The sequence below is a fragment of the Corythoichthys intestinalis genome, chromosome 4 (assembly GCF_030265065.1).
Source record: "Corythoichthys intestinalis isolate RoL2023-P3 chromosome 4, ASM3026506v1, whole genome shotgun sequence".
Classification (NCBI taxonomy): Eukaryota; Metazoa; Chordata; class Actinopteri; order Syngnathiformes; family Syngnathidae; genus Corythoichthys; species Corythoichthys intestinalis.
In genome coordinates this window covers 10,725,909-10,786,856 of record NC_080398.1, presented here as the reverse complement: position 1 = coordinate 10,786,856, position 60,948 = coordinate 10,725,909, and the positions used below count along the sequence as shown (strand labels likewise).

The window sequence follows — 60,948 nt, the reverse complement described above, 5'->3', positions numbered from 1 at the left end:
CATAACTAAGGTTCCAACCTCAAACTGCAGAACTGTGAGGCAGTCAACCACTAAACCACCGACATTTTTTATTTCCAAAAAAAAAAATCAAATCAAATTCTTTAGTTACCCATTCTTCTATTCTTCACCGATTCCCAGTGGTGCCTGTCATCACAAATAATTTATGAATGAATGAATAAATGAATGAATGAATGAATGAATTTATTGTCATTGTCTTCATCATCATAATCATTGACAGTTTCAGAGTGTGGAATTTGCCCGTATATATTATAATAGGATTATTCACTAATAGGCTAATTACGCTTTAAAAATTTGGCATTATGCAGGATTTTCTTGAGTATTTCTGAAACAGTTGTCCTTATGGAGTATTCTGGGCTTCAATTAGTGCCACTGTTTTGCACTTTAGTAAACCTCAATTTTTAACAATTGTTAAATGGAGTAAAAATTATAACTAAAAATTGTTGAATGGTTTACACCTTTTTACAACATGAATTTATTTTTGTAATATAAACTCACAGCTGTAAGTTAATACGGAGATGTCCGCTCTGCTATATATACATTCAAAAAGGATAGCCCAACACATATATTATGATTGATTCATATCATATTCATACAACTTGTGAATTATTTCCACAGGCATTTCAAGCCATTCTTCAGTTAGAATACTCTCTAACTCTTTTATTGACAATGGTGGTGGAAATCGACGTCTTAATTGAATATCTAAAACTGACCATAAATGCTCAATAATGTTGAAGTCTGGGGATTGTGCCAGCCATACGTGATGCTCAACTTCAGAATATTCCTCATGCCATTCTTTAACAATAATGTTCAATGATGATGATGCCGAAATGTTAGGTGTTTCCATTATTTTGTCCAACCCCTGTATATTATAACACATTGCTAGAGGAAAACACTCATCCATAAAAGAATCTGGGGAGTTGCGCTTAAAGCATAATTAGATGGTAACAAATCACACAAGCATCCAGAATACAACCTCCACCAACACAAGCCCACACTCACGAGTCACCCACCCAGACTCCAAAAGACTTCAGCTGGTTCAAGGAGGAGAAGGGGGAAGGGGCCGCCATAGGGGTCATGGGAGGAGTTTAGTAGAAGGCGGGGCTAGATGGGTGTGGGTGTCCAGCTGGCGCTGTGTGCAGTTACTATGGAAACCTTTGTTAAAATAGCCTGTATTGTTTAAAAATTAATATTTTGGAGGTGCTGCGCCTATTGTCTTATAGACTTAACTTTGAAGTAGGCTACTCAAACATATTCTATTGGTATGATCGCGGTGCATACTTAACTGCTGAAGTGAGAAGACTAAAAATGTTGTAGCAGCACGAAAGAATAGAATGATTAACCAATTTATTAATATATAATGAGGAGTGATGAAATCATTTTTGGAGCAAAATAAATAACCGACATCTATGTAAATGATCCAAGTGAAAATTAATAGCGGACTTAGATTACTTTATAGTCTTCCGAGATTCATTTTCTACATTGAGGTTGACTGTTTTACTATTATAGCTTATATACAATTAAATACCATAAATAAAAACTAATGAATCCTTGAGGTTAATTTTGAGCAGCTCAAGTTACCATGACGCCCTCTATCGTTTATGTTCAGACATCCTCTCAATGCACAAAGCAGTAATACACTGCGTTTTCAATATACTGGAAATTGTACTGTTGTTGTATGTATTTACAGTGCCTTGCAAAAGTATTCGGCCCCCTTGAACCTTGCAACCTTTCGCCACATTTCAGGCTTCAAACATAAAGATATAAAATTTTAATTTTTTGGTCAAGAATCAACAACAAGTGGGACACAATCGTGAAGTGGAACAAAATTTATTGGATCATTTAAACTTTTTTAACAAATAAAAAACTGAAAAGTGGGGTGTGCAATATTATTCGGCCCCCTTGCGTTAATACTTTGTAGTGCCACCTTTTGCTCCAATTACAGCTGCAAGTCGCTTGGGGTATGTTTCTATCAGTTTTGCACATCGAGAGACTGACATTCTTGCCCATTCTTCCTTGCAAAACAGCTCGAGCTCAGTGAGGTTGGATGGAGAGTGTTTGTGAACAGCAGTCTTCAGCTCTTTCCACAGATTCTCGATTGGATTCAGGTCTGGACTTTGACTTGGCCATTCTAACACCTGGATACGTTTATTTTTGAACCATTCCATTGTAGATTTGGCTTTAAGTTTTGGATCATTGTCCCGTTGGAAGATAAATCTTCGTCCCAGTCTCAGGTCTTGTGCAGATACCAACAGGTTTTCTTCCAGAATGTTCCTGTATTTGGCTGCATCCATCTTCCCGTCAATTTTAACCATCTTCCCTGTCCCTGCTGAAGAAAAGCAGGCCCAAAGCATGATGCTGCCACCACCATGTTTGACAGTGAGGATGGTGTGTTCAGGGTGATGAGGTGTGTTGCTTTTACGCCAAACATATCGTTTTGCATTGTGGCCAAAAAGTTCAATTTTGGTTTCATCTGACCAGAGCACCTTCTTCCACATGTTTGGTGTGTCTCCCAGGTGGCTTGTGGCAAACTTTAAACGAGACTTTGTATGGATATCTTTGAGAAATGGCTTTCTTCTTGCCACTTTTCCATAAAGGCCAGATTTGTGCAGTGTACGACTGATTGTTGTCCAATGGACAGACTCTCCCACCTCAGCTGTAGATCTCTGCAGTTCATCTAGAGTGATCATGGGCCTCTTGGCTGCATCTCTGATCAGTTTTCTCCTTGTTTGAGAAGAAAGTTTGGAAGGACGGCCGGGTCTTGGTAGATTTGCAGTGGTCTGATGCTCCTTCCATTTCATTATGATGGCTTGCACAGTGCTCCTTGAGATGTTTAAAGCTTGGGAAATCTTTTTGTATCCAAATCCGGCTTTAAACTTCTCCACAACAGTATCTCGGACCTGCCTGGTGTGTTCCTTGGTTTTCATAATGCTCTCTGCACTTTAAACAGAACCCTGAGACTATCACAGAGCACGTGCATTTATACGGAGACTTGATTACACACAGGTTGATTCTATTTATCATCATCGGTCATTTAGGACAACATTGGATCATTCAGAGATCCTCACTGAACTTCTGGAGTGAGTTTGCTGCACTGAAAGTAAAGGGGCCGAATAATATTGCACGCCTCACTTTTCAGTTTTTTATTTGTTAAAAAAGTTTAAATTATCCAATAAATGTTGTTCCACTTCACGATTGTGTCCCACTTGTTTATGATTCTTGACAAAAAAATTAAATTTCATATCTTTATGTTTGAAGCCTGAAATGTGGCGAAAGGTTGCAAGATTCAAGGGGGCCGAATACTTTTGCAAGGCACTGTATATTGGTGCTCTCAAGTGATTAAAATTTTTAATCGCATTTTTGCAATGTTAACTCGTAGTTAACTCACCTTTGTTTGTAAAACAAAAAAATCCTTGATTTCTGTCCCCCTATTTAATCAAATTTTAATAAAAGTGCTGTCAAGCAGTTAAAAGACCATTCACATGCAGTCCATTGTTACCTTGTGATTAATCACTTTTTAAATAATCCTTTTTTTAATGCAAAAAAGATGATATGTTTGAAATTTAAATGCACCTATTAGCACAGGAGTTGACCAATGTGCTTAGCGTACATCATTCAAATTTGAGCCTCCTTAGAAACAAGAGTTGGGCAACTTTGCACTTGTAAAGATGAATTGAACATTCAATTTCCCGCAAATAAAAGCATGTCCACTCACAGTTCAGAGATCAAAGGGTCAAAGCACAGGTCCTGTGTGGAGTTTCCTTTATTTTTTTTTTTTTTTTTGGGTACAATCAATCACTTTTTTAAATGTACTTTACATTTTTATACACATGTATACTTTAATAAATAAACTCACCAAAATGCTTGGCTTCCAAAGCATTTGTATACTTTGTCTGTGCATTGTAGGGGGATTTGCGCCAGTCAGCCCATCTCAGAAAGCCACATTTTCAGTTAAAACACCAAAGTTTTGCCTGAGATCGTGCCCGACCCTCCCGAACCTTGTGCCCGAAAACGGTGAGCTTCGGGCGGCTGCGAGACAAGTGCGAACTGCCTGGATCCTCCATGCCGGAAGTGCTAAAAAATGTCCCCGTTTTTTCATCACACATGTTCATTCACGGTTTATCTACGCATTGCAGCTCAATGAATAACAACAAATGTCACAATCTGCCTCAGAGTGCCACATTTTGGGCTAAAATAGCCAAAGGTACGTTTTGCCTGACAAGAGGAATCCACCCCGATCTTCTGTGTGCTTTTACCTGTATATAGTGCGCCTGGGGTGCACGGCGCCCGGGGGTTCATTGCTATTTTCATCCAAAAATGCTCGAAAATGACCATGGCGGGTGTGCAATCTTCACGGCACCTCAACGTGCCCTATATTGGTCATTAAAATTCAAAGATAAGTTTCGTCTGAGAACCAGTACTCTGACAGCCAATAGAAGAAGTCGGACATCCGGGCATTTAATGACGTCACCAGCCACAACAAAGCGTCACCATATTGAAAATGGGGCAAAAGACAAGTCACAAGCAGTTGCTCTGTCATGCATTGTAATACAAACGTGTTGAACTTTCGTCTTGTTTGCGGTCTTTTTTCCCGTCGGAATGACTAAAAGTTGCTGTGTTGTGGGTTGTCACACAAGGAAGAGTTCGGAGCCGCATTTGAAGTTCTCCATTCTTCCTCGTGAGAAGAAAAGGAGAAACAAATGGCTGAGAGCAATTAATCGAGGAACAGTAAAAGAAGACGGTTCCGTGGACTATTTTCGCCTGTGGGAACCTAAATCCAAGCACATTTACGTTTGCACCGACATTTTATTACTGGTGAGTAAACTTTAATTTTTGCCCCAATTAGCTGCTAGGATTCAATAGACTAGGCAGTGCTTATTATTACCGTAACCGGCAACTCGCAAAGCGTTATTTTTCTTTTGCCGTGAACTGCTCTGATTAGTCAATTGGTATATTATTGGCCTGTTGGGAATTGGTTATTTTGCCGTGACGTGTTTACGGCTAAATAACGCTTGGAGGCGAATTACCGGTTACGGCAGAAATAATCACTTCGTATATACTACCAATTTTCTCAGTTCCACACAGTACATATTCCACGTAAATGATAAAGGTCAACTTACTGGGTGACTTTATGAGGTAGTTGTAGATGTTTCCGAACTCCACTGCAGGCCATTTCTTTGTTTATCCAGCTATCAGCTTCGACTGTGTATCGGCAGCTTTGTAAGCCAATAAACGCTAATTTTAAATTGTATCGCCTCCTTGCGTCTGTCGGCAGTGACTCGTGATAATAGTAAGACGTTTTTAAGAAAAAAGACGCAAAACACACCTGAAATATACGAATTTCAGACGTTTGTCTATGGAATGTTTAGCTGTGCGCTCCCCCTTCACAAAATGGCGACACGTTGCTAAGCGAGGTGACGTCATCGTGACATCACGCCGAATTCCTCCATGGGAGGTAGTCCAAACTATGGGGAATGGGCAGGGCTATAATTAATCGTGCGTTTTTTAAAAATTGATGGCGTCAAAGGGGCTTTACGTTAACGCCGTAAAATGCTAACTATTAAAAAAAAAGAAAAAAATTTAAAATGTTCATATTTCATGTAAAATCCTATAAATATATATATATATATATATATAGAGAGAGAGAGAGAGAGAGAGAGAGAGAGAGAGAGAGAGATGTAGATATAGTGTGTATTATACAATAAATGATCAACCAAGATTAGTACAGGCATTCAGTTTAATTTAAGAGTTCAAATTTATGATATTGTACTTAAAAAAAAAAATAATACACATAAATGCAAGGTAGACAAATGTCCAAGCTAACAAACAAGCTGGGGTCAGAGTAAAAAAGATCACAAAGTAATATGTACAACACAAAAAAACATGACAAATACATGAGTCTTCTCAGTGAGATTTTTTTTTTTAAAAGAAGGGGGGGGGAGTCTCTGTATGTACATAAACTGAAAAATAGTGCTAAAAAAATTAATTATTGTTAACAAAATGTGAAACAACGCCAATCCATACTGTATAAGATTTTACAGGCACAGCATTTATTGTTCATGGTGGGTCACATAGTGTACAATTACGCTAGATGTTCTCCCATTCTGCGCTTTATACAAATTAACTGCCTTTAGTTACTTTTATATATAATTATGTTTACATTCAAGGCATCTAAAGACATGGCCTAAGCCTGTAAATGTAAAACATTAAAAACAATTCAAGTATTTGATTTAAAGAAGACAGATTTAAGTTAAAGATGTAAACTGCTAGAGTTAAATACTCTTGAAACAACAACAGGACCCTTTTGTGTACGTATTTCCAGTAGTCTATGAGACAAGCGAAAATCATAAAATAAAACAATAAATAGGGGTGGGGGAAAAAAACTGGTGGAAACTGCTGAAAATCAACAGTTAGCGGGCAAATAACATGTCAGGTCCACTTTGTCACGTTACACACAAGTAAGGACATACAAAACGTACAAGGCATACAGAAATAAAATATTTTACACTTTTATATTAATTTGATAGCGGCAGTGAATTACACTTCCATATGTGATAAGAGTTTCAACTTAAAAGAATAAAAGAAATGATTATCTATTCTTCCTTTATCTTAAGTTGCAACATATAACACTGGATATTGACAGTTTCCTCCATGTTGACTACAGTATATGGTGAAAAAAAGCAAAGACATCTCTTCATATGATGAATTTAGTCATTTTTAGTGTCAGTTGTTCCAGAATTATCATAGCGACTCACCATACAATGACTTTAGAACAAGATCAGCTTTACCGTATATGTGCATGATAAAGAACTTTGTACAATTTAAACAGCCATGATTGTGTGTGTGTGTGTGTGTGTGTGTGTATTCCCGTGATATTTACCCCTCCAAAGCTAATCTCAAAGCAATGTTAATTTCCCATCACGTAAAGCCGCACCACTTGGATCTGACACAAAAGTATTGTGATAATTGTGGCCTCTGTGTGACCTTGAACATCTCCAACAAGCCAATGAAACTTTCTCGCCACACAAAAAAGTCTCATCATGTCTTAAAATGAACACATTTACCCCATCCATCCTTCCTCAAATTAGGTCTCCTGCAGGCTGGCGCGATAGAACACAAAGCTGATCCAGTTTACCCCAACCTCTTCCTTTAATCTCTTTTTGCTCTTCCTTTTCTCTTTCTCCTGCTAGTGTTTTCCTGGGGTTTATCGTTGTTCCCCACCGTGGCGCCATTGGTGGCCTTGAGTCCATTGAGGGCTCCGTTGGAGACAGCCTTACCGCCTTTGGAGGAGGAAGTGTCGCGCCTGGGCTGCTGGCGGCGGTAGGTCTGGTAGTAGAAGTTGCCGAAGAGAACGATGAAGGTGATGGCATAGCAAATGAGGGAGTAGTGCATCCAATGGGGGAAGTCACAGTTGACGTAGAGCGACAAAGCTGTGTGGCCAATGGTGACGTGGAACTGGATCTGAGACAACATAACATCAAGTTGTATTACATCTTTTCTGATTGATGACTTCAGTGACTCAAATTTAAAACAATATTTTTTCCATATATTTATCAAACATACAAATACAGGGTGACCCAAAAAAAAGTTTACACTCAATTGACTGCTTGTTTAAAAGCCATTGAAACATATCTAAATAGGTTGTCATGCTTAAGTGATACATCAAGGTCACTCAATGCAGCTGGTAATCTCTCGTCTCTACAATTCCTGTGCTTCTGCTGAAAATGAAGAAAACTTTAGCTGTACCTGAATTGCTGCGTGCCGGTCTGACACCTACTGAGATTGCAGCAAATCTGACAATATCCAGATGTGCAGTCTACAAAGTTAAAAAGAAGCTGAAAGATACTGGAACAGCCTCACGGAAGCCTGGGTCTGGAAGTGAAGATCTGTGCGGACCAAAAAGTTGATTGACAAGGTGATATGTGGCCACCCCAGAGTCCAGATCTCAATCCCCTGGATTATAGCATATGAGCAACTGTGGAGGACAGTGCCTGTAAGAAGCCACAAACTTCTGTAGCAGCCTTGGAGAGGTCCATTGTTAGATCTTGGGAAAAGATGACAGCATCCTACATAAAGAGGCGTTCCGCAGGCGCCTGGAGGCTGTTGTGACACTTAAGGGAGGACACATTGAAAAATAGAGTGTACTGTACATGTTCTTTACAATAATGTATCATTTGTGATTCAATTCTAATTCTAAGATGAATAAACATGGCATTTAAGTTGTATTATGGCAGTGTAAACTTTTTTTTGGGTCACCCTGTATATACAGTGATCCCTCGTTTTTCGCACTTAATGGGGAGCATAACCCGCCGCGATAAGTGAAAAACCACAAAGTATCCCCCCTTCTTTTATGTGTGTTCAATGTATTTATTCAGATTTAGCATTGGAAACAGATATATGTACAGTGGGGCAAATAAGTATTTAGTCAACCACCAATTGTGCAGGTTCCCCTACTTGAAAAGATTAGAGAGGCCTGTAATTGTCAACATGGGTAAACCTCAACTATGAGAGATAGAATGTCTAGGGAAAAAAACTGAAAATCACATTGTTTGATTTTTAAAGATTTCCAAATTAGAGTGTAAAGTATTTGGTCACCTACAAAAAAGCAAGATTTCTGGCTGTCAAAGAGGTCTAACTTCTTCTAACGAGGTCTAACGAGGCTTTGCTCGTTACCTGTATTAATGGCACCTGTTTTAACTCATTATCGGTATAAAAGACACCTGTCCACAATCTCAGTCAGTCACACTCCAAACTCCACTATGGCCAAGACCAAAGAGCTGTCGAAGGACACCAGAGACAAAATTGTAGACCTGCACCAGGCTGGGAAGACTGAATCTGCAATAGGTAAAACGCTTGGTGTAAAGAAATCAACTGTGGGAGCAATTATTACAAAATGGAAGACATACAAGACCACTGATAATCTCCCTCGATCTGGGGCTCCATGCAAGATCTCACCCCGTGGCGTCAAAATGATAACAAGAATGGTGAGCAAAAATACCAGAACCACACGGGGGGACCTAGTGAATGACCTACAGAGAGCTGGGACCACAGTAATAAAGGTTACTATCACTAACACGATGCGCTGCAAGGGACTCAAATCCTGCACTGCCAAACAAGTCCCCCTGCTGAAGAAAGTACACGTCCAGGCCCGTCAGTGATTCGCTAAGAGCATTTGGATGATCCACAAGAGGACTGGGAGAATGTGCTATGGTTAGATGAAACCAAAATAGAACTTTTTGGTAGAAAAACAGGTTATCGTGTTTGGAGGAGAAAGAATACTGAATTGCGTCCGAAGAACACCATACCCACTGTGAAGCATGGGGGTGGAAACATCATGCTTTGGGCTGTTTTTCTGCAAAGGGACCAGGACGACTGATCTGTGTAAAGGAAATAATGAATGGGGCCATATATAGAGAGATTTTGAGTGAAAATCTCCTTCCATCACCAAGGGCATTGAAGATGAGACGTGGCTGGGTCTTTCAGCATGACAATGATCCCAAACACACAGCCAGGGCAACAAAGGAGTGGCTTCGTAAGAAGCATTTCAAGGTCCTTGAGTGGCCTAGCCAGTCTCCAGATCTCAACCCCATAGAAAATCTGTGGAGGGAATTGAAAGTCCGTGTTGCCCAACGACAGCCCCAAAACATCACTGCTCTAGAGGAGATCTGCATAGAGGAATGGGCCAAAATACCACCAACAGTGTGTGAAAAGCTTGTGAAGAGTTACAGAAAACGTTTGGCCTCTGTTATTGCTGACAAAGGGTACATAACAAAGTATTGAGATGAACTTTTGGTATTGACCAAATACTTATTTTCCACCATGATTTGCAAATAAATTCTTCAAAAATCAAAAAATGTGATTTTTTTTTTTTTTCCACATTCTGTCTCTCATGGTTGAGGTTTACCCATGTTGACAATTACAGGCCTCTCTAATATTTTCAAGTGGGAGAACTTGCACAATTAGTGCTTGACTAAATACTTATTTGCCCTACTGTATATAAGACATGTTTTTAAACTTTTTTCCCCAAAGTATAATTTAAAAAAAACTTTTAGGTATATATAAATATATATATATATTAACAAATGGTTTTTAAGCACTTCAAATGTAATAATTATGACAAGTTTTAAACGTGTTACTGGTGGAAGTATTTTTAAACAAGAATAAAGCTGAAAAATCCTTGGCTTTATTAAATGCTTCATTGAGTGAGTCCACTCAAATCCGCTCAAGCTGCTCACTTACACACAATGAGTTGCCACAGCAACTGTTTAACAAGTATACTGGTGATTGACGCATGCAGCGCTTTGATGTTCGCTTCTCTGGCTGGATCAAACATTAAACGTCTGTCAGTCATCGTTAACATTAATAAGGAACTCCAGTGCACTCACTGTCTGACCAACAAAGAGCAGGGAGAAGGAGGGAGGGATTGGGAGGGAGGGAAAGTGAGACTACGCGATCGGCTCGGGACAGCTCATCTGTATTTATATTTATTTATTTATTTTAAATCTGCGATGAACTGAGGGCGCGAGGGTTTGAAGCGTGAAGTAGTGAGGAATCACTGTAAAATGTTTAGCACAAACTTTGAGTCACTGACACCAAAATATGGATCTGATTCTCATAACGTGTTACCATTTGGATGATGGTCAGGTACTTTTTCCACCACAGGTACTTTTGGATCTTGGGACCACAGGAAGCCAGGCCATAATAGAGGTACATCAACACATGGATTGCTGCATTCATGTGTGCGCCAAAAAATGCTGAAAAGTTGAAATAACTAATAAGTAATTTTGTAATTTTGTAAACACAGATCCTTGCTTCATGGCACGGCGTAAAAGCCTGATACGGTGTAACATGAGCCACTCACACTGTCCTCCCGCCACCCATTTGATGCCGATCCACCAGAGCGTGAACATGGTGCAGTGGTGGTAGACATGCAGAAAGGTGACCTGGTTAAATTTTTTCCTCAGGATGAAAAACACTGTATCCAGGTACTCGATGCCTTTGGAGATAAAATACCACCACAGTGCCCCCGCCACCTGAGTGGGGTACAGAGAAAGACCCACAAGTGCATGAGTGGATTAAATTTTGTGTGGGAAAGTTCCAGAGCCCCGACCTCAATCCCATAAAACACTACAACGTGTGTTTGTAGTGTTTTTTTGCTTTCTTCTGTTTCAAGTATCATTAGGTCATGGGGACTGATGACTGAAAGCGGACACTTTTGACCTCTGTCATTGTTAGGTTATTTTTAGCACATGCAGGACCTGTCAAAGATCCCTTCCAAACAAAAACTTTTTAATTAAAGAAAAAGTTGAATACATTGCATTGCAGTAGTTGCATTATATACAATCCTTGCACTTACTCTGACTTCATTGGGGTCATCTGAGTAGTCCACCCGTTGACAAATGTAGCTGTAGCTCGCCGCCCTGGCTGCCATAAACAACTAGAAGAACATATACAATAAATCATTGGAGTTGCTCCCGCTTCTCTGATTAAACAGAATATGGTAAAAATACATGGAAATGACGGAAAATAAAAAAATAAATACGGAAAAGGGAAAATTTGAATTTAATGCATATTTTAATAACACACCTAAAACCTTACCTCTTTAAAAATGAAGAAGTTGAGAAAGACCATACTGAAGTTGTAAACAATTAGAGTTTTGCGCAGTTGGAAAGGCTCCCTGTCCTTCATGTATTTGGGCCCTAACCAGAGGAACAGGAGGTAGGATGCACTAATGGCCAACGTGGGCAGCGGGTTGTCCATCAGGGGCCATTTCTCCACTCGCTTATCTAGAAGAAAATGTTTACAGAAGACTTAATCCACAGCTTTTACTTTATTTTACCAAAAAGCTGCTGTGGTTGCGGGGTGGGAAAAACGTCAATTACATTGTACAGTAAATCCTAGTAAGTTCCTTCTTAAATTCTGCTTTAAAGGGGGCATCAGGCCTAATCTTTGAGTTAGCAAGGGTTTAATTAGTCGGTGGAGTTCATTTCAAACAAATTCCGTGCAGTTTGTTAGTTATTTAGTAGTTTCAGGGCTCCGGAGTGGTTAAGCTAACGTGAATCAATTGGGCTGACTTAGCATGCCAATAAAAAACAACATATCGACACATGAAAATCATCGATGACCCATGCAATCAATAGTGTTGGATATGTTTTCAGGATAAAGTTATTAAAACTTACCATTGCATGTTAATAATTGCAGTATGAATAGCAACATTTTTAATCCAGAAGCTCTGCAGAGGAGCATGGCGGAGTGGTTTTCACCACTGATTTTTTTATGTCAAAGCCAGCAGCAAGTAACCAGTTTATATTGTTCCTCGTTCTTCAGAGAGAATTTGTGGAAACTTTACTTTGCCCATTTCATCTGTATGTTTCCACAGCATCTAAATGCTGCATTCGAGGAAGGTGGGAAGTCAAGTCGGAGTTTCAAACATCCAGTCTTGAAAAACATCATTGGAACGCCTCCACTATTTGATCGCTTACGAGAAGGCAGGTTTGCTGCAAACTGATGCTGCATTTGAGGAAGGTGGGAAGGCACCGTTTCAAACGTCCGAACTTGAAAAATATCATTGAAACACCTCCACTATTTGATCGCTTACGAGAAGGCAGGTTTGCTGCAAACTGGTGCTGCATTCGAGGAAGGTGGGAAGTCAGAGTTTCAAACCTCCGATCTTGAAAAACATCATTGGAACGCCTCCACTATTTGATCGCCTACGGGAAGGCAGGTTTGCTGCAAATTGATGCTGCATTCGAGGAAGGTGGGAAGTCAGAGTTTCAAACCTCCGAATTTGAAAAATATCATTGGAACGCCTCCACTATTTGATCACTTACAAGAAGGCAGGTTTGCTGGAGGTCAAAATGTCTTTTGATGGCCAAAATAAAAAACAACTTGTCGCGATCATCCATCTTTGCTGTTTACATTCGCTTGGAACGCTTTGAGGTCACAACTTGTACCCTCCAAGCGGGATAAGTCCAACACCCCACCTTCCTCGAATCCAGCGTGAGCATTAGTGGCCGAAGCACGCCTCTGTATTGTGGTCGTAATATGCATCTAAAAAAATAGTCCTGCAGAATTAAATGAATTACAGCAGTTTTTTTGTGACATTGTTTTGGCCGCATGGGTGTTTTGAAACAATGATCTGCATTTTGAATTTATTTTACTATGTTGGATCTGTTCGTAGATCTGTATCGTTCTTTTATTGGCATGCGAAGTTGGCTCCATTCTGAAGCCCTGAAACTAACAAATAACTTACAAACTGCACGGAATTTGTTGAAAGCAACTCTACCAACCAAACCAAACCAAACCCAAACCCCCGCTAACTCGAAGATTAAACCTAATGTCAAAAATTCTGAACTTCCGCTTTAAGTTGAACAAGACCTAATTTCAGCAAGATTCAAAAGCTTTCAAGTGTTATGCCTTGACATTTGTTTGACTTTTCAGCAAGCATAAAATAATTATAATATATAACAAAATCTATATGTGTCATGCTTTTCTTTATGCCTTGACATTTGTTTGACTTTTCAGCAAGCATAAAATAATTATAATATATAATAAAATCTATATGTGTTATGCTTTTCTTGGCATGGCATTGTAGCTACAATTATTTTAAGGAAAAAATATATAGCAGCAGAAGAACGTGAAAAAGCAAAACAATAATATGCTAGAAGTTACTTCCTTTTTATTATACAATACAACTCTTCTAGAAGACTCAGAACTACATGTTGTGATGCTATAATTTGTAAGGCAAACAACTCCAGACAAAAAAAAATGGGAGGGCATGGATAATATTGTTGCCAAAACAGGGATTCCTTGTATTCCATTTCTTAAATCTTCTATAAGATTGCTATTGGCTAATGGTCTGATGAAAACCACCCATACCTCTTGTGTATGGTCTGTATTTTATTTTTAAAAATCTTTGTAGTTTTGTATTAGCAATAAATGACCAATCATTTTTACCTGCGATTGTTAGGGTCCATTTGTAGAATTCTATGGTGTCATTAATCAGATGTGTAACAATCTCCATGTTCGGTGACCTGAAATGAACAAAACAGAGCTAAGTAATCAATCCTGTTCATTTACATGGATACACTGATCGGGAAATGACACTTGCTAACTGTGTGTCTGCTTGTTAACATATTAGATTAGTGAACCCACCGAACCACAGGCAGGCCACGGGCCAACCACGATGGATGCTATAAGCTTGAACGCACACAAAGGCAGGGAGCAATAGCATGTGCCGGGACAGCGCGTGTGTCAGCACATTTTTTTTCAACGGCCAGAACACGACCACAACAAGCAGATGCGATGGGGAAGCGGGATAAAGCATAGTCACCACTGAAGAACACTCGACTTGATTTAATAGTCCTTAAAAAAAAAAAAGGTGACGCCCACCCCTAAACACCCCCATCACCAACACCCCATTCGCCAAAGCCTGCTGCAGCATCCACCATCTGCCGCCCATTGGTCTAACTGACGTTCCCACAATACATCCCAAATCCCCATTAAGCACATCTTGCAACAAAGAAGTCAAACGTACCGGAGAAATGATTTGATTGTGCACATTTGCATTCTGCGGCATGCATCCTTTACCTCGGAACGATGAAAGATTCTCCGATTTATTTCTGTTCATTAAGCTATTTCCGGCGTCAAAGTCAAAATCGGAGTGTTAATAATAGTTGTGCACAATATGTAACCTATAACACGAAGTATAACTATATCCTGTCCTCTCCATCAGTGACCATTACCTTTCCGTGATGTTTTATATTTTTATCCGTCAATGATGACATTCAATGCAAGGTCATGCAGCGAAGACGTAGTCTCCCGTTCCAATAGGTCGATGGCCTTTTTTTTTTTTTTTTTCAAAGTATCAGTTCGTTAGCGTTAAATTAGATGGCGATGGCATGAATGTGGCGTCCTCTTGCCTCCCTCCACCGTTGCTTTACCGAACAATTCTCTTGAGCCTTAGCAGCAGCGCCGTCAAATCACCTCCTCGCACACTTTCGACTGTGAGGGTTATATTTACTTTTCAAAATAAAATAGTGTTCCCATGTTTTGAAAGGTTGTATTTTAATTTCTCAAAACTTACCGGATATAATGTTTGCGTGGAGCTGTTGATTCTGAGTAACTTCATTGAGCTCACGCTTATGCGTGAGGATGGTGGAAGGATGCTTTGCGCATGCGCATAAAGGAAGGCGGTTGCGGTGCTAGTGCCCCACTGACATTGTCAAACACAATAAGACACGAGAGGAAACAGCAATTGCGCCATCAAAATAAGTGTCGGTTCTGTTTCTACTGGATTGTTAAGCTATTTCGTTCTCTGAAATCATGTTTTATATTGAATTGCAAGTAGATGGTAGACTGTAAATGTCAGTCAGGGGAGATGGAACACTGCCTAGATAGTTCTACTGCTAGAAAAACAATGCAGTACTTTCGTCACATACTGTTTAAAAAACAAAACAAGCGTAATAACATATTTAACTTGTGATTGATTATTATCAATTCATCATTTGTTTGTTTGTTTGTTTGTTTGTTTGTTTGTTTGTTTTAATTCAGACCTGTTTCTCTTGGAATTAAATAGCTAAAATGTATTTATTCTTTTCGTCAATAATCATTATTTGATTAGTCCAATATATACTGTATATATTTGATTTATGAAGAGCCACACGGGTAAAAAAAAGAGAAAAAAAATCCATGCATGCTCTTTAAATAGTGTATTGTATGATGAAATACTATATTTGGTTCAGATTAAATTGAATCAAATAAACAATATTCATTCATACATTATTCACACGACTGCTAAAGACAGTTGTGGGGGTGCTGGAGCCTATCACAGCTAACTATTGGCAGGAGGCTGGGTGCACCGTGAACTGAATTTCCAGTAATGACAAGGGCTACAAGTAAAAATAACACATATTGTTTAAAAGTTTATATGTGACACTGGAGGACATGCTTGCTCACACCAACTTAACATGCATGTTTTGGAATGTGGGACGTGGAGAAAAATAGCATGTATGTACATTGTAAAACACAGACTGTAAAAAAAAAAAAAAAAAAAAAAAAAAGAATGATGTTAAATCAGGTCATCAGGATTGAAACCCCGAACTTCAGAGGTGTGATGCAGGTGTGTACCACAAGAGCACTGTTGTCATTTAACAATGTCCATTTAGTAATTTTTTTTACTGCAGCAAACTTAACACAACGTGCTACATTATCACAATATGGATCATATTCTAAAATGTATAGAGGAAAGTAAGTGTGTTTTATTTTGAAAATCCAAACGTTAGTTAACCTCATAGCACAGGGAAACTTGATGTTGATGGCGACAACCGAGCACCGGCTTTGCTTCTGGTTATCCTCCTCCTCATTGCACCATAAAAGACATACATTTCACCTTCCATGCCTGCCGCTATCATCTGTCATAGAACAGGATGACCCATTTTCAAGTGTTTCTTGTTTACCATTGATGCTCGGAAACAAAGGAGCATCAGAATACCCTGAACTGATGGTGGTGGTCCCAGGGCCCAGCTTACTTACTGACCATACTCATTCCAGCGTATGGTCCACAGAAGCCTGCCAAGACAATAGAGGGTATTCTGAAGACACAAGGTCACTACTCCCGGTTGAAACATGAGGATTTGGAGCACGGAGCACTCTTTTAGGTACTGTTCACTTTGCATTTCATATCAGATACAGCTCTGATGCTATAAGGCCTGTGACTTTTGATGTGTATTCAAATATATATAATTAAATAGAATACAAAAAGTTAATGTCTCGGTCAATCTAGCTGGCCACACCTGCCTAGTTTAGTGCATTGTCACTGATGGATGATGATGGAAATGTCCACATATATGTGACTATGAATAGTTTGTCTATGTGGCATGCTATTGAAAGGTTATTTGACTATTCATACTTGTTTGTGTGAAGTTACCCATGGGAGACGGTGATCAAGGCCGCCATGAGGAAGTACCCTAACCCCATGAATCCACACGTGGTGGGTGTGGACGTGCTGGATCGCCGCCTGGACGCAGAAGGACGCCTACATAGCCACCGGCTCCTTAGTACAGAGTGGGGCCTGCCAGCAATCGTACGAGCGGTCAGTGTTTACGCCGTTACTGTGCTGGGGTCAAGGCACATCTGCTCGATTTCATGTTATTTTTCTTGTAGATATTGGGAACCAACCACCTACAGACATACGTGAAGGAACTCTCCATAGTTGACCCTGAGGAGAAGAAGATGGAGCTGTGCTCAACAAATGTATGAGTACTGCAGGGTGGAGAGTTCAACCCTTTTGGGGCCAAGTCACCATTTCTCCGATGTGGTTTCCTTGCCTGTATTGAGCCATTAGAATTATAAGACAAGGAAAACAAACCAAAAAAAACTTAAACGTGTAGCTGATATATTGAAAAAAAATAATGATTTTGTCTCACTTTACTCACAAATGTACGATGTGAAACGTAGTTGAACATAAAGCTCTTACAGTATTACTGTTGTTTGACTGGCAAAATGTAGACTTACAGGTTATTTTGCCCTTTTTAAGGTAAGCAACTGGCTAATTGATTTATTTTTCTGTTGGGGATTTGACTCTATTTTAGGTCAAGTAAACAAAAAAAACTTTTGGGTGATTCCATGTATTTAAATTTGTTGCTTTGTCCCGTAGATTACGCTCACCAACCTGATATCGGTGGATGAGAGGCTACTTTACACACCACATCCAGACAATCCTGAAGTGTAAGTTCATGTGTTTCATTTCCATCTTATTGCTTAAAGTGCCTGTGACACAAAAAAGCATGTTTATTTCATATTACACGCGGTATTTTATGCTCCTGAATGAAATAGACCACTTGGATGTGTGCAGAAGCGATCGATATATTTATTACATTTTTTGAATCCCGCGCTGCGAAAATGAGAGACTTCCGGCCACGGTCTCTGTTTGAGGAAAATGGGGGATGTGACATTTACGGGAGACATCGTCTTCACTATACAGCCATACTATTGTATGCAAAATGACTGAGGATCCAGCTGATTTTGCGGATTAATTTGTTTATTTTTCGCGTCACACTAGCACAGTGCTGCAGGCTTTTGTTGCTACACCAGTGAAAGTGTTGTGAGCCTTTCTGGGTTTCAAAAAGATTCTGTTCGCCATGAAGAATGGGCAAAACAAGTATGACAATGAAGCAACCATTCCATGGACGAGGAAATGAGTAAGCTACGTGTTTTATATTATGTCAAATTCTGGGATCATGGCACACGTTTTAATAAGGAGGTGGCTTGCATTTTGTGGGTGACAATGCTAACTGTCCACCGAGAAAGCGGGAGTGGCCACCTTCTTCGGCCAACACTCTCGTGGACGAGCACTGCCTGCTTGCCATGGCCGCAGCAGGGGAACGACGTGCCCAAACTTGCTCGCCGATTGGTGAAGACAATCACCCCCGTCGCCATGTGTGACATAAGTCGAGGTAGTTTTGTGTGATTTTTCGTGTTCGAAAGGCGAGGAAGAGACTTGAAAGAGCTGCTCGATTCGGGTTAGCATGTGGACCAGCTCTTCGTCTCCGAGTCCCCACAGGGATATGACAAGAGCCAGACTAACACCAGTCGCGTAAAATACCGCTCGGGAGGTTTAAGAAGTCAGCAGTTTTAACATTATGCAGTAATTTAGTCCTGTCATACTGAATGAATGCATTTTTAATATTTCATATCTCAATTTATTTAGCAATACTCAGACACAAAGAATAGCCTGTAAAAAATATTGGAGTAGGGAGATTAAAACAATGATGACATTTTGCAGTCTGCTCTCTGTCGTCTTTTTCTTCTTCTGAATCTTCTATTCTAAATCCGTTGAAACCGCTACTCTGCTGACATCATCACCCAGATGGAGGGGCCAGAGCACTATAATGACACTATAAGAAGCCAAACGGCAGATTAAGACTCATTTTTCATCATCTGCGCTTTACCAAATTGTTGTATATAGTCGAATCATCTCAAAATATGATTTTAATTCACATAATAATGCTGTTTTAAGATTTTTTATGGTGTCACATGCACTTTAAAGTAGTCTTAGATACTGTATGTTGTTGTATCTTTTTCCTGTGCTCTACAGCACCATCTTGACGCAGGAGGCCATCATTACAGTGAAGGGAGTGAGTTTGAGCAGCTACCTGGAGGGCATGATGGCAAGGAGAATGTCTGCTAATGCCAGGAAGGTAACAACGCACGCTCCAACCTGCATGGTCATATGTAAATTATGGTCATCGCTTGCATGAAATTTCCTTGGCAACCTCCTGTAAAAATCTGATACGTTGCTAAGGTCTTTGTCTGTCCTTTAATCTGCCTTTCCTTTCTGTGGCTCTGTAGGGCTGGGATGCTATTGAGTGGATTATTCAGAACTCAGAAAGAGAAAATATTACTCTCTGACATTTACTAACAATGGTAACCCTGAGCATATTTTCCTCTTTTGATAAAACACATCATTTGTCTTATATTCATATAATTGTTTAAATTTGACATTTACAGGACGGCCACAGCCTAATTTGAGCTGGCGCTTCAGACTACAGCCCGTGCATTTTTTTGTGGACTTCTCAGACAACACATGGGCTTAATTGAGGAGACTGATACTGGTGGAGCTGTGGTTTAAATAGGAGAAGGTCTATTGCTCAACGACTGACCTCTGCTTGAATAGAAAAATACTTGTAACCAAGGGCGTAGGTTTGGTCTCAACATTTGTAGGGACGCTGTTACAGCATAACACTTTTTGCTGGGGACGGGACATTAAGACCAAACAGATTATTGAACGGCGGCCAGGGCTACATTTCTCACGAATATAGCCTAAAATATAGCCTATTAATTATTTTGATTTATTTTGCATTGATCAATGCAAAATGAATCTGTATTGACTTATGCTAATTTTCATGTGTATTGGTTCAGGTGATACAACGTAACAAACCTTTGTTTGAATCAACAACTACTAAAGAAACATTTTGAAGTGCAAGTCCCTTTATTTAAAATGAACAGGTCCACTTCTGGGGGACACTGGAGCACCCCTGAACTCAAACTGTAATATAAAGATGATTTGGGAAAACATTAATGAAAAAAAATCTGAGATATCCAAGTATTGAGCTCCATCGTAGACATCCTAGACTACCCAAGACTAGAACCAAAGTACTCTCATGAAATTCTGATGTGTGATTTCATTTTAAAGATTTTCTTTTCATGTCAGTTCATGTTCATGTCAGTGTCCTCCTGAAGTGGATCCATTCTTGGATAGCTCCCTGTTTTTTTTTTTTTTTGGGTGTTTTTTTTTTTTTTAAATAAAGGGACTTGCACTCTGAAGCCACCGTGTTGCATTACCGTACTATACATAATGCAAACAATGATCTAAATGAGGGACGGCTAGCTTGACTTCTTTGTTCCTTGTGGAGGCTGGCCTGACTACAGTAGTTTTGCAGGCCAGCAAGTTTAATGCTATGCTAACTATGCAGGTCAGACGTTCAGCAGCAAAATTAGTGGTTTTTCCCCCAACTGTTCAGCATTGACGTCTTTTCAAATTACTTACAGTGGCTGCCGCTGATTGAAATAAAAAAAACTTCTAATATCCCTACTCTTCGAAGGGGGCGGAGGAGGCAGTGGCATGCTGTATTCCTGTCGGGCTGTCAGTGGGGCAGTGTGGGTGTGAGTGTGCGTCTGCGTGACTGGAGGGGGGTCAAGTCATCAGCCAAGCAAACGTGCATTTAAGGGGGAAAAACCGGCACATTCAGCAAGTGAAAAGAGATAAATGTAAGTCTGAACATAATGAAAATAATTCACTTAAAATGGTATCTTTACAAAATATGGGAAGGCAATCTAAATTACTTATATAACTGAACTCATTATATATAATAACGCAAATTAGCTTATTGCTTAAAAAATTAAATTGCTTAAAAGTTGGTTGGGACAATTTGAGCATTCTGAGAAGTTGGTAGTGATTTGACCCTAACGTCCCCATGCAAACCTACGCCCTTGCTTGTAACACAACTACTACTGATAATGACCCCCTTTTTTGGTATTGATTGGGGGACTTTGATATTTACCTACAGTATTTCTCTACATCTGCATCTTATACAAAAAAATACTTGATACAATTATATCCATTAGCAACTGTAAAACTTTTGCAGGTGGGACAAGTCCTCAGAAAAAGGTGCTTTTTGATGTATTATAGATTTACTTTGCATGATAACAGTGAAATGAAATAAGTAGCATGGTAGGTAGGGTTTGATTCAGCTGGGATTGAATGTTTTTGCTCACATTACAACAGAACACCAGCTCATTTCTGATTCCAGCTAGTGGTACCTCCAACTATTTGCAAGTGAGTTCATGGGTGAAGAAAGCTGTAAGTGAGGGAGGGTACAGTTGAAAAACGGGTTGGCCTCTTGATGCTGCCTATTTGTGTCCGTGTGTGGGACTGATCAATGCACCCTCATGCCTTTGTATGTGTGTGTAGAACTACACAGAAGGCCAACCATGAGTGTTGGGAGATATACAGTGTTACATAAATATTGACTTTTCAAAAAAAAAAAAAAAAAAAAAAAAATGGTAAAAACTGTGAATAATGACGTTAATCTCACTGTTTGCAACTTAATTTCATTTCCTCTCAACTGTTGCAATGGATCAATTGTTTAGCTGAAGCCATTTTTGCAACTATGGCAATTATGAACAGTAGATTGTCATCTGCTTTCCATAGAAGAATTTTTTTTGAGGTAATTTTCAATTAAATGAAAATGCTATGCAGGCAGACTGCAGATGCAGTTTGTGTAGAATTTGAATATTTTCTCCATCCTTCATGAATTTCTGGATTTTATTCCAATTTCGACAGATTCTTCCATTCATCCAGAGGAGGGCGCTATTTCTCTTTGTTCAGACCCTAGTAATGGGGACAACAACAAAAATTAACGGAATAAATCCAAATTCTAAACATTTTATTTGGACAACAGAGCATTTACAGAACGTATTACATAGTATGTACAGTACATCAATTGGTTGAGCAGTGCTGAAAATTTCTAAATTAAACTGAGTTTCTTTCAAAACCAATTCAAACAAGCTGAGCTACTTAACCACTATTTTAATAAATACGTAGCATGTTGTTTATCATGCAGGCCTTTGAAAAAATAAGATGTTACACACGCACGCACAGCCACACACTCTTTGGTATCCATTAATATACATGATGGTGTTCATGATCAGTAAACAGCATCTGGAAATTTATCAGTTAACTCAGTACCAGTTTCAAGTTTTGCAGTAAGGCACACAGAGTTGGACGAAGTTCACGCAAAAAAGATTGCAAAATGCAGCCACGGCAGAAATAAACACATTTAAAAAAAAAAAAATGTATCAAACCTTATAAAAGTGAAAAAAGTAATTTAAAAAAAAAAACATGATGGTGCTTTAACACCCAGTTATTTATAATATTTGACTCCTCTGATGTAGCAGTGCCAAACCAAACAACCGTCTGTGCTTTAAACACTGTCCCATCAATGTGGTCAGCTTTAGCAAAACATACAAATCAGAACTTTTCATACTCATACATGAATAACCATCCAAATTCCTGTGTTTAAATGTACTACACAACAACAAATTCAAACTACTTTTCCTCACTTATACTGCTCCCACTTCTTGCAAGGATTTTTGTTCTAACCTCCCTTAGCTCTCCTTTACTCACATAACAGTGACAATCTCTTACTTTTAACAGTAAACAAACCTAAATCTCAATTGCATATTTGTCCCACTGCCTGATCACCATCGAGATACACCTTAGCTGAATATACATGAAACAAAACATACATGTATATGTACAATATGTACACTCAGTCTATATTTAGGATGGGTCATCAGTATTTAAAAAGGTTGATGAAGTCTTGAGGGGAGAGCGCCATGGTGCAGCTTTCTGGGTTATTGGCAGTACACGGATGATTTGTGTCCTGTTGTGGAAACAAGGGCATATGAAATACTTTAAAGAATTCACTCATTCATTCTTTGAAATACTATGATTACCGTAATTTTTGCACTACAGTGCGCACCTCACTATAAACCGGCACCCACTGATTTTGACACGAAAACGGCATTTGTTCATAGATAAGCCATACTGGACAATAAGCCGTAGGTGTCCTCACTGTATTATGGGATGTTTACACCAAAAGATATTTACCGGTAACACTTTATTTGACAGCAGCATCATACAACTGTCATAAGACCAAATGAACCACCATGAAGCTTTGAACCAATTTAGACTGTGAAGTCGCATCGTAAAGCAGAAGCAAATAGAAAGTGGGACATTATAGACCCGCCCTCGCATAAAAACTGTTATTTCTGCCAGTTTTCTCCGGTAATCTTTCAAAAATGAACATGCCGATCACACATTGCTTTTTTGGAACTTGTAGAAACAACTCTAGACATTACGACATACGTATGAAGGATTTTTTCTTCGTACGTTTCCCGAAACCAAAAACTCTGAGGGAAAAATTAGAGGACAAAGAGGTAAGTCATTTTGATATTTTGAACTTATTTTTTTAGCGTGGCGTTGTGCCGTGCTGCTTCTGTCTGACAATGAATGACTTGAAAAGAATTAAAAATGTATCTGAGTGCCACTGTTACCTTTTCTGTTGTAAAAAAAAAACACTTCAGTAAAGGGGGAAATGTAAATAAATTATAGAATTAAGATTTGTTATTCATTTTAAAAAATTAGGTATTCGTTGGCTCTCAACTAGTTGCATTTGCGATCGCTACACAAAAATATTACCGTATTTTTCGAACTATAAGTCGCACCTGAGTATAAGTCACACCAGCCATAAAATGCCCAACGAAGAGGAAAGAAACATATATAAGTCGCACCGGAGTATAAGTTGCATTTTTGGGGGAAATTTACTTGAAAAATGTAACACATAGAACAGATATGTCATCTTGAATGGCAATTTAAAATAAAAATACAATAGACAACAACATGCTGTATAGTGTACAGTATGATGTTGTTACATGATGCTTGAACAATGAAATGCGAACGTGGCCGGTTTGTTAACGTAACATAGCTATTAAGAGTTATTCAGATACTATCTATAGCATAAAGAACATGCTAACAAGTTTACCACACCATCAGTGTCACTCCAAAACACCCAAATAACATGGGAAATGATATAATAATGTGTAAATAATTTCACACATAAGTCGCTCCAGACTATAAGTTGCACCCCCGGCCAAACTATGAAAAAAACTGCGACTTATAGTCCAAAAAATACGCTAAAGTAGAAAGGTCAGAGACAACCAGAGGATGTAATATCATAAGATAGACAGGGCACAAGGTGGTAAAGGATAGATTGGTAAAACAAGAGAATGTCATTGTCAATCGTGTAAGAAAAAGGTGTTGATAAAAAAGCAAAAAGGTTATGCTTAGGTCGGCTCGTTTTTTTTTTTTTTCCGTCTTTTTCAGCCCTCGACACTCAAGCCATCTCGTTAACTGAACATTTTTATGTTCTTCCACATCTTTACCAGTAAATGTGGAACCAGAGACATCATTTTCGGACAGAATTGCTAGGTTTAGCTCTGTAAACATCTCCTTGTGACACGATTTTCATTCATTTCCTATTGTGGACAAACGGAAGCGTGTCCCCCCCCTTAGCAACATTAGCTAACGTCATGTATACTAATGAGCGGAAGAGACGTGTAGCGTGCGGTACGCCATTGGCTGCAAAGCTTCATTGCTTCAAGAAGCCATCACTGCTCCCTTGGGGGAGACAGTCAACCTCTTCTGCCACCTGCTGTCAACACTGTTGTTGTCCAACATGCCTCCTAGCATGCATTGCAGCGCTCCAGATGTAAATAACAATCAAAATTCATGTTCTGTGCCAATAAGATTGTCATTAGACTATCATAATTATGACATGACACTGTCATGAATATTAATGAATGCTAATAACAGATTTCATTTAGTGTCATCCAGCTAATTATCTCACTTTTGAATGGATGTAAAAGATCCTAGCTGACCATAAATGTAGTCAGTAACATATTTTGCCGGATGACACTTAATGACATCTGTCATAAGCATTCAGTAATGCCCATTATAGTGTCATGTCATAATTATGACTGTCTTATGACGCCGCTGTCAAATAAAGCATTACCAAATACCACAACAAACAAAATAATTAAATAACTGGAACAGTAACTGAATAAATAATTAGCACAGAACATGAATTTTGATTGTTATTTAGCGCTACAATGCATGCTAGGAGGGATGTGTTGCCTATTAACCCAAATAAATCAACAAATAAGCTGCACTGGACTATTTGCCGCAGGATTCAAAATGAAGGAAAAAAGTAGAGGCTTATAGTCCGAAGACTACGGTAGTCATAAGCTGCATTTCCATCACAAATAGTAATTTGCAAAACTGAAATTTAGAATTGAAGCAGTTAAGGAAGCATCCAAAATTTAAACTCATATATAGCAAAAACAAAAAATTATTTAAAAAATTATTTTACACTTATAGAGGTGTTCTGTTCCAGATGTTTCGATATTAAAATAATCACCGAAGAGCAATGGAAACGCTTTTTTGGGGCATTTATACACCAAAGGATGTGACGTAACCAGTTATAGAATGACTTCTCAATTCTCTTGGACTAAACATGGCATGGGACAAACAATTCGAAAAAGGAAATGAGGAAGAAACGATATAAAAAAAATAATTAAAAAATAAATAAAAAACATGTCATATTCTCTGAAGCAAACGGAAAAGTTTAAGACAACGCCAAAGACCAAGCCTTAGCTGGGGAGATCTCAGGAAGCAGCGAGAGTTACGAGGTTTTTTGGACAAATAACCTTCAATGGAGACACTCTGAAGTTGAAATTATACTCTGCTTAAACATTTGAAAAATCACTTTTGTTTTGTGACAACCTGTAATGGAAATGCAGCTAGTGTCATGCAGTTTAGCTGTAAGATGAAAACACAAATGTTCATACCTTCCAGAAAAGGATGTGACAGTGTGAGCAGAAGTGCAGAGTGTCACTGTACTGTTCTCGGCGAGGATAACAGCGGCTCAGCTTAAAGTACATCTTCTTCCATTCTAGATGACCTTTATCTGACACCATCAGACGCTTTCGGATCTAATGGAGGGACAACACTTTTTAGAAAAGTGACTTGAACAAAACAATACAAAACAAAAACAGCACTTTAGTTTATGATCCTTTCACACCCATCACAAGTTATTTCTTTGCCAAACATTATAACCCACATTGGGTAGGAGCTGAGTGGCTTATCAAGTGCATTTTTGTGAACAGGGTGTGAAGGTAATTTATTGCCAGCACAGACTGCATGCTCTTGGTTGCCTCACACTGACTGAAGGCTGCTTCATCAGCACTTAGCTATAAAAGAGCTAGTTATAAATGTTAGTGAAACTTTTTAGTAATGTTGAAGTGCATTGCATTATACTTGGGCACTATCATGAAGGAAAGTATAAAGAGTTTCAATTAAAACACTCAAAGCTCAACGTGGCATGTGACATTTAAATTGATAGCTCCAAACTAAGTGTTGTCAGACTGTATTTGTGGACTGCGTATTTACAATTATGTACCCAATTAGAGCTGCCACAATTAATCGATTCATCGACAACGAATCAATTAGCAAATTAATCGACAGCTATTTTGATAACCAATTGATTGTTTAGGACATTCTTCACCTTAAACTTGTCTAAATTCTTAAAATTATAACATACATACGTATAACTTCTCAGTTGTAAATATTATCAGATTTCTTCATTATATATTTGTAAAGTAGGACATGAACAAAAATCAGCTTTTATTTTGGAAATCACATTTTTGCCCATTTTCGGACATCTTGCTGTCTAAACCAGCTTCTAAATAAGGCTGCAACAACTAATCGATAAAATCGGTTAACACATTAGTTGCCAACAAATTTGATAATTGATATAGTCGTAGACTACAGTTAAGTCAGGAAGCTGTAATAAAATATTATTTTTGAAGGAAATAACCATCCATTTTGTCTTCATACTTACAACATGCCTAAAACACCTCAATTTAAATTGTGAGGGTAATTGAAAAATGTTAAGTTTATCCGATTAATCAATTAATAGTTTAATTAATCGTCCGATTATGAAAATAATCTTCAATTGCAGCCCTATGCTTAATACAGTGATCCCTCGCTACTTCGCGCTTCTAATTTCACACCCTCAGTCCATCGCAGATTTTTTTTTTCAATTTAAAAAAATATATATATACAGATGAGCTGTCCCGAGCCGATTGCGTGGTCTCTCCTCCTCCCTCTCCCTGCTCTTTCTTGGTCGGGCAGTGAGTGCGCTTGAGTTGCTTATTTAAGTTAACGATGATTGACAGACAGTTAAGCTTTGATCTTGCCTGAGGGGCAGTTTACATGGCGACTCTGCGACACAAAGACGCAATGATTGAGTTGCGGACTCGCCTCGTGTGCATATGGTGTCGGCGAAGACGAAAAATTCTGAATCCTGCCTCCAAAGTGGAAGAATCCGATTGCGGGGGGTTGAGGGGGGCTTCCTCGGCATGCATATCAAAGGCTCCTGCGGCGCGAGACCGCGCTGTTAACATCAGCACTCGTACACGTCAAATTGGGCATGCGCAGCGGTGCTAGTAAACATTAAAAACAGCAAATATGGCGGAATTTCGGCTTTAATTTACTGTTTTAATAATATTTTCAAATTAAATATGTTGAACGTTGACATTTTTTGCTTTTTTGAGCAAAAGGAAAATGACATTGCTTCGAGTGGGCGGGCATATTTTTTCCAGGTTGAGGGAGCTTGGTGGGGTCAAAGTGCATCATTCTCTGTCGTCCAGTAAATCTGGCATGAATACTACATTGTTTTCATGCGGAATTGCGACATTGTTCAAATGGAGACGCAAATTCAAATGCAAATTTGAAATTGTTCGTATTCTTGGAGAGTCACCATGTAAACCACAGGTGTCAAACCGATTCCAGAAAGGGCCTAGTGGGTGCTGGATTTTGTTCCAACCGATAACGCGCAGAGAGTTTAACCAATGAACTTCCTGCTGAAACACGCAGTACCTGACAAAGTTTAACTGATTACACATGTAAAAGATCTAATTGGTGAAAAGGTGTCCTCTTCATTGGTTGGAAAGCAAACCTGCACCCACTAGGCCCTTTCTGGAATCTGTTTGACACCTGTGATGTAAACAGCCCCTGAGACGCTGGTCAGCCGAGGCGTCAAAGCGCCGCATGCATCAACATCATTTAACTTGTTAAATAGTTGCTGTGGCAACTCATACTGTGTAAGTGAGCAGCTTGAGCGGATTTGAAGCTCACTCAATGAAGCATTTAATAAAGACAAGCATTTTTCAACTTTTTTAAAAAATGGATTGGGCGTGTACATTCCTTCTTGTTTAAAAATAATTCGGTGGGACGGTAACATGTTACTTGTCATAATTATTACATTAGAAGTGCTTAAAAACCATTAATTAAAAAATATATACAGTGCTGCTCAAAAGTTTGTGAACCCCCTCAACATTTTGGAATTTTCTATTATTTCAACCTGATTTCCTAATCAATCAATTCAGTAGTTTTTTTTTGTTTTTTTAACAGTTGTGTTGTCGAGACTAAATTAAAAAGAGTTTTCATCAACTGATGTAGGTGCAAAATTGAACTGTTTGGTCACAACCAAAACCGCCATGTCTGGCGAAAAGTCAACACTGCATACCACCAAAAGAACCTTCTCCCAACAGTGAAGCATGGAGGTGGGAATGTCAAGATCTGGGCTTGCTTTTCATCCTCAGGACCTGGACAACTCCACATAGTCCAGGGAATCATGAATTCTGAGGAATATTGTCAAATCCTAGAACATAACCTGACGCCATCTGTTTTGAAGTTAAAGCTTGGCAGAAGGTGGATCATGCAACATGATAATGATCCAAAGCATTCCAGCAATACAACCAAGGAATGGCTGAAAAAGAAGAAGATTCGTGTTCTGGACTGGCCCAGTCAAAGTCCTGACCTAAATCCCATTGAAATGCTGTGGCGGGACCTGAAGCGAGCAGTTCATGCCAGACGCCCATCAAACCTCTCTCAACTGACTGCGTTCTGCAAGGATGAATGGGCAAAAATCCCCCAAAGTAGATGTGAGAGGCTGATTAGTCACTACAGAAACCGTTTGGTTGAGGTAATCTCTGCAAAAGGAGGCGCAATATCCTATTAACTGAAGGGGTTCACATACTTTTGCACACATGATATCTGAGTTTTTCTTAAATCAACCACTTTTGTTAAATAAAGAATGACAATATAACTATTTCTTTTGTTTCAGTCCATTATTTGGAATGTCAGTATTGTGGATTTGGGTATAACTTAACATTTAATAAGGTTATTTTAGTTTTTTTTACAAAAAATCTGACCATCGCTGTGGGGTTCACAAACTTTCGAGCAGCACTGTATATGTACATATATATAAATTGTTTTTTAATTATACTTTGAGAAAAAAAAACATACCTCGTACCTCTTTCCAATGATAAATCTGAATAAATATATTGAACAATTTTTTTTGGGGGGGGGGGGGGGGGGGGCGCCTCTTCGTGTTATTTCACTAATCGCGGTGGGTTCTGGTCCCCATTACCCGCGAAAAACGAGGGATCACTGCACTGTGTAAAGTCTGGAGAATGCCTTTAAATAGTTAAGATTTACAGATGAGCCCACATGCCTGTCTGTCTGTGAAGTGGTACTGGCAGAGTCTTTTCCAGAGCAGACGGTCCTCAGCAAGCCCCCCTAGTTCTGGGCAGACTTGGCCCAGGCAGACCAAGTCCCTGCCATCTGACAGACGCTGCATGATGTTCAGCTGCAGACTGGCAGGCAGCTCCATCAGTGTCATGCCTGTTGATGTTGGCTGGAAGGGCCATGAAAAAGTTGGCACTAATTATTATTACTTATTTTTACTTACTACAAACAGTTCTGTGAATGTCACCAGTGCTTTCTCCCCTTGTCTCACCCTGTTGATCTGGATGTTGTTTAGCTGCTGCTGCCACTGCAGGATGTTGTCCATTCGGTGCACCCACATGTTGATGTTCCCCACCAGCACAGACTTTCCCATGTCCTGAACCAGACTACACAGCGATAGATAAAGAGTCTGGAGAAGCTCCTTGATGGGACGCACGTTCTGCTGGTCGTCCAGCACTGCGACAGGAGTTGACAAGAGTGATTAGAGGCGGGTCGCTCACTAGGGACAAAGCAACATTCATTTGAAATGTGAGGGGTGGCTGTTACTAGGTCAAACGGATTGAACTTCTCTCATCTTCAATGGCAACTCATGAGCTAATTTCGTACCGATTTTCACTAGTGATGGCAAAAACCATTTCTCATGTAGAGACCATAGTTTATACCAGGGGTCTTCAAACCGGTTCTCAAAGCCCACTGTGGGTCCTGATTTTTGTTCTAACTAATCCAGCACAGACATTTGAACCAATGAGGTTTCTGCTAAAACTTGTAAAACACCAGATTGGTGAAAAGGTGTCCTCTTGTTTTGTTAGAATGAAATCCTGCACCCACTGCGGCCTTTGTGGAAAAGGTTGGAGACCAGTATTGTTTTTGGCAGCCTTTTTAATTTATGTCTTAATCTTTTAGACAATACTTTTTAGTCTTTGTCATATTTTAGTCATTTCAAAATGTTTTCGTCTTCGCCTAGTTTTAATCGATGAAATCTCAAACAAATTTCGTTTAGTTTTAGTCGACAGTTACTCAAAATGTTTTCGTCTGTAAAATTCGCATTCAAAGTTGAAGTCCAAAAATACATGAAGCTTTCCGACAATTTCAAATGAACATACAGACGAGCATATATTGAAGTGTTTACAAGGACAACGCCAACTTTGTGATGATAATTAGCACTGCAACGATTAATCGATTAACTCGAGTAATTCGATTAGAAAAAAGCTTTGAATTTATTTTTGCTTGCTTCGAGTATTCGTTTCTTTAAAGTGGCGTTGTAATCGTTGGTTTAAAAGTGTTTGCATTTATTTTTAGCGATTTTGGGTGGATACACTGTCCTCTAGTTGCAACAGTGAATGACATAACTCATTTAACATGGTCGAATCCAGCTGCTCCCTGTTAAGACCAACATAAGGTAAGTTTTTATTTGAGCTAATGTTTTTTAATGCATTTATAATTTAGTTTATAGGTATATTTAGCCGTTTTCTGTGGGAATATGTGTTTGAACGGGTTGTTAAGAGCATTGTTAAAAAAAAATAAAAAAAATAAACTGCCAAGAGCATTCTATAGCATTTAAGCTAAAGGACTTTTGCTATGCAAGTTACCCAATTGTTCTTTTGTTGTACTTAGATCCAAATTTTACTTCATTCTTTTTTTTAATACTGTTTGAGGCTGAGCGGTTTGTTTGTTTTTATGTTCCTAATCCGATTACTCGATTATTAGAACTATTTCCTAGATTAATTGACTACTAAAATAATCGATAGCTGCAGCCCTAATGATAATACACACTCAGCATAAAAATAAAACCTAAACCTAAAACCTACCTAGAAGCCACGAACTGTATGTACAATTTTTTTTTTTTTTTAACACATCCTCAACACTTAATGGCCAGTGTTTTAAGAGGACGCTTACCATTCTGAAGCTAATGCAAATGCTAACGCGAACGCTACACTAATGCTAGGATTACATTTAGCGTCTGATGATCACTCGGCACAGACATTTAAAAGCTAAAGCAACATTGCATATTTTCACTTTCCAAGACAAGAAAACAAATCTTGCAGTGTTTCCAAACAAGCAAGATGGAGTGCAGTCTAGCTTGAGACACATCCAAAACTCCGGAGGACACGAGTGACACGACCTTAACACTTCAATGATGCAAGCTGACCTACAATATGAACATTTCACGCGTTGTGAACATGATACAGAAACAATGTCGCATTTTCGTCTCGTCAGATGAAAACTGGCATTCTTCTTGTTTTGTTCTAGTTTTCTAAGCCATGTTTTTAGCTCTTCATCGTCACGTTATTTAAAAAAGTCCTGTCGACGAAACATTTTGTTATCGTCATTGTTGACAAAAACAACTTTTATTCACAGCTTTTACCCCTGCTCTACATGATTGCAAGCTTTGTCATAAAGCATGTTATTTCTGGTATGAGACCAGACTAAAATCATACACTTTAATGGACCTGACTTTTGAGAGAAAGCAAAATGCTATTGCTGAAAAATATAACATTTACCGTAATTTTCGCACTATAAGGCACACCTGACTATAAGCCGCACCCTTCAAATTTGGCAAGAAAAACGGCATTTGTTCATAGATAAGCCACACTAGACTATAAGCTGCTGCTGTTCTCAATGTATTATGTGATAATTACACCTAAAAATATTAACACTTTATTTGACAGTGGCATCATATGACTGTCATAAGACCAAATGAATCCACCACTGCTTCAAGAAGCTTCATTTGGCCATTACTGCTCCCTTGGGGGAGACAGTCAATCTCTGCTGCCACCTACTGTTAACACTGTTGTCGTCCAACATGCCTCATAGCATGCATTGCAGCTCTACAGATGTATGTAACAATCAAAATTTCTGTTATGTACTAATTATTTCTTCAGTTACTGTTCCAGTTATTTCATTAGTAGCTAATTATGGTATTTGGTAACACTGACAGTGGTGCCGTAAGACTGCCATTAGACAAACATAATTATGACATGACACTGTCATGAGCATTAATGAATGCTTATAACAGATGTCATTTATTGTTATCCGACAAATTATCTCACTTTTCCATAGATGTAAAAGATCCGAGCTGGATATAAATGGAATTAGTGTCATAATTTGCCAGCTGACACTTAATGACAGCTGTCATAAGCATTCAGTAATGCCCATGATAGTGTCATGTCATAATTATGACAATCTTATGACAGTCTTATGACATCGCTGTCAAATGAAGTGTTACCTATTAACCCAAATAAATCAATAAGTAAGCCGCATTGGACTATAAGCCGCAGGATTCAAAATGAAGGAAAAGAGTAGCGTCTTATAGTCCGAAAATTACGGTAAATGCAATTTTGTTCAATAAGTAATAATAAGTATAGGATGACAAGGCTTACCTTTTTGCACCACTCTCTCCAGAATATTCATGTAGTTCTTTTGAGCAACGCCGCTGAGTGAAGGGAGTTGCGATTTGGCGATAAGCTCCAGCAGCTTGAACAGAAAAAGACAGCAAAAAGGAGCATAAATTAACTGCTTTAAGATAGAAGAACTAGATTCCACCGATTTTTCTACTTGAGGTTTGGTAAACTGTTAAAAGATAAAGAGAAGCACACATGCACAAACATTCCTGATGAGAACAGTTCGGTTGCAGCTCATTGACGAATGTTTTCAGGGGTACGAAGAAGCTAGGAAGTATTTGGCCTGCAGCCCGGGAAGCCAAAAAGCTTTGCAAAACAAGCTTTAATCACTTGCCTGCTGATCCTGTCATATGTGAATTATTCACTAGACTGTGTATGTGTGAGTGTGGTTATCATCATTAGCTCACAGAGAAACAGCACGTACCAGGTTGGCACGGAACACAGGCTGTGACATCATGGAAGAACATGTATGACCTTGAAGATGGTAAACTAGAGAAGCTGCAGAACTACATGAGAAAAGACCTTCATTGCTGGGGTGTTCAATGAACTAAATTACACTGAAAGTATGGTATTGAGAATTGTTCATCCTCTTTTATGCTTGCCTGCTTGTGCCTTATTCCTTTTTCCATTCCTTGCTGCTGCATTCCTTCAGCCTAATCCTCTGACCTTCATCTTTTAGCAGCTCATCAAGTGCCCTCCGCTTTGTAGAGCAGCCGGGCAGAACAATGTGCGTTTCCGTATCTACTTTTAGCACCCAAGCTCACGAAACCGCACCTCATAGCCTACAGCTCACCTCCTATTTTTCCACGGTATTAAGAAGATGGTCTTCTATTATGCAATGCAAGTAGTGATACACCTTCAAGTTTCTCTTCATGAAACAATCTCCATTTGTTTCTCATGACACAGTTGAATGTGCCTTAGCAAAGAACTTGATCTGTGAAAGTGAGTCGGAGTAAAATGAAGCAATCAGACGTAGACAGGGTAAAGCGGTGACCTAGGACGGTGTGTTCAGACTGGATGATCGTGTTACACAGACATATTGTTGTACAGGCTTACCGCCCTGGACTCTATTTCTTAGCTCAGAAAGCTACATTAAAAGGTAATTTCAAATCTTATCACCTACTGACAACTACAATCTTAATTCAAATTTAAAACTAGGACAATACCTTCAATACTGAGCGATTATTGTACAATAAATAGTCTTTTTTTCTTTACAGAGAAAATATTGTGAACAGTGAGTGCATAACAGACTACAGGGTGTGATTCGAAGTTGGATGCGGCAGTTAGAAAGAAGAGTGAGAATCACCTGACAAGCATCAGGTCGAGTTTCATGAAGCCTATGAGGAGGGGTCTCACATCACTGCGTAGTTATTCCCTCCCACAGCCACCCACGTGAAGCTCACGTGGGTTCACATGTGGAAAAGTTTCACACCAGTGTGGTGAGGAAATAAAAGGATATTCGGTTGCAAATTTAAGTAAACATCATTAAGGCTTATAGTACTTTTGCTTTTAAGAATATATTTTGTTTAGTGTTGTACAGTGTATCACAAAAGTGAGTACACCCCTCGCATTTCTGCAGATATTTAAGTACATCTTTTAATGGGACAACACTGACAAAATGACACTTTGACACAATGAAAAGTAGTCTGCGTGCAGCTTATATAATAGAGTTCATTTATTTTCCCCTGTAAAATAACTCAAAATATAGCCATCAATATCTAAACCCCTGGCAACAAAAGTGAGTACACCCCTTAGTAAGTACATACTGTACATCCCTAAATGTCCAAATTAAGTACTGCATGCCATTTTCCCTCCAAAATGTCATGTGACTCATTACAGGAGTGCTGTCAGCATTGCTGCAGAGATTGAAGAGGTGGAGGGCAGCCTTTTAGTGCTCAGACCATGCGCCACACACTACATCAAATTGGTGTGCATGGCTGTCACCCCAGGAGGAAGCCTCTTCTGAAGACAGTACACAAGAAAGCCTGCCCTTCTCATGAGACCATAGGACATGGTTCCAGTAATCCATGTGCTTTGTTGACATGTCTTCAGCAAACTGTTTGCGGGCATTCTTGTGTACAGTGTTCAGAAGAGGATCCCTCCTGGGGTGACAGCCAAAATATACTTAAATATCTGCAGAAATACGAGGGGTGTACTCACTTTTGTGATACACTGTATAAACTGTGGCAATAACATGTGCCTAGTAGTGTGCTCACATTTTCCTCTGTTGCACTGCCATATATTTTGGCAGCTTGTGATTTCCTGCTTAGGGGAGACACCATTTCATCAACCCTCACTCTACATCTCCATTAGCATGTCCTACCATTACTCATTTATACAAACATATACCAGCTAGATCAATCAGCAGCGATGTCTGCAAAGCATTGATAAGCGACACACACACCCTTCAAGCATGGCAAACCCAGACATCAACAAAGTGAGAGAAAACAGAAAACAGGACTCACTCTGACGACGTAATTGAACCTCCTTGTGTCCTTGATGGCGCTGCAGAAATCCAAGCGGTTGAAGGCTTCCCCCAAAGTACAATATCCATGGCGCTGAAAGAATTTAATTAACAAGGTATTAGTTTGCAATTCTCCACAGTGTTCTCTCATCATGTTGACATAAGCAATGACAAAATGTTTTGGTAGCTAAGGTTATGAATTACCTCCTTGGTGCTTCCTTTATGAACATAAATCCACTTTTCCCTGTGGAAATCTGTAGGGGAAAAATGACATATTTTTCTTAGTGGCTTGAAATACAGTTAGAGATGGAGGGACATGAATCCTAAAAACATTTTGAGTGTCTCCTCCCAATCTATGACTGACAGCTAACATGGAGTTTAATGACTCCAGACTGAAAAATAACAGACACCGTATACTAGCGACACGATCTAACGGTGGAAAGAGACTCACATGGAACCTTGGTGTTGTTGTTCATGAGGTCTTTTTTCCTCTTCTTGGCAGCCATGTCGTAACCGAGAGAAAGCAGCAAGTTCTCCTTGTTGAAACACTCGTGTTCAGCTTTGCAGAAGCTACAAAAACCACAAAAAATGTTGTTATTGGTGTGCTGTGACAGATAAGGCATGGAATTTTTAAATGTCATCATCCCTTTACAAGGAGGATTGTCTTTGTTAATCTATATACTTATGTCAGTGATTTATAGTGACCAAAAGAATAATGAAATGTTTTCCTCTAGGTGACGATGAAGGTAAAAGTTAACCTGTGTCCTTACTGTATCCTGTTTTTGGGGCATTATTGTCTTGGCTCAGTTGCCTAATGGTTAGGAAATACTACATTACATGCAGAGATGGATAGTAACAGGTTACATTTACTTAGATACATTTACTTGAGTAACTTTTTGAGAAAAAATTACTTCTTAGAGTAGTTTTGCCACGCAATACTTTTCACTTGAGTAGATTTGTGAAGAAACACTACTCTTACTCCACTACTTTGGGCTACACAAGAGCCGTTACATTTTTTGTGTTTATTCAACATATTGACTTTAATATTGCCAGAGAAGCCGACAGTGGCGGTCTCACTTTCAGCAATGAGACATCAAAACAATAACCACATGACTCCATTATACCAATCAGAGTTAACAATGTTTTTTCTCCACTAGAGGGCACTCATGCTCTTTGGATGGGTAATGTTTCATATTATTGTTCTGAATAGCATACCGAACGAATGCTTTTTTTAGACCGCAAGGCTGTGTGAGGTCACCATCTTAGACCAGAAGGGGGTCAACATAGAAGCACCCTTGCATACAACTCATGTTAGTACAGTTTGTTTTCTGCCGGTAAGCTTTCAAAAAAGAACATGCCAAGTAAACACTGCTGCTATTGAACTTGTAGAAATGACTCTAGACATTATGACGTATGAAGGATGTTTTCTTCATTTCCCGAAGCCAAAAAAGAGGAAACAATGTGAACAATGGATCAACTTGTGCGGACGTCTAAAAGACCAGTTTAACGCCCGCAAGGTGAAGCCATTCACATTCATATGCAGTAAACATTTTGGTGGGGGCCATGGTCCTCCAGATGACAATGCTGATCCATTGCCTGCCACAACCTGCCCCGAAGAGGTAAGCCATTTTGATTTTTTTACTTATTTCTTAACGTGGCGCTTTGCCGTGCTGATTCTGTCTGACAATGAATGACATGAAAAAAACTCAAATCATATCGGACTGCTACTGTTGTTACATTTTCTGTTGTAAAAAAAAAACAACTTTAGTAAGTGGGAAGTGTAAATAAGTTATCGAATTAAGATTTGTTTGTATTCGTTGGCTGTCACTGAGTAGCATTTGCAATCGCTACACAAAAATAACAATATAAATAACCTGCAAGAACAGTCAAAGACATAAGACAACCAGAGGATATAATATATAAAAGAAAGACGGGGCATATGGAAGGATAGCTTGTTGAAACAGGAGACTGTTATTGTCAGTGGCGTAAGGCAATGCACACTAGAAAAAGGTGTCGCTTAAAAAGCTACCTGTGGATCAGGTAGGCTCTTTTTTCCCATTTGTTTTAGCCCTCGACACTCAAGCCATCTCTTTAACTGAACATTTGTATGTTCTTCCACAACTTTACCATTGAATTTGGCACGAGGGACATCATTTTCGGACAAATTTGGTGGGTTTAGCTCAGTAAACGTCTCGTCCGTACACTATTTACGTATTTCTTTATGTATCATCTAGCATGAGGGACGAACGCAAGCTTGACCCCCTCCTAGCAACAGTTGCTAATGTCAAGAATATTAATGAGCAAAGGTGACGTGTTACGTGCGGTACGCTACTTGATGATTTTTGTGTCATCATTTTGGCCTAATATGGTCATGTAATAGCTTATCACACAGTATAATAATAACAGTACATATTGATGAAGTTGTGCTGACAAAAAAATATACTCGGATTTAGAAAAAAAATCAAACATTGTGTGCAGTTACTCACAATGTTACTCATTACTTGAGTATTCTTATCAACGAATACTTTTTTTTTACTTGAACTTGAGTAAATTTTTGGATGACTACTTTTACTTTTACTTGAGTAATATTATTTAGAAGTAACGCTAATCTTACTTGAGTAAACTTTTTGGCTACTCTACCTACCTCTGATTACATCCCACACTCTTAAAAACCACAACACATTGGTCAATGAAGCCAACGTGCACATCCACGTGAATGCTGAATGTTGTCACGTTGATGCCAAATTGTACGTGTCAAAAGAAAGTTAAATCCGTTTTTAAAGTGACTCACTCGGTGTTAATCCGCTCTCTTGTGAGGTTATTAATAGATTAGCGATTAGCGACGAAGGAGTGAGAGGCACGGTAACAAAAGAACAAGCGAAGGGAAGTTTAGGCGCAGCTATACAATGCTGTTTTTTTTTTTCCCAAAATGTCACCTTTGACTCGTTTTGTTGACGGGTCTTTATGACAAACCTTTCCACTGAGATGTTGTTGTTCTTGTCGTCTGTTGTTGTCTTTTTCCATCCATCCTCGGTTTTAACCCAACATTGGCCAGGCGACCTCCAGTCCTGTCCAAGGAAAGGCATTCTTCGCTTCGGGAATTAATGCAAAATAAAAAATAAAAAACGGGGAAAAACGCTGACTGCGTTAATGTCTATCCTTCCTTAAATGCTTGTTCGTCAATGTGTGTTCTTCTTGTGATATTGACATTGCGCAGCTTGAGCTTCTTATATGTTCCCGGAAGCACGCAGGCCCCGCCCACCTCGGAAATTTCCCTGCAGCACGTGGCTTTGTTTATCTACTCTAGCGTTGCAAAACGTCGCTGAAAAGGAACACATGACATACGGAGACGCCACTTCATACAAACGCCCTGATGACACATGTACGAGTGTTTGAAAATATTAGTCGCAAAGACGCTAGAACGAATGTTTTTTAACGCTAGCTGTGCTTTAAGAGGCCATTACGTAAGCGTCTTGGGCAGCTGGGAACAGAAGCTAGGGATTGCTGGATCGTTGCTTGCCATTGACAGTGATGGACGTCAAATCCATCGGAACCTGGAAGGTTGGCATTGAATAATCATGTTTTAGTGCCACTGAAGGCTCAAGACGTCCAATACATGATGTAATAATAATCATAAACAATAATTTTACTTGTATCTTTACTTGTATCTTTTTAGGATAAAAAAAAAATAATAATGATTAAAAAAAAGATTTTTTTTTTTTTCCCCCCCATGTTCCAGGTTATTTAAGCTAGATGGACTGGCTGTGAATGCTGATGTTTCAGTGCCATTGACTGCAAGACGTCAAATACATTATTTAATAATAATAACAATGAACAACAACTTGGATCATTTTTAGGGTAAAAATAAATGAATAAATAGATAGATAAATAAATAAATAGGAGAATATTTACTGTATATTTAATTTTTTTTTTTTTTTAATGTTAGAGATGTAACAGAGGACTGTTTGTGAGTTCTCCTGTTTCAGTGCCATTGACGGCGCAAGACATCCAATACATTATTTAATAATAATAATAATACTAATAAACAACATATTTACATGTATCTTTTTCAGGATAAAAAATATATATAAATAAATGAATAGTAGAATATTTACTGTTTTTTCTTTTTTTTTTTTTTTTTTTTTTTTTTTTTTGTAATGTTCCAGTTAATTTAAACTAGGTGGACTGGCTATGAATGCTCATGTTTCAGTGCCATTGACGGCGCAAGACGTTGTTGTAATAAACAACAATTTCACTTGTATCTTTTTTGAGGATAAAAAAATAATAATAATAAATAAATAAATGAATAGGAGAATATTTACTGTTTTATATTTTTTGATGTTCCAGTTCATTTGAACTAGGAGGTTTCATTTAAACTAGGTCAACTGGCTGTGCATGCTCATGTTTCAGTGCCATTGACGGCGAAGGATGTCCAATACATTATTTAATGATAATAATAATACCCCCCCAACCAACAAGCCTAAAATTTCGATAGGCATATTTTTTTTTTCTGAATATAAAGAGACTGTAGCTTAAACCAGTTTAGATTTTCATATATATGTACTGAAAAAAGTAAAATACAATAGTTATAAAAACAAAAACAAAAGAAACAATGCCTTTTTTTGTCACCCTGTATTAGCATTAGTGGTCCTCATTAAGCCAGGTATCATTTATGATTATATGTGTATGTATGATCATAAATTAATAAAATGTTGATCCAAGAAAAATGTTTAAAATTATAATGAATAAACCAGAAATGGACTGCTTATGGCTCCCAATAACACACTCAAGTTGATTATATACAAGTATGTTTATATGATCGTAAATTAGGTAATAAAATGTTGATCAAAAGAAAATTCAAATAAATAAAACCAAAAATAGACTGGTTATGACTCCCAATAAAATGCTAATGTTTATTTATTTATTTTTATTACATAGTATTTAACTCATTGCCTACCATTGACAATGAAATACGTCCAATCCATTTTAACTGGGAGGACTGACTGTGAATGCTCATCTTTCAATTCCACTGATGGTGCTAAACATTCAATCCATTTTGACTGGCAGTGCTGGTAGCGTTCATTTGCTGCCAGCTTCTCACTGTCAAAATGGACGGGACGTCTAGCACCATCATTGGCAGTCAATGAATCAAATGAGTGCACTATTTAGAATTAATCCTATTTCACATTTTATTTGAAAATGTACTTTTCTCGGGTCATTTTACAATTGGAAAGGATACAGTATGAAAATTTAGCCAGGTAATTTAACTTGTTGCTCACGATTCGGGCCCAAAGTGTTCTAAACAAACATGTGCTTTGTTCATGTGGTGCAAAGAAAGAACGCCCAAGTACAATGACGTTTTGGGTCCCTCTATTTCGTCAAATCATAGTAACAGCTGATCAATAATTTTGAGCTGAGGAGAGACCAGATTCCTTGCAGCACTGAATACGATAAATATATATACAGTAGTATGAAAAAGTATCTGAACCATTTGAAATTTCTCACATTTCTGCATAAAATCACCATCAAATATGATCTCATCTTTGTCAAAATCACACAGATGAAAAAAAACTGTCTGCTTTAACTAAAACCACCCAAACATTTATAGCTTGTCATATTTTAATGAGTATAGCATGCAAACAATGACAGAAGGAGGAAATAAGTAGGTGAACCATCACATTTAATATTTTGTGCACCCCCCTGTGGCAGCAGGATCTGAAGTTGATTGACTTCTGTGTTTTGGATCATTGTCTTGTTGCAGCATCCATCCTCTTTTTAGCTTCAACTGTCTGACAGACAGCCTCAGTTTTTCCTGCAAAACATCCTGATAAACGTTTGAATTCATTCTTCCATTTAAGATTGCTAGTTGTCCAGGCCCTGAGGTAGCAAAACACCCCCAAATCATGATGCTCACTCCACCATGCTTCTCATTGGGGATGAGCTGTTGATATTGGTGAGCTGTTCCATTTTTCCTCCACACATGACGTTATGTGTTACTCCCAAACACTTTGGTTTCATCAGTCCACAAAATATTTTGCCAAAACTTCTATGAAGAGTGCAAGTGCCTTTTTGCGAACATTAAACGCGCAAAAATGTTTTCTTTAGACAGCAGTGGCTTCCTCCGTGGAGTCCTCCCATGAAAACATTTCTTGGCCATAGTTTTACATAAAATTGATATGTGCACAGAAATATTGGACTGTGTCAGTGAGTTCTGTAAATCTTTAGCCTATACTCTAGGGTTCTTTTTTACCTCTTTGGGTATTCTGCGCTGAACTCTTGGCGTCATCTTTGGTGGACAGGCGCTCCTTGGGAGAGAAGCAACAGTGCCGAACGCTCTCCATTTGTAGACAACTTCTCTGACTGCCGATTGATTAACATCCATACTTTTAGAGATGGTTTTGTATCCTTTCCTACCTTTATACAAATCAACAATCCTTGATCGCAGACAGCTCTTTTACCGAGCCATGATGCACATCAGACAATGCTTCTTATACAGACAATTCTTTCTTTTATAGTGGGTAGGGCAGCTTTAAACCACTCATCAGTGATTGGGCACGCACCTGGCTTAAATTGTTTGGTAAAAATTGGTTTCAGTTGCTCTTTAAGTCTCCTTAGGCAGAGGGTTCACTTACTTATTTTTCCCCCTTCTGTCATTGTTTGCATGTTATCCTAATTAAAATATGAAAAACTATAAATGTTTGGGTGGTCTTGGTTAAAGCAGACACTTTTTTTTTTTTTTTACATCTGTGTGATTTTGACAAAGATCAGATCACATTTGATGGTGATTTTATGCAGAAATGTGAGAAATTCCAAAAGGTTCAGATACCTTTTCATACCACTGTATAATATATAGAACAATTTAGTAATAGAAAAAAAATAAAAAACAAAATTTCAGAAACAGAAAAAAAAAACATTCTCTCCCTATTTTTTTAATAAATGTTTTTTTGACATCTTGTTATGTTAGTAAGTAAATTCTGGTGACCCATGATGATTTGAGCTGTAAGTCACATTTTAGGAATCATCAGATGAATTTTGAAATGACATATTTTGCCATCGTATGATCTGGGATTCAGTTTGATAATGTTGCATATCTTATGGTCACACAAGGACATCTTTATTATAGTTTTATTATTCAGTGCTGATATAGTACTCAAAATATTAGAGCAGTGTTTAGAAATGGAACAAGGAAGAATGGCAGTGTAGTCCCATGATCATCAGTCACTCCTGTTAATATAAATAGATCAAGAGAAGGACATCCCATTCAGTTTGGGTCTTGAGTTGCAATGTGTTTTGAGGGGGGATGTTTTGTTTGTAAGAAAATACATTTGCTTTAGTTGGTTGGTTTGGTCAATCCTCTGAAGCAGCACCAATTGATCCAAGAAGAGAAACTTTCAAAGATTTCCTCATTTGATTGTGCTGTGAAAGTAAAATTGTCTTCAGTAAAGATGTCAGTCCACAAACTCTGGTTAGCGATACCACGTGTCTGTCTCCTCATGTAAAGTTCACTTCCTTAATGTCCTGCAGCATGATACGCATAGACCATTTAAAGGTGGAAAGGTCACAGACACACGTAAGTGTGTTGCCCGTCCATGTGCTTAAGCGTAAAACAGTCCCCCTCAAACACACACACACACATACGGTATATTTGTATTGCGAGAAGGGCATTTAGTGTCTCCATAATCCACAACACTATACAATCTGTCGAAACATGTGAGCAGCAGCAACACATGCGGTGCAACACCTCTTTCTTGGAAGGAGATCATCTCATGTTTATGGGGGAAACATTATAAGTGTTTAATGCACTGGCTCTTCTGTTCTTGTTACTCAACAACGAAGCCTTCCTATGGTGTTGGAGGCTTTGTGGCCAAAGCATAATATGTGAGGAAAATGATTTGTTTTTAAATCTTTGATGGTTTCATCCAAACCGGTGACTTTATTTTGAATGTTTTGTTGTTTTTGGAACAGTTGCCGCTACAGTTTGGTGGATACAATAGCATCTTGATGAAAGCAAAAGGTCTCACTCGTGCTTGATTCTGCTGCTCAACATCACATGTAGTCACTTAGTAGTTCATTTAGTTAGCACTGATTGCATCAATTGCCGCCATTTGGACAATCACTATGAAATAGCGGCTAACATGATTACGTCATGTTTATAAAGGGAAGCATGATGACTGAATGCATGCTATGGCGTGAACCGTGGAGGGAAATTATCCCCCAATGGGCAATTTCTTCTATTCCTGTAGAAGACAAATTGACAAGGCGGTATAGAAAATCCCAACAAATGTTCTGTCAGCTGTTAACTGATGGTTTAAAATACACAGTTTATGAGGTGAATCATACCACACAGTACATACGGAATCTGGCTTATTTGGCTCTCTTCAGTTATTTCAAAATACAAGTTAGTGAGATAAACTATTTAGAAGGTGTAGAACGATCCTCATTTCAGCTATCTCATTGAAATTAAATTAATAAAATAAAAGTAAGCTTGTACTCCATCCATCCATTTTCCATGCCGCTTATGAGCCTATCCCAGCTAACTCATCAATACTTTTGTTAAGCCTACTACCATAGTCCTGCATTGACCCTACATCTCAAAAGTGAGCTGTGTTTACACAAACGTGATGGGTTGATTTTCAATTTAACAATTTTTTTTTTTTTTGATATAAGGAGCCAGTAGCTCTAAAGATCAGGTCACTTTTTTCCACATACCATAGACTTCATAATGATATTGAAGGGTCAGATTCGACCTTTACTGTGCCATGCCTTCAAGTAGGAGCCATCCCGCAATACGCTTCATTATTCGCAGTCAGTCGCAGCGACACATGCAGAGATCCAACGGGGGATTTATGTTCAAAAAGTACGAAAGCTGTACCGCATACAAACAGAAAGGATTGTCTCAGGAGTGATTTGTTCGAGGATTCAAGGTAATTATTATATTTTTCATTTTTTTCACAAGCATTTTCAACGTAAAAAGTCTAACAGACTAGCATCATTCTTCGACATATTTACGTAAATGAAATGCTAACTGCACGTTTTTTTGCTTTTCACCAAGAATTTAGACTGTTTTACATCCATATCTATAAAGAATTCAGGGATTTAAGCATTTTTTCACAAGAATTTTCACCGGAAAAGCTCTGTTTACATATGGCGCCCGCCACATTGACTGACAGACTAGCATCGTACTTCGACATATTTACGTAAAATAAATGCTAACTGCACTTTTTTTGTTTTGTGTCCATATCTATAAAGAATTCAGGGTTTTAAGCATTTATTCACAAAAATTTTCAACGAAAAAATCTTTGTTGTTCCACTCGGTCAGCTTTGATGGCCACGCCAACAATGCAGGCCCCCTATGAATGCGCCCTGCGCCCTGTCAATATCATTATGAAGTCTATGCACATATGTAGTTATCTGAGGTCCCTACTAAATATATCAACAACTATATTTAGATGGGACTTTGCAAGGCAAAGACCCAGGTAGTATTCTTTGGCGCGTCGCACAGCCTAAACCGTTTGATCGATCGTTACCGTTAAAATATTAAAATGTCCGGAATTTTTGCGTGACGCAGGGAATTTTCATTTGCCCGTAAAAGTGTTTTTTTTAATTAAAAATAAATGTATCTTGTCCTACAATTTTTAACCAAAATACATAATTTACACATAACAAATTTCAGGACGGTAAGGGGCATTAAATTTGTATATGGAATTTGGCAAAAACTTACGATTCCCGCAAAATTCGCCAAAACTTGCGCATTCATTTCTAATGGGATACCACTGACGACCACCTACGTCCAAATTTCCCAATTATTTTCAATAGCAAACATTTACCCTTCACTTTCAATGGCAGGAAAACATTGGTGTTTGTGATTTTTGACCGCTTACCATGATGGCCCATTGACATTCAACTGGCGCCCATATAAGTCAATGCCATTGACAGCCATGTACGTCCAAATTTCCCATTCATTTTCAATGGCGGAAAAATCTGTGTGGTTGTGTTTTTTGACACCAAACCTACCATTACAGCCCATTGACATTTAACTGGCGCCCAAGGAAGTCGATGCCATTGACAGACATGCAACGGGACATGTCCCCAAAATGTCCCCAAACCAACAAGAGGTGACCCGATATCAACAGGAGTTGACCCCAAAATGTCCCCAAATCAACAGGAAGCAACCTGATATCAACAGGACGTGCCCCCGAAATGTCCCCAAATCAACCGGAAGTGACCTGATGTAAACAGGAAGTGTCCCCGAAATGTCCCCAAATCAACAGGAAATGACCTGATAGATCTGTGTTTACCACAGCAAAGCCCCATTGTACAGTAATTGCTCCAGAAATTGCAGTTTCTAGCACTGTATAGATATGTTGTAGCATATCAAACATTTTTTTATTGTTGTAGACCAAGGTTTTGTTTTAGTTTTATGAAAGAAATTCATAACAGGATGAGAGTAACTGGACAGTGGTCACCTGCTAATCACAATTAAGGCATTGCGTAAAAGTTCCAGGACTAGTCTCACAAAACACACGGTATATGTTCAATCCAAACTATGTATTACAAGTTTTATCCTTTGAAGAAATCTCTAAAGCGCTTCAGTTTCGGACAGTGAGGCAGATTTACTAACAGATGTAGCAGATGTAATGACCAATAATTCACTGTACCGCTCTCATGGAAACATAACAAAAAAGATATCACATAAGCAAGGGCGTAAGTTTGGTCTCAACATTGGTAGGGACGATATAACAGCATAACATGCATGGACACTTTTTGCTGGAGATGAGACATTAGTAAGACCAAACAGATTGGGTGACCAGGGGTCAGGGCTTCATTTTCATGAACATGAACCTAAATAATTGATAGGCTAAATGATCATTGCAAAATAAATCTGTAATGACTAATACCTGTGATTCTCAATTATTTTCTTTTACGCCCCCCATTGGAAGACACTATGCGCTCATGCGCTGGTCCTCATGGGAAACGCAGTCTTCCTTAAGGCAAAAAACTACCACTTTTGTCCACCAGCGTCGCTAAAAAAGTCCAAAACTGAAAAGTTACCAAGTGTTGCTTTAAGACCACATAAACAAAATAAAAATGAAAATTGGGGAGAAGGGGGTAAACCTCGGTTCACTACATTTCTCACAGTTTAATTAACGTTAACAGCAGAAAACAAATACAAAAGCGGAGGACACTTCGAAGAAGCTTCCTACTCGAGTTTTGCAGGTTAGCAAATTCACACCGTTTAATGTTATGCTAACTCTGATGCAGGTCGGACTTTGAGTAGCAGAATTATGGCGTCTTCCCCACCTCCATAACATAATAACATAAAGACTTCTAATATCTCTCCTCTGTTGTCAAGATGTTGTTTTTCTGTCGGGGCTGCGAGTGCGTGTGTGTGAGTGTGTGTGTGTGGGGGGTCAATTCATCAGCCAATCAAACGTGCGTTTGAGGGAAAAAATGGACTAGCACATTCAGCAAGTGAAAATGTAAGTCTGAACATAATGAAAATAATTCACTTAATAATAGTAGGGTCAATTCTATCCTTACAAAATATGGAAGGACAATCTAAATTACCTATATAACTGATCTCATTATAAAATGCAAATAAGGTTGTTTAAAAGTTGGTGGGGACAATTTGAGCATCCTGAAAAGTTGGTAGTGTTATGTCCCTACTGTCCCAATGCAAACCTACACCCTCGCACATAAGCATTGTATGCGTAACAAAAAACTTTTTTTCCTTTAGAGTTCTCATTTGTGAAATCTTATTGATTCCTATTTTTTCTTTTTTATTATTTTTTATTGTTTTAAATGCTAAAAAGCAAATAAATGAATAATAAATATAAGACAAATTTAAAAGAAAAGAAAGGATTACTTTGGAATATCACTTTTAATATGGCATGTAGATGTTATGTACAGGCAAAAGAAAGATATGCAACCAGATCTAAAAGACCATTAAACAATCACAAACAGGATGTTGGTGTTTGCCCCTGAATGCCCGTTTATTTCTAGAAAGCTCAATAGTGTATCTCTGGTCCGTCCGTCTATCATCCCTGTTTTTGTTGTGATGTTGTGAGCAGACGGGACAGCTGCTACATCCTGATCGCCCCTCCTCTTGCACCACACCTGTCGCTGCTGCTCCCGGATGAGTTTCATCACTCGCTCACATTCTCTCTTGTGAAACCTTGTTGCTGGTTTTCCCCCTCCTCTCACATCTGCCAGCCCACATGACTCACGTGGTGTCGCAGTTGCTCTCTTGTTTGTGTCTCAAAATAACACCAGCACACCTATAGTTTTCCAACAACCCCTGACATACTCTCCACTCCACTTTCCTCTGAACTTCATTCGCTGGCAGCCTTCAACTTCACCATCTGACCTAATTACTTTCAGTGGAAAAACATGCCAAAGTAATATGTGCTTCATCACACCGCGTTCACTAAACAGCTGACATAGTGCTTAAAAATGTCATCTGATTAGCTGACGCTGATGTTATAAAATGACTCAAGATGTTTATTTTAAAGTGTTGGACTTAGCTATTGCAATTAATTTCAGTTCTCATGATAATCAAATCAAACAGTTTGCTCCTACAGAGATTATTAGATCATATTTGTCTTTTTTTCACTTCTGGATTCTCAGTCAAGTAAATCAGACTTGGACACAATAATTTCATGTGTCTCCCATTTTCCCGTGCATGTGCTTTGATATCCACATATGAAATCTCTTTCAAACACAAGCTTCAGTTCCATGAGAAGCAGATAAATCTTAGTTCTGGAAATGATTTACTGCTGTTCCCTGTAAAATGATAGCTTTCTTTTCTAGATAATCTTCTGTTTCTTCTCCTGTTGTCGCCAAGAACCTGTCTGGTCCAAATCAAGGTTTTGTCTGCATGAGATGGCATTAGACATGTTGAGACACGGAGGAGGAATCGGATACAACTCACGTTGCATTTATAGTACTAGCAACAACAAACCAGATGACAAACTGAGAGAATAAAAGGGAAAGGCATTTATTAGTAAAGATTTTATCATCATATTCTATGCTATTATTTAAGTCAGATTGTGCAGGTGTACACACATTTCAGATTTTAAAAAATTCAGCGGTAGCCTGACCTGTTCAATCTGTTACATGACCAAGACTGTGAATCAAATGAATGTGTCCCATCAAAATCAAAGGAAATATCGTTAATACATTCAATCCCCCTAAAAAATGTTGGGGTTTTTTTGTTTTTTAAATAAATAAAAAGAGCAGTTTATTATATAAAAACACGATAATGATATTATTGAAAGACAATTGCATCATGGATCAAAATAGCTTTAAAAAGTGCTATAACTGTAATCAGTGTTGGGAAAGTTCATTGTCTACATGAATTACAGTCATCCTTTGTTTTTCACAGTTAATGGGGACCAGAACCTGCCGCGATAAGGGAAAAATCGTGAAGTAGCGCCTCCCCAACCAAAAAACAATTTTTTTTTTTTTTTAAATGTGAGTTTAATGTATTTATTCAGATTTAGCATTGGAAAGAGATACATATTAGGCATGATTTTTCACTTTTTCCCCCAAAGTATAAAAAAAAAAAAAAAAAAAAAAAACTAACGGAAAACGCAGACAAAGCTGAAAAAAGCAGTTTCTGCTCTTACACCCATCTTTGATAGAACTATACTGTATGTCTGTATGCTGCCATAACAGTTTCATGGCACATTAAGCCCCCGAACTATTTGTAATCTGTCTGTTTTACCCTGGAGACTCGCGTTTACGGACACCGCGCAATCGCTTTTGTTTTAACCCACCCATAAAAAGAAGGTAAGTATATTATATATAGTATAGTAGTATATTATTTGAAAGGTCTATCATTTCCAGTATAGCTTGGAATCATTAGTTGATGTCGAATATTTAGTTTGAAAAACAACAACTTTAGAAAATTTATCACTCGCATATTTTAAACTTTTAAACAAATTACGTCGCAATGAAAAAATACTGTCTGTAAATAGATCAGGGATTTTTATCTCATAACTATCGCTTTATGGTATTTTTTTTGTTACTGTCGCATTTTCCCCGATATTTTAAATGATAAATCATCAATCCGAACAAAGAAAAAATTGGAAAAAAACATTTAAAAGGGTAAATATTTGAAAAAGAAAATCTCGACCACTCCTTGATGTCTGCGATTTCTGCATCTCGACCCTTATTATATTACCGTGTTTCAGCCATAAAATCCCCAAAAAGTCCGGCTGTGTCTTGACACTCGGTGATACATGCTACATGGAGTTTTTGGATCGAAATAAGGTAAGTACGCAATAATAGCTCGTTAAAATCACAGTGTCTTTAATTATGCTCTCTCATCCTCTCACCTCTACTTAGGGTTTAGGGGTTTTATTTTTATTTTATTTTATTTTTTTAAATACCCTCCTGCTCAAAATGTTTCTTCCACTACAAAATAAAGATTTTAAGCTTTCCAATGATGTATTATACGTGCATAGAGGAGCCACCTGAGTGTTTTTTGCCATATATGTTTATATATGTATTTATATATATGTATATATATATATTTTAACGAAATATTATTGCGTACTTACCTTTTTTCGATCCAAAAACCCGGTGTAGCATGTATCACCGAGTGTCAAGACACAGCTGTGAATGGCCAGAGCCGGACTTTTTGGGGATTTTATGGTTGAAACAGTAATATAACAACGGTGGCGATGCAGAAATCGCAGACATAAAGGAGTAGTCGAGATTTTCTTTCTCTTTTGTAGTTCTGTTCTTTCTTCTCTCCAATAATTGCATCAAGCTATCATTGACAGAGTTCATATAGAACCACACACAGCAATTATTTTATCCATTTTAACACTGAAATTTCATCAGATTCATTTTCATACTCGATTTCAAATCAGCATCGCTACTGACCTGTTCGTAAAACTGGTTTTAATGTTGGTACTGGGCCGTGTTCTGTCAGACTTTGGACCGCATCAGACATTGCAACTTTGCCATTCTGCGCGTGCGCGTAACATTACAAATGGCCGTGAATGCAGCGATTACAAAGTAAGCACCAAAAACTTTCTATAAAGCAAGGAATACTGTATGTTTGGCAATGGAGGCAAATGAAGGAAAGTTCTCCTCACACACATCCTACCATGTGGTTTGCTCAACTCGACTGCACAATGCTCTCTCATAATTGACGCCCTCCCCGTGCAGTTAAAGCATTTACTTACGCTGTATTCATGTTGCACATGTATGTTTATGATGTTCCTTGTTTATTTAGCATCTTTGAATAATATAGAGAGTCCAACTGAATGTAAAAGAATGCTTATTCGTCGCCATAAAAGCTTCAGCACCAAAATCTGACATAACACCAGGTTACGATAGCTCGGATAGTTTTCCGCTGTTGTTCAATTGTTCAATTTACGTTCACCTAAAATATTAACGTGTTCGTGAACGATCGTTCATTGAACGCGTTCATGCACAACACTAACTAATATTAGTGTGGCGAACATGTTCTTTTAAGGAGCGTGACTTACTGATTTCTATCAGGAGCTAACGATTGTTGCATATAGGAGCGAATCATCTCAAATAGGACCTTTCACTTTCATCAGTGCAACAGCTGATTGTCCTAGCTATGAGTTAGTCCAGGTCTGTGACACGCACGTCAGCGTAAGAGAGCCATGGTCAAAGAGTTTATACGGCAAACTTCCTTTGGCTGTCCAAGCATCTGTCCTTGGGTCATAGCACTCGAAATTGTCTGAGTCCTCAATGACATCGTGACCATTAATATATCGTCCGCCAGTGATGTACAGTTTGTTATTGAGCACTGCAGCTGCATGATGCATTCTCCTCTCTTTCAAACTGGCACACTTGAGGAAGCAGTTGGCTGTAGTGTCATATGCGATCATCCTTCTCGTGTATCCTGGGACAGAGATGACATTCATGTGAGAATAAAATCTTAAATAGAAGGCATTAAAAAGAATTCAACAATGAGAGTAAAAATATGTGCTGACAGGTTTTATTTCTAATCTCTTGAAAGCATTTTACATAATTATCTTGTCTTCCCAAAAGAATGACAGCTAAAATTAAAAACTTAAAACTTGTTTAATGTACATTGAGATGTATTGTGTACTGTATATAAATATACTGTTTGCACATCGTGTACATGTATGTTGAATTCATTATTCATTCAATTCATTTACAACACAGTATATATATATATATATATATATATATATATAATCTTAATTACTAACAACAAAGACAATACAATAAAAGAAAAATAACCACAACATAGACAATACAAAGAGGTCAACGTTATCATCATCATTATCATCGTAAAGCTAAAAAATCTGTTGAAACTTGTGCAGCACCATATGTGATTTTCCTAAAATATATGGGGTTTTTTTGTTTTGTTTTTTATTAAAACCTGAAACAGTACCTCCAACAATGTAAATTTTTTCATCCATCACAACGGCAGGAGCAGACACATTCTTCACTGTTCTGTTCTCCATCTTGCACCACATGTTCCTGGCAATGTGATACACCTGCAGAGGTAGATATGGAAGATTTTTTTAATAAAGATCAACACCCAAAAAATAAACATCTTTAGGTTCTTATGGGTTTACATGGTCTCCCTCTCCTTGTGTGGGATATATCCATAAATGGAAGACTTAAGTTTCACGCGGTATTTCATGCTCCTGCATGAAATGGACCGCTTGGATGTGTGTGGAAGCGATCGATATATTATTTATTCAATTTTTTGAATCCCGTGCCATGAAAATGAGTGACTTCCTGGATTGACGAAGAATGTGAATGTGACGTCAGCAGTTAGTTATGTGTGATTTTTCGTTTTCAAAAGGCGAGAATAAGCCTTGGAAAAGCTGCTCCATTTGTGTTAGCATGTAGGGTAGCTGTCACGCCTCCTGTTTTGTTTACACTCTTTCCTCCATCTCCGAAGCCGGGGCAGGGAGATGAAAAAAGCCGGACTAACTCCGGTGGCATAAAATACCGTTCGGGAGAGGAAGAAGTCGGCAGTTTTGACCATTATGGAATAATTTTGTCTTGTCGTACTGAATAAATGCAATTGTAATATTTCATATTCTATTTAGCACAACACTGTTATTTGTCGTGACCATACCATTTATTTAGCAATTGAGGAAAATACTTAGATAAAAGAATATCCTGTAAAAATATTGGCGAGATTAAAATAAGCATGACCTTTTGCTGCTCTCGGTGGCATTTTCCTCATTCTGAATCTTCCCCCTCAATGGGCTGAATTCTAATTCAGATGAAATAGTTACCCTGCCAATTTCATCATCCAGCTAGGGACGCTACAGCACTATACTGACAGGCGGGGCTAAACAGCAGATTTAAAGACTAATTTCTCGTCATTTGCGCTTTGCCAAATTGTTGTGTATAGTGGAATTGCCTCAAAATATGATTCTAATTCACATAATAAAGCTATTTAAGATTTGTTTGATGCTGTCACAGGCATTTTATATGTCAATACTAGTTTAAAGAGCATATGACACGAGAAAAAAAGTCTTAAATGGCATTATTATGTGAATTAGAACCATATTTTGAGACGATTCGACTATATACAACAATTTAGCAAAGCACAGATGACGAGAAATTAGTCTTTTAATCTGCCGGTTAGCCACGCCTACCATTATAGGGCTTTAGCGTCCCCAACAGGTGGATGACGTCAGCGGTAGACTGGGCTCATCGGTTTTACTATTCAGCCCATTGAGGGGGAATTATTCAGAACGAGGAAAACGCGACTAAGAGAGCCGCAAAATGTCGTTGTTTCTGTCTCTTTACTTCAATATTTTTACAGGATATTCTTTTTATCCATGTATTTTCCCCAATTGCTAAATAAATGGCATGGACATGACAAATAACAGTCTTGTGCTGAATGGAATATGAAATCATAAAAATGCATTTATTCAGAACGACATGGCAAAATTACTCCATAATGGTCAAAACTGTCGACTTCACCTTTACTGTCGCACCTCCCGAACGATATTTTATGACACCTAAATCGGACATATGTCATTTCCCTTCCCCGGTTTCGGAGAATGTAAACAAACCAGAAGGCGTGACAGCTAGCCGACATGCTAACCCGAACCGAGTGATGTTTCAAAGTCTTCGAAGCGGAAAATCACACATAACTATCCTGGATTATTTGACATGACGACCCGGTTGTCGATTGTCTTCGCGGATCGGCAAACCGCCCGGCGGAGAGCAATTTACAGTTCGTTCCCCGGAGGAGGGTGGCTGGAGTTGTTGTGCAGCTAACGTGCTGCTGCTAATGAGCATTAGGAGAGCTTTTTACATGCCTATCAATGATCAAACGTAAGTAGTCCTTCATTTAAAGGAAGTTCGTAGTGTTTACTTTGTAATCGCTGTATTCGTATTCGACATAATACAAAACAAGATGTTTACTCACTTCCTCTTAAGTCCAATGGTCCCACAGTACATATCCACGGTGAATGGGAACCTTTTGAAACTCCAAAAAGGCGCATACGCCTCTCCCTCATACAGAATGATTTTTCTGCAGCCGTTTGGCTGGCGTGATGCGAAAAATAAACGTATTAATCTGCAAAATCAGCTGAATCCTTCGTCCTCATACACAACAGTACACTGTAGCGTGAAGAGGACGTCTTCTACCGTACACGTCACAGCGCCCTCCTCCTCAATGCAAGACCAAAGCCGGAAGTCACTCATTTTAATGGCGCGGGATTCAAAAAACTAAATAAAAATAGCGATCGCTTCCACTCACATCCAAGGGGCCCATATCATTCAGGGGCATAAAATACCGCGTGTATTATGAAATAAACATGCTTTTTCGTGTCACAGGCACTTTAAGTAATCTGAGTCATTCTGCCGAAACCAGACACTTGGGTCAAAAGTAGATTTTCATATATTCATCTCGTACTTTTTCAAAATTGAGGAAATCAAGGTCATAAAATATGAGAAAATGAAAGAAGTCATTAGTATGTTTGTCTTTGAAATGTCCTTAGCAACCCTCCTATATTCAAATTGTGCTGCTGTTATTATTATTAGTAGTATATATTTCGCAGCTGCTATCCATACAGTAGTATGGTAAAAGCATCGTTTGAAATGCTCAAACACAACTTTATGATGAAAACTTTAAAGCAAAAGTTTCTGAGGTGAGAGTTTATTTAAATATTTATTCTGATAAGAAACACACATGGCATAAAGAGACCATCATATCTGATTTTAATACTCGAAGAGAAGCGGGTGGTTTCTGCATAACAGTTCACAACGCTCTACGATCAGGCAAGCCCTTCTCAAAATCAGCTGGGGTAGATTCCAATCACCTTCAACGCTAATGAGCATATGGTGTATAGATGGGAGAAGGGATAGATGGTTCTATTGGCTGTCACCTGAGTGAGTCGGACTGGGTTCTGCAAGTCATCCTCTCCTCCAAACATGTAGATCCTCTGGTTGGTGGCAGCCACAGCAGGGTACAGCACAGCCACAGGCATGCGGGCCATGGACTCCCACTGGTTGAACATGCTGTTGTACCTAAGAGCATTGTAAAAGTGAATGGTACTGTACAGACTGCTGCAATTCTTTAATGCAACCAAATATTCCACTCTTAGGATACCTTTCCACACTGTCTGTCAGTTGTCTGTTGCACCCAAGTCCCCCCAGGATGAAGATAAAATGCAAGTAGGAGACACTCTGGTGGGCAAATCGTGGCTCCAGCATGGGCTGGGCCATCCGCCACTCGTTGGTCTTGAGTGAGAGGGTATAGACTGTTGGACAGGCTTGGCAGTATTTAGAATTGGTGGTAAGGCCTCCAGTGACATACACCACACTGTGAAGGGCCACATAGGAAGCTTTGTAGAGTCTGATAGGAAGTTTGGCCAGACGTTTCCACTCTTGACAATTCTCATCAAACACTATAGCTTCCCTTGAGGTCTGTTCATTATTCTTTCTTCCTCCTACTACCACCAGATTATCATAGTAGGTACAGCGCCTGGGTGCAATCCATACTGGCTTGAAGTCGCTGGTTAAGTCCCCAAAATATTTGGTGCCAAGGGAAAACAGGAGGCGGCGCACTGATTCGATTAGCTCAATGCAGAGGGTAGAGGACTGGATTAGAGGGTCGCTGGCAATGAACTGGAACAAATAGGTGGGGTGGATGTAGCGAAGGCGCACTTTCTTAAAGAGGTCACTAATGGCACTGCGTCTGGGTAAGGGGTCATAGCGGATCCAAGCAACAAGGGTCTCAAAGACCTGCTCTTCTTCTGCACAAAGAGAATCATCCTCCAGGTAACCCATTAGCTCTGGCAAAGAGAGTTCACACATATCCTCTGAATGAGACACGTCATAGAAGTTCTTCATTGCCATATCCTTTGCCTTTTTTCTCAAACTATTACAGTTCATGATCTCTGAGAACCTTAGCATGCTCAAGCAGTTGTCAGCGTTCAGCTGGTCTTGAAGAAAGCTGGAGCAGGCCTCGAATAGACGAGCGTACTGCAACATTGACGTGGCCTGCATGAGAGGCAGCACATTATCCATGCTGATATGAGCCAGGCCCGTGTAAACATAGTCCATGATGGTGTTCAAGGTGGCTGATGTCAGGCCGTGCAGGTTGATTCTGGTCTGCTGCCTCTCTGTGAAGTTATTGCAGAACATGGCTCGGAAGTAGGGGCTGCTAGAAACCAGCACGTTGCGGTGGCAAGGGATCTCTGTGTTGTCTGAACAAAGTAACACATCTGTGAGAAGGTTCTCCTGTCTCAGGGTGTTGAGCTGGAGAAGCAGGTTGGATGACTGCTCTATATCTTTGTAGCAGAACACCTCCATTGCTTCGGAGGGACACGTCGCAAATTGATTGTCTGATGGGTTCAGTCTGTATAGATCACCTAAATGACACCAAGTCAAATTTCATAAGGGACAATTAAGCCATTGTTTTACCACTATCATTTCAACAATCTCAATTTCCACAAAGTCAAATGACTAACACAGAATGGCATAGACAAGCTTCATTAATTAGATCATCCATGGTCCTGAAATCCTTATGAAAAATGGGCCCTACTATTATACTATACGTAAATACTGAAGATTCTGAATGTTTAGTGTCACTTTACATTTTGTGTTTGTCTAATCGTTGGCTGAATACCTGTCTGGGCATTAAAAGCTATTTTTGTCTTTTGGCTTCCATTGTCTGACATTGTGCAGTCATGTAACTCTTATTTTATTGTTGTCTGTCTTTGGCCATCACATTAGGAACACCTAAAAAAATATATATTTAATTTATTTATCAGCCTTTATAACAATCATACTGTTAATGTGTAGAAGTCAGTGATTGACCAATTAAGGGTTTAAGATGCCATTCATCTCGAATGAAGACAAACAAGAATGGAAAATGTATTGCTAGAAGTTGAATAGTTCATTCATTGTTGTTTAGTGTTCTCTCTCTTCTGTACTACAACATTAGTAACGACTTTAAGCACCGTTCATATCATCAGTTCGATCCAGTTCTTTTTTTCTGGCTGTAGTTCAAATTACTGTACTTGTATTCCTCAAGAAGTGTACACATACACAGACATCCCATGCAACGAACTGAACAGTTGGGATTTTAAAAGCAAACCCTTGCGCCAACGTGCTTTTGATCTTATTTCAACTAAGTCATAATCAAATCCAAGTTTTTCTTTCCCTAAGCTATTGTACTGTAGAGCAGTCTCAGACTCATCCAATGATAGTGCTTACCTTTTTGCCTCTATATCAGACTTCTTGCAGGGTCCTTCAATGTATTTCTGGCATGCAGTCAGCAGAAAAACTGATGTCTTGACATTTTCTTGTACTTTCTCCCTCTTTACTCTCGTGTTGCTGCTGTGTGACTTTATGATCTGGAGTCGGCTGTCTCTATGTAGGAGCGTGCCACATGATTCTTGTTGTTATGATCCCTTTCCACGAGGCCTCTGTGTACATTCCTGCACTAAATATAGGCCCTGTTTGGCAACATCGCTGCAAACTCACATGTGACATGAGGGAGAGCTTTCTTAGTATCCACAGGATTCATCACATCACAGTGTCCTGTCATTTTAGAAACAGGATTGTAGTAGTGATCATCGATAACATTGACGTTGTTGATGCCTTGTGCTGCTGAAACATAAACACTGAAGGCTGAAATGAACAACCGGTCCTAGCCCAGGCTACTCATTTCACATAAGTCATTGCTGATCTTTTTAAAGATTTGTATTGGCGAGAGGTTTGATGTTGTTGGCTTGATGTACTGTGTAATCATACTGTATGCATTGCAGTTTCATAAATGTTAGGGCCCAAAGTCTACAAACAAATGACATTGGGTCTTATGTATTTTCCTTGAACTCTTTCACAACCTGAAAATGCCTCAACAGAACATGTCCTAATTAGTTTAATTTTCACTCATCAGATCACCTTGGAATCAAGTTTCTTCAGCCAAGAAACACATTTCCCCTTTTGAGCATCTCATTATTCCTGTATAGTCACTCCAAACCACCATCATTAGTTGTTTTGTCATATTTGGGTGAAAGAAAAACAGAGATATCCATGCTTTAACAAAACAAATCAAAATATTACTTTCAAGGTCAACTCAAATTAAAGGGACCTTTGTAATATAAGGTTATGCTAGGCAGGCAGGAGTAGCTAAAAAATAGAGAGAGACAGCACCATCTAGTGTCTAGTCAGCGTACATTACTACAGTGGTACCTCTACATACGAGTTTAATTCGTTCCATGACCTGGTTTGTAAGTTGAAATGGTCGCATGTCAAGCAGGATTTTCCCATAAAAATACAGTATAATTTGATTAGTTCATTCCACAGCCCAAAAACCTACGCTAAATCCTTCATAAATACTGAAGGTACAATTACTAATAGCAGTTACACATAGCTAAACAAATTAATTATATGAATATAAATCGGAATAATAATAATAATAATCAATGTAAATTTTAAAAAGCGTTTTTATAGTCACCTTACTTACTGGCGGACAGAGCTCAGAGGGAGGAGACAGCAGGTGTGTAGGTACTGTAGGTAAGGCGGAGTGGGGTGAGCCATATTGTCGAGCCAGTGGGGTGCTGAGGGTGCTGCAGCACCCCCTGGTGTTGGGGAGGGAAAAAAGTGTTTCGTTAGATTCTTTTTTTTGGGGGGGGGGTTGTTAAGACTAAATAGGTACAACATTGAAACAATAAGGTATTTACCTTTAGGGATTAAATATATATGTTGAAAAAGGTTTTTGTTTCAATAACATGGTCACCACCTGACATCTTTCTTGCTAACGGGTCACGTTGAAGAAGGCGCTATTGAAAAAGTTAAATGTTGACAGAGGAGGCGTTAACATGGCGCAAAAATGAATTAGCAACTTTTTTCTTTACAAAAACAGCAAAATTTGTTTTGATTAGGAAATTTGGTTCGCGTTATAATACATGGACGCTTTTATTTCCAATACAAAAACTCCAGCACACAGTGTAAGTGAAATAGAACGCTTTCTTTGTAATAGCCTAGTAGTAGTAGTCATCAACTATCCAGCTTGTGTGTGTACTGCCATTGTGCACGCATTGTATGAAGTAAATGCGCGCATGACAAATTTGGGCCGAAACGGCTGTTTTTGGATGGGAAACATACGCGGAGATTAAGGCCCCCATTGGCCGAAAATGTCATTGCATGTATCGTATTTGCCCGAATATAAGACGGTGTTTTTTGCATTGAAATAACACTGAAAAAGAGGGGGTCGTCTTATAGTCGCTGTCTAGACATTATACCCATTATGATGCTAGATGGTGCCAGATATCATTGAAGCGATGTTCTCTCATGACAGACCTCAGCTACTCTCCCCATTCACGACACTAGATGGCGCCAGATATCGTTGAAGCGATGTTCTGTCATGACAGATCTCAGCTACTCTCCCTATTCACGCTAGATGGCGCCAGATATCATTGAAGCGATGTTCTGTCATGACAGATCTCAGCTACTCTCAAGTTTAACCAGTTTGCATTATTTTATTGCAATGTTTTTCCTTATTTAGATTTGTTTCAAGACTACATATACAGTTAGACTTCAACACGATTTCGTTGTTTTAACACAATAGATTGGTTTATTTACATTTCAAAAACTAGAAGTCATTCATTTACAAATGTGAATGCACTTTAGTTTACATATTTAAATGTTCAGATATTAAGATTGAGGCAAAGAAGAATGAAGAAGAATGAGGCAAAATAACATGCTTTTTCTATCAAATATATTGTTATAATAATTTGTTTTGGACGTACTGTAATTATTTTCTGTGTAAAAATTAATTTGGTGTTCAAAAAGTCTTTTTTCAAACTTGAGTCTTAAAAAAGAGGGGGTCGTCTTATAATCAGGGCTGTCTTATATTCGGGCTAATACTGTAATTGACTCTCCTATATATATATGAATCTAAAATTAAGACTTTGCTGGTAAAATGCTGTCTATAAAAGTCGTAAAGCAATAAAACAAACAGCAAAAATGAATGAAATGAACAAAAAAATATATATCATGGGTCAAAATTATTTTTCGAACACATCATGTGACAAGTACGTTAGAGACTGCCATTTTCTTTTGGTCAGCCAAAACAACCTGAGGACAGATTCTGGCTGGAATATTCAGTCAAAAAGGATGCAGCATCTACCTCTCCACGAGGTAAGACAGAAAAACACGTGCGCTCACACACGCACGCACACACCCCCACACACACGGGTGGGATGTCAATATGTACGAGCATGGGCTAAGCTACTATCCAACCATATACATTATAAATTAATTTTATTGTTGACACATCGTTTCGGGGTCATCAACATGTTTTGTCCCCCCGCCATAAAAGTTCAACTCCGCTTATGATAGGAAACACTAAAAAAGTTCCCAAGTACTGTAATTTTCACACTATAAGGCGCAGCTGACTATAAGCCGCCACCCAACAAATTTGACACGAAAACAGCATTTGTTCATAGATAAGCCGCAGGTGTCCTCACTATATTATGGGATATTTACACCAAAAGATATTACCCGGTAACACTTTATTTGAGCAGCATCATACGATGTCATAAGACCAAATGAACCACCATGAAGCTTTGAACCAATTTGCTGCAAAGCTTCACTGCTTCAAGAAGCTTCATTTGGCCGTCACTGCTCCCTTGGAGGAGACAATCAACCTCTGCTGCCACCTGCTGTCAACACTGTTGTCGTCCAACATGCCTCCTAGCATGCACTGCATAGCTACAGATATAAATAATAATCAAAATTCATGTTCTGTGCTTATTATTTCTTCAGTTACTGTTCCAGTTGTTTTATTAATTGCTAGTTATGGTATTTGCTAACACTTTATTTTAGAGTGGCGCCATCAAACT

General features: G+C 38.7%; 4 protein-coding genes across 4 annotated transcripts; 1 reads left to right on the top strand and 3 right to left on the bottom strand.

Annotated features, from left to right (window-relative positions):
- Positions 1-5,748: 5,748 nt before the first annotated feature.
- elovl4a (ELOVL fatty acid elongase 4a) lies at positions 5,749-15,016 on the bottom strand. The gene is made up of 7 exons (XM_057835241.1): positions 14,763-15,016; positions 13,975-14,051; positions 11,617-11,804; positions 11,375-11,455; positions 10,880-11,051; positions 10,645-10,772; positions 5,749-7,479 (listed from the first exon to the last, which is right to left on the bottom strand). Exons 2-7 carry the CDS (start codon positions 14,039-14,041, stop codon positions 7,168-7,170), a joined length of 948 nt encoding a protein of 315 aa, XP_057691224.1. The 5' UTR covers positions 14,042-14,051; positions 14,763-15,016; the 3' UTR covers positions 5,749-7,167.
- A 1,313-nt stretch (positions 15,017-16,329) lies between these two features.
- On the top strand, positions 16,330-25,158 carry prelid3a (PRELI domain containing 3A). Its single transcript, XM_057834382.1, has 7 exons — positions 16,330-16,676; positions 16,942-17,110; positions 17,182-17,271; positions 17,675-17,745; positions 19,115-19,217; positions 19,369-19,443; positions 19,528-25,158. The coding sequence occupies exons 1-6, from the start codon at positions 16,645-16,647 to the stop codon at positions 19,426-19,428; spliced, it is 525 nt and encodes a 174-aa protein (XP_057690365.1). The 5' UTR covers positions 16,330-16,644; the 3' UTR covers positions 19,429-19,443; positions 19,528-25,158.
- fbxo32 (F-box protein 32) lies at positions 21,949-38,829 on the bottom strand. Its single transcript, XM_057834381.1, has 9 exons — positions 38,573-38,829; positions 36,051-36,169; positions 35,804-35,853; positions 35,601-35,693; positions 33,115-33,208; positions 30,006-30,190; positions 29,721-29,903; positions 25,990-26,133; positions 21,949-22,964 (listed from the first exon to the last, which is right to left on the bottom strand). The coding sequence occupies exons 1-9, from the start codon at positions 38,683-38,685 to the stop codon at positions 22,875-22,877; spliced, it is 1,071 nt and encodes a 356-aa protein (XP_057690364.1). The 5' UTR covers positions 38,686-38,829; the 3' UTR covers positions 21,949-22,874.
- Positions 38,830-48,998: 10,169 nt separating this feature from the next.
- Positions 48,999-57,452, bottom strand: LOC130914894 (kelch-like protein 38). The gene is made up of 5 exons (XM_057834475.1): positions 57,314-57,452; positions 55,203-56,466; positions 54,979-55,120; positions 52,008-52,113; positions 48,999-51,488 (listed from the first exon to the last, which is right to left on the bottom strand). The coding sequence occupies exons 2-5, from the start codon at positions 56,405-56,407 to the stop codon at positions 51,199-51,201; spliced, it is 1,743 nt and encodes a 580-aa protein (XP_057690458.1). The 5' UTR covers positions 56,408-56,466; positions 57,314-57,452; the 3' UTR covers positions 48,999-51,198.
- Between the last annotated feature and the right edge of the window lie 3,496 nt (positions 57,453-60,948).

Bases quoted from the DNA above. Each gene is read 5' to 3' on its own strand.
- elovl4a (XM_057835241.1), bottom strand. From the start codon at position 14,041: ATGGAGATTGTTACACATCTGATTAATGACACCATAGAATTCTACAAA. The intron at 11,805-13,974 runs GTAAAAATGATT...ATTTTCTTCTAG, and splicing joins ATGGACCCTAACAATCGCAG to ATAAGCGAGTGGAGAAATGG. The intron at 10,773-10,879 runs GTGAGTGGCTCA...TCAACTTTTCAG, and splicing joins ATGGGTGGCGGGAGGACAGT to CATTTTTTGGCGCACACATG.
- prelid3a (XM_057834382.1), top strand. From the start codon at position 16,645: ATGAGGATTTGGAGCACGGAGCACTCTTTTAG. The intron at 17,111-17,181 runs GTCAGTGTTTAC...TTTTTCTTGTAG, and splicing joins TGCCAGCAATCGTACGAGCG to ATATTGGGAACCAACCACCT. The intron at 19,218-19,368 runs GTAACAACGCAC...GTGGCTCTGTAG, and splicing joins TGTCTGCTAATGCCAGGAAG to GGCTGGGATGCTATTGAGTG.
- fbxo32 (XM_057834381.1), bottom strand. From the start codon at position 38,685: ATGCCTTTCCTTGGACAGGACTGGAGGTCGCCTGGCCAATGTTGGGTT. The intron at 36,170-38,572 runs GTTTGTCATAAA...TGGTTTTTGTAG, and splicing joins AACAACATCTCAGTGGAAAG to CTTCTGCAAAGCTGAACACG. The intron at 29,904-30,005 runs GTGAGACAAGGG...TGGCCCTTCCAG, and splicing joins ACAACATCCAGATCAACAGG to CCAACATCAACAGGCATGAC.
- LOC130914894 (XM_057834475.1), bottom strand. From the start codon at position 56,407: ATGGAGGTGTTCTGCTACAAAGATATAGAGCAGTCATCCAACCTGCTT. The intron at 55,121-55,202 runs GTATCCTAAGAG...CAATGCTCTTAG, and splicing joins CTGACAGACAGTGTGGAAAG to GTACAACAGCATGTTCAACC. The intron at 51,489-52,007 runs GTACTGTTTCAG...TCTCTGTCCCAG, and splicing joins AAAAATTTACATTGTTGGAG to GATACACGAGAAGGATGATC.